The sequence below is a fragment of the Neodiprion virginianus genome, chromosome 3, assembly GCF_021901495.1.
Source record: "Neodiprion virginianus isolate iyNeoVirg1 chromosome 3, iyNeoVirg1.1, whole genome shotgun sequence".
In the NCBI taxonomy this organism is placed as follows: domain Eukaryota; kingdom Metazoa; phylum Arthropoda; class Insecta; order Hymenoptera; family Diprionidae; genus Neodiprion; species Neodiprion virginianus.
The window spans coordinates 19454306-19509979 of record NC_060879.1 but is presented as its reverse complement, the minus strand read 5'-3'; the positions used below and the strand labels follow the sequence as shown (position 1 = coordinate 19509979).

General features: G+C 38.2%; 7 protein-coding genes and 1 long non-coding RNA gene across 19 annotated transcripts; 3 read left to right on the top strand and 5 right to left on the bottom strand.

Moving 5' to 3' along the window:
• The first annotated feature begins 3463 nt into the window (after positions 1 to 3463).
• On the top strand, positions 3464 to 5375 carry LOC124301161 (uncharacterized). The gene is made up of 3 exons (XR_006907416.1): positions 3464 to 3574; positions 4355 to 4583; positions 5170 to 5375. It is a non-coding gene; the product is annotated as an uncharacterized LOC124301161 (long non-coding RNA).
• Positions 5376 to 13164: 7789 nt separating this feature from the next.
• LOC124299607 (uncharacterized) lies at positions 13165 to 16998 on the bottom strand. Its single transcript, XM_046752872.1, has 2 exons — positions 14515 to 16998; positions 13165 to 13782 (listed from the first exon to the last, which is right to left on the bottom strand). The coding sequence occupies exons 1-2, from the start codon at positions 16996 to 16998 to the stop codon at positions 13165 to 13167; spliced, it is 3102 nt and encodes a 1033-aa protein (XP_046608828.1).
• Positions 16999 to 24678: 7680 nt separating this feature from the next.
• Positions 24679 to 29814, bottom strand: LOC124301157 (A-kinase anchor protein 17A). Of its 9 annotated transcripts, none has more exons than XM_046755886.1 (8): positions 29194 to 29814; positions 28885 to 29072; positions 27542 to 28170; positions 27113 to 27261; positions 26817 to 27030; positions 26531 to 26719; positions 26313 to 26433; positions 24679 to 25861 (listed from the first exon to the last, which is right to left on the bottom strand). In XM_046755886.1, exons 2-8 carry the CDS (start codon positions 29051 to 29053, stop codon positions 24804 to 24806), a joined length of 2529 nt encoding a protein of 842 aa, XP_046611842.1. In that variant the 5' UTR covers positions 29054 to 29072; positions 29194 to 29814; the 3' UTR covers positions 24679 to 24803. The 9 variants fall into 9 exon arrangements, with proteins under 9 accessions (XP_046611842.1, XP_046611847.1, XP_046611846.1 ...); XM_046755891.1 differs by having other exon boundaries at positions 27542 to 28212; positions 28679 to 28988; positions 29194 to 29808; XM_046755890.1 differs by having other exon boundaries at positions 27542 to 28212; positions 28885 to 28988; positions 29194 to 29808.
• A 703-nt stretch (positions 29815 to 30517) lies between these two features.
• LOC124301160 (opsin, ultraviolet-sensitive) lies at positions 30518 to 33285 on the bottom strand. Its single transcript, XM_046755901.1, has 5 exons — positions 32997 to 33285; positions 32709 to 32924; positions 32226 to 32607; positions 31905 to 32089; positions 30518 to 31258 (listed from the first exon to the last, which is right to left on the bottom strand). Exons 1-5 carry the CDS (start codon positions 33218 to 33220, stop codon positions 31150 to 31152), a joined length of 1116 nt encoding a protein of 371 aa, XP_046611857.1. The 5' UTR covers positions 33221 to 33285; the 3' UTR covers positions 30518 to 31149.
• Positions 33286 to 33944: 659 nt separating this feature from the next.
• On the bottom strand, positions 33945 to 40626 carry LOC124301158 (FAD synthase-like). Of its 3 annotated transcripts, none has more exons than XM_046755898.1 (6): positions 40296 to 40626; positions 36642 to 36823; positions 35780 to 36026; positions 35219 to 35654; positions 34748 to 34886; positions 33945 to 34672 (listed from the first exon to the last, which is right to left on the bottom strand). In XM_046755898.1, the coding sequence occupies exons 1-6, from the start codon at positions 40525 to 40527 to the stop codon at positions 34247 to 34249; spliced, it is 1662 nt and encodes a 553-aa protein (XP_046611854.1). In that variant the 5' UTR covers positions 40528 to 40626; the 3' UTR covers positions 33945 to 34246. The 3 variants fall into 3 exon arrangements, with proteins under 3 accessions (XP_046611854.1, XP_046611852.1, XP_046611855.1); XM_046755896.1 differs by having other exon boundaries at positions 35219 to 35672; positions 40296 to 40625; XM_046755899.1 differs by lacking the exon at positions 40296 to 40626 and adding an exon at positions 37151 to 37159 and having other exon boundaries at positions 35219 to 35672.
• LOC124300305 (tRNA (guanine(37)-N1)-methyltransferase) lies at positions 38236 to 40289 on the bottom strand. The gene is made up of 2 exons (XM_046754252.1): positions 39989 to 40289; positions 38236 to 39705 (listed from the first exon to the last, which is right to left on the bottom strand). The coding sequence occupies exon 2, from the start codon at positions 39688 to 39690 to the stop codon at positions 38236 to 38238; it is 1455 nt and encodes a 484-aa protein (XP_046610208.1). The 5' UTR covers positions 39691 to 39705; positions 39989 to 40289.
• A 116-nt stretch (positions 40627 to 40742) lies between the features above and the next one.
• LOC124301159 (glucose-fructose oxidoreductase domain-containing protein 2) lies at positions 40743 to 43274 on the top strand. Its single transcript, XM_046755900.1, has one exon. It carries the CDS (start codon positions 41109 to 41111, stop codon positions 42282 to 42284), a length of 1176 nt encoding a protein of 391 aa, XP_046611856.1. The 5' UTR covers positions 40743 to 41108; the 3' UTR covers positions 42285 to 43274.
• A 4495-nt stretch (positions 43275 to 47769) lies between these two features.
• LOC124300673 (transcription factor 23-like) lies at positions 47770 to 54848 on the top strand. 2 transcript variants are annotated; one of them, XM_046754979.1, is made up of 3 exons: positions 47770 to 47822; positions 49246 to 49637; positions 53445 to 54848. In XM_046754979.1, the coding sequence occupies exons 2-3, from the start codon at positions 49284 to 49286 to the stop codon at positions 53661 to 53663; spliced, it is 573 nt and encodes a 190-aa protein (XP_046610935.1). In that variant the 5' UTR covers positions 47770 to 47822; positions 49246 to 49283; the 3' UTR covers positions 53664 to 54848. The 2 variants fall into 2 exon arrangements, with proteins under 2 accessions (XP_046610935.1, XP_046610936.1); XM_046754980.1 differs by having other exon boundaries at positions 47774 to 47822; positions 49249 to 49637.
• The last annotated feature ends 826 nt before the right edge of the window (positions 54849 to 55674 follow it).

Genomic DNA, 55674 nt, shown 5'->3' with positions numbered 1-55674 from the left:
GCGTGAAAATCATTCGTATGATAATTACTACACGCGTCTACGCTCTACGCTCATATCCAGCGGCGATGTATACATATCCACGATTTATTCATACCTACTCACACAAGTTAACCGGAAAGTGACCCAAACCGATCGAGATCGATGCAGTGCGTTTCTCGGTAAGAATCGATACCAGGGATCGTGACGAAGTTAGAAAGTTGTGACATTTGTCAGCTGGCATCAGGGGTAAGTGTCCAGATACCTACATACCCACATTGTCTTTCTCGCAGCTCTATCTTATTCAAATATCTTCACAACGAGACTATCGGGCCATGAGAGAAGGAAACTGAGATGAAAGCCCGCTGATAATAGCTCGTAAGTGAGTTTTTGTACTATTTTTACTGGTTATTGTTTTAGAAAAAAATATATATCAACCTATGGGAAATTTTTCTAAAACCTGGACACATCAGGGCAATATGGTCAATCGATTTCTTTGTGAATCTAAAAATTTACTGTGATGGATTAAACCAGGATCGTGAGAGTAATTCGTAATCGTAGACTCCGATTAATCGTTTTAATTTAATTTAATTAATCGATTAATCGAAAAAATAATGAATTGAAAGCGTATTTTGTTCGAAATACGGTTAATTTAAATGGCAAATTAATTGATCAATCGGAAAATCGGTTAATTAAAATTCTTTTAACTCTATACAAGTCGTCTCGACGTATAATATATTGGAAAAATTTGAAAATGACAATAACGAAAATGCCCAATAAAATATCATTTTAGAATTGAACACGATTGATTTAAAGTTATGAAGATATTCCTTGGGATAATTACTTGTTGCTTTTTATTTTGACTGAACTGATTTTGCATCAGTCTCAAAATCTTATGTTTCGCGTAAAAACGTTAACGAATGCAAAGAGAATATTGGTGTTAATATACAAACATTATATTCTCAAATTAGCAATAAATCGATGCCTACGCGGTAACATTCGTTTCGGATTTTAGCTGCAGAACCACCCATACAGTTAATATTCTCAATTTCCATTGAGTTCAGGTGAAAAAAGAGCATTATAAAAAAAAATGTAAAAATTGAAAGTTTACGGTCATAAACCTGCCGCACTCGCCCCTCTCGCTAGAAAGAGAGAAAGAGTAAGGGGAGAGGGATTCAGGTTTCTGCGTAAGAGTAATTAACAAACGGGAGAATGAGCGATTTACGACCCGAGAAAAGAGTACAAATTGCAAATAATAATAAAAAACAAAACAGCTTTAAAAAGCCAAGACGCTGGTTGGGCTGGCAAATTCGCTTCGATCAGTCTCATCAGCACTTTGCATAGCGCACAATTAAGCACACGTTGCATTCATTGCGCAAGTACGATTCATTTTTACGAGGATGTTAAACAATTTTTTTCCCTTCACTTTTATCGCCCTTTTTGCGTCTGTGAATCGGCTACGCTCCGATGTATCGACGTGTAGGTACCTGCTTTATTGGCCTATGTACCCGACTTTCATTGTCCGCAAATTCATTGTGAGGAGTATGCGCGACGTGCGTGGCTCTGGCTATAAGCTAAAGAGACTTGCTGCTTTTGCTGCCCGATTAGATTCGCCGTATTATAAACCCGTGGCGAATTTTGGACAAGCCTCGAACGCCGCGCGCGCTTCGGTTCGTGGCACGTTCCTGTCGATTTCTTAAACTTTGCAGCGGGATCGCAAAAACGTTATCTAGACAACTTTATCCAAGACAATTATCTTAGATAACTTCATCCTCTAACTCATTCGGATAATGTGAGTCTAGTTCATATTTCATATTCGTCTAGATAAACCCGCGTTTCCTAAATATTATTTAACCTTAGAAAACCTTTCGTTGATTCAAAAAACTAGAAGCTCTGGTTAATCTCACCAAAAATTTCATTGACTCAACATAATAATTATTTGCCGCAACGATATATTTTTTTTCAACACACACCAAGTGGCATTTTTGTTAATCAATAACTCATTTTTCTCTGCATATTAAGAATCACTTACTTTCATCGTTATGCTTTTTATTATCTTGACGATACGAGGATAATTTAGCTTTTGTAAAAATATTTGCATGAAAAATCAACTTGTAGTTGATTTAAATGAATTTTTCGACGCACGATCTTACCTCTGTCTAGATAATGATACTAACGATTAACTGAATGAATTAATCAATTTGGGACAATTGTATAGTCAGTGATAAAATTCCACTACCTATGCAGTTTACAACGTGACAAACAAAATGCTAGCAATTTCAGACTTCTTTCAGCAATAGTTTATCATATTAACATTGCAATAAGCGGCTGTGTGAGTCGAGAAAGAAATTGAAATAAAGTCACTGGGAAATTTTTTCCATAATCCATACTCAAAGAGCACTGTTCTATGGGTTTGATTTTCAGTTTTATTGTATAATTTGACCGATTTTCGAGTCGCGAATGGACATGATCCTGCAACATGACGTGCGAAGTTTGCTACCTGCGCCAATGTTGTGGAATATAGTGAGGAATTTGCCATTATACAAACGATTTCTCAGCAATTACGGATATTGCGTAAATGTACGAGTATAATACACCGTGTTTGCGAATATACCTGTAGTTGTATCGGGTATCTAGTCGGCCTTTTGGTTATCGATGCGACGACAATTTCTATGCAAACTAGATAATATACCGCTCAACTGGCTTCTGCACCTACCCATTAGAAATTGTCGTCTTTTGCAGTTTGTTGTACAGTTTGCGAGTATATCGATTACACTGTAATCACCTCGATTGGTGAATAGTATAAGCAGCGAACTTTCCTTATCCAAGCAATTTGTAGAACAGATTTTTTACTGCGAGATCGTAATTCATCGTAATTTCGGAATAATCCAAAAACTTGGAGCAATTACAAGGTGGTGAGAGCAAAAAATTTTTAGCAAATCGAGCGAAATGCGCGACAAGTTATTACGGCATTATTGTGATCAATCAATCGCTTTAAACTCTGCTTACAAGCATGTGTCAACGATAATTTTTCGACTAACTTAACGTTTTCATAATATTTCATTCGCCCAAGTTGAGGAAGCACTTTATCCAGATTAGGTAAATGTGTGTTTGAATCGGATGAATGGGATTATCTTGTTAACCCTCGGAATTTTTTCTCACCAGAATTTAGAACGCGAAGTAAAATCCTAATATATGTGGTCCCACCCCGTGGCTATTTGAGAGCCTGAAACCCAATCGGGCGTTACCGGACACCGGGCGGGCTGCAACGTAAACTTTGCTATTCCATAAAGAGTATAAAGGAAATAGAAAGAAACAAAGTGGCGATCAACGATCTCATCGGTCCGTGGATGAAGAAGACGAGGAGGACGAGAGGAGCGTCCGACTCGAGTTACACGCATCGCCGATCGCCTGGATTCCCGCGCCAAAAGAAAAAGGATTAGGTGAAAAAAAAAAAAAAAAAAAAAAAAATGACAACGACGAAGAAAAAAGCGACGAGGCAAAACTTGTGCTAAATGAATTAATCAATAAATAAATGGATAAACGAAGGTGCCAAGCATGAGCGAGTCCTGAATCACTACCAGAGAAATGGTGTGAGGTAAGTGAACACGTGAATTTTTTACTGTGCGATCACTACCCGATTTATTCTCAGCTTCTCTGTTGAATCGTCTATTCTTGCTAGACAAATGAGATTGGCACACGTGGAATAATTTGTTTAATCTGCCAAGTGGATTTAGTCAGAAACTACCATTGCTACAGCCTTAAGCGTTTTTCAATTGATGAAATAGTGCGCCGAATCGTCCCACGGGACAATATTTATTCTTTATAAAATCAAGTGATATTTTTTTCCAACTAAAATAACATTCGTATCGCCGTATTTGGCACATAGTTAAATAATCACCACTTGCGTCAGCGAATCTTCTCTATCTAGGTGTGTAATTATGTATGCAACAAAGTGAAACCTATATTTTACAAATTTATTATGCTAAGTGGATTCTCGAGTAGTTCGCGTTAGATAACTTAGCATTGTCTACACAGTACCGTTTTATCAACTCCGTTAGTCTCAGGGCGCAGAAATATGACGGTCCTTTTTCTTGTGGAATATATTCACTAAAATATGTAAACCAGAACTTTGTGCATAATTCTATTACGGACTTTAAAAGTTAATGCAAACGGTAAGACTGAAAATAAACAACAAAAGAAATAAGATTAGTATCTATAATCAGAACCCTTTTCTTGCCTCTGATGATACGCGAAGTCTTTCGTCACGCCATCGGGAAAAATTGAACAGACTGCTAACATCTTCCAACCAAAACTATAACATAAACAATCTTCGACTATTTATGGCATAAAAACTCCCTTCTCAATTGACTTTCAGGAAGTTACAACAGTCAAAATCGTGCCGAAGATGTTACAGGCTTTAATTTGGCTTCAACGTTTTACTGGCAATTATTTTACCCGTTGATACGCGCAGTGAGCAGGACGTTCGAATAATCTTGCTAATATATAATACACGACGCCACGGCATTCGCCTCGAGGCTCCAGAGTGAGAGAACTGAAACATCAACTATTACCATCGTGTTTATTTCCGGCTATGGTTATTGTCGGTAAGTTCAGAGCAAAGCCACCACCGCGTTCACTTCCTCAGAAGTAGTTGACGTTCCAGAGGTTCAATAACAAGCCTTATCGTCACGGGTCATGATTTTTGGAGAAACAAGTGCACCGTACACCAGATACGCCCTTTTTGCACCTGTGACTTAGATTATGTTCATTAGAACATCCAAGACCCGTTCCTGATGCAATTACGGAGTATCGAAAGAAAAACTTAGAATATACACGATACTCTTTTAGTCGTCTTAATATTTGAGCAAATCATTACAGTATGATGCTTTTTGGCCACTGTGCACGACATGAGCAAAGAGTGATTTCGATCGTCAAACTTGATCAATGCCACGAAACTACAGTTAAACTATGAGAATCCGTTTCAAAAATTACATCTCATCTATGTACAATACTTAAAGCAGGTTGCGTCCTTTATGGATCAGTGGAAAAGCTTCCAGCTAGCTTTCAAGCTCGTTGGAATAAATTAGGGAACAATATACACACCGTTTAAACAATCGAATGACCTCGAGCCACGTCGCGTACGTCAAACCAACGAGCTGAAGCGCGTCTGAAACGTTGATTTCTTGCCAGTTCCATTATATCGCGATGGTAGCAACACGACTCGACTTACCTCATAATCAAATTCAAATTCAAACGACTTATACGCCATTAAAAATGACGTAGAGTTCAAAAATGGCCTGCTGTGCCGGAACCAGATCGAAACAAAGACACTAAAGCTCCGGTACCAACAAGTACGAGCATTCAAAGCACAAGTCCAGGGGGGCGTGCAGCGGACATACGGAAGTCGTTTTGCGACGATATCATGCGGAGCATGTATCAGCACTGCAGTAATGTCTCCGCGAAATCTTGCCACTTCTATCACCGGATCGTGCGCAAACTTGGTAGCTAGACACAAGCCACCGCCAGCTAGAGTCTTGGACACATCTACACGGTGATTACCACCAACACAAATTGTGTTCACCACCCGCTCCGCTAACGCTGCAGGGCATCGAACAGCTACCGATACGAGTGCATGTTATACCTGTAATCTGCGTCGCGGTGAGCCTGCGGCAAGAAGCCACTTTATAAACTAGGCACTCACGTATGGTGTTTTTTGTTTGTTTGTTTTTCCCCTGGTTTTTTTCCATTTCATTATATTTCCTCCATACGTTTTTCTTTTTTTTTTCTTCTCTTCTCTCTCTCTTTTTTTGTTTTTTTTTTTTTTGTTTTTTTACCACAAGTTATAATCTCCGTCCCGCGACGGATTGGCCTCGTGTGAAAAATCAACATAACGAGCCTGATAAGAGATTGCGTCTATTTTATACGCTTCGCCATTAGCGTAGGCTTAACGAATTCTTCCTAACTGAATCTGTTCTTGTTTTTTCCAAATTTCAATCAGTTCTCTTCATTTTATTCATCTCGCTGATAGGGCGCGAGTTGTTCAGGCACACCACTGTCGTCATTGGACTATTATCGTATCGTACCTTAGTACGTATTCCTTAATGTTGGATCTAACGGCGTCAAAAGAAATAGATGAGAATTAGAAAAATTGGATTTCGCCCAGCCGCTCATGGCAATTGTAATATACGAGCATCGTTGTACTATCTTCGTGCAATTATCAAGTCCGGATTTAGTCCTCGCCTATTTAGAGGCGAGGTTGTTGCAGACGTTGGCGCGCGGCTACTTCCGTCGCTGAACAGGGTTGGGCCCATCTCAAAATTGGGTCAGGTCTCGATCTCTCTTGACCATTCTCATCATCGTCATCGTCATCGTCGTCATCATTGTCAGCCGCACCTACATTCACCCATGCTTATGGACGTCTGTTTATGCAGAAATGGAGTCGAATAAATATTTCAGCAGTTCTGCTCACTGATGGCCGATCTTAAACGTATGAGTCATGTGAAGCCGTGCATTTTTCGATGTATCATATTCGTAAATAAGCAAAGTTTCCACTGTTTGAATTGCAAACAGGTATCTTACAGCTTGTACCTTACGTACGGACCCATAGATTCTCACACATTCAAGGCCACCGACGGCGTCTACTTCTAATATCAATTAAGTGGTAGCAGACTAAATCTAGCGAACAACTGCTAAGCACTTAATTAACAACGCCTCTGATCCGAGCCAAGCACAAGGATGCAGGCGAGAACTCGATTCACGACTGAACTTGTTCAGGGATGAACTAATGCCTGATCGGCATCAAATTACATGTTTTTGTTGAAAAAAATTAGGTTTCCAAGATAAATTTTTTTATGCATATAATTGAGTTATAGGAAAGTACGCCAAAAAAGCCCTCGTGTGTAAAATTGAGCGTTTCAGCTAAATGCGTGCACCAATCATTTTACCGCACTGCTTAGAAATAGGGCACTTGACGCACGCCCCACAGGCATCGAACATCGACCTTTCCAAACATGTGTTGGAAAAAAGTGATTATAGTCAAGTTGCTCCGCTCAGCTGACTTCACAAGTGCAAAATCTATAAGGTATCATACTTGCAATATTTATATTATTTTATTAGAGACAAGTGTTTCCAAAATTTTCGCAATGGAATGAATTTTCTGCAATACACCATGAAAAATAGTCAATATGTTGTCGATATATACATCGTGTATTGATGTACTAGCAATATAGTCAACGTCATTAATGAGCGTATATCAACCAGTAGACAACTACGCATAATAATATTGACTATATATGGTAAATATATGATTAACATATTGAGCATACGCGTATAGTCGATACGTGCCTCGATATTATATCGAAGTGAGTAATATATTGCAATCAAGGTATATACATGTGTATATAAATTGATAAGTTATACATACCCGTTATTTATGTTAAAGTTGACAATGAGTATTTAATGTGATTGGGTAGTTTTGCAACATTATATTTACTACAAAATGTGAATACAGCACCGTAGCTATATTTGTTTATCTCCTGAAAGACAATGGAAAATGATTTCGGTCCGTTCCTGGAACATGATGTTGAATTATAACACCCATACAGTGTGACATCAACCTAACAACGCGTTTTATGGAAAACAATGATTAACTGGATTTTTATAATGACGTAAGAGCGATTCAGAAAAATACAGTCTGTAGTGCGTGAACAAATTAATCGAACTCGAATGACGCTATTCCATTTGGCAAGATGTACCATTTTCAATTAAAACAAAAATATTAGTGTGTTTAATAATTTATAAAAGATTGCCCAGCCAAAAAATTTTTAAAAAAACCTCTCGTCAGACTATAGAAACAATTATTTTCAAGATTAAAAAAAAAAAGTTAAGACGTACTAAAAATTGACTTGTCTAAAAACATAGATTCGAAAAAAACGCGTTTAAAGTTTCTGGTCGATACAATGTGAACTTACTGCTAGTCTCCCATTACAGCTTCGTACTGTACACTTTTTTATGGTGTTCTGCAATCTCTTGCCCATTCTAGCTTCTTCAGTGGATTGAATTGATTGTATCCTGGCGTATTTGAAACCGTTAGCGTCTTCTTTTTCACAATAATTATGCGCTTCAAGCTCAATGTTGATTCCAAGTAATTGTAGCATTTCTAAAGAACTGAGAGCTCCATCGTTGAATATAAATCGAGATCGCAGAAAATATTTTTCAATTTCCATCTCCCATGCAGCACTGATATTTTCCACAAAGTAACTCTTCCGACATTTGAAACATTGTCACTACGACAGGGGGCTCCATTTTTCCTACGCTCCCGGTACGATTTGCAAAACACGATGCTTGATATTCATCAAACCATTATTCATACTCTGCAGTGCCCTTATCTTTTTCGTGAATCACACGTTCATCGCAGTAAGCACTTCTTGTAACAAAGTCAACCACTTTTCCAGTAAAATGTCCAATGAGTGTGCCTACACCAAAAAGAGATGAAAATCTTCTTTTCATTCATGCGCCATCGCTGGACACAATTATTCCATCACTCGATAATTCTAAATCATTTTGTTTTGCAGCTTCTGACAGTTCGTTTTTGGCAACAACAATTTATTTCGTAAGCCGATGAGTTGATCAGTGGAGATGAATTTATGCTTGTTAATATCTTCATTACACTTCGTGCAAAACATATTAAGTTCAAACCCAAGTCCACGTTTACTTTTCTTAACAAATTTTACGTCACCACCACATTTTCGGCACACAAAACACTCAGCGATACGCGAAAAAATTGCGGCAAACTGAATAATGCGATAAGAAAAAGTTTCATCACACGAAATATCCACCGATTGTCCGCGTAATTTTTTCGCAAAAAAAAAAATACGAAACGCAGCTTTCGAGAGGGACGCGGCTAACTAGCCAGGTAGCCTTACTAACCCGATGTAATTTTTTTTTTTATTTTTCTTCTGAAAAATGCATAAACGTATAGAGAATAAAAATTAATAAAAATTCGATTTTTTGAAAATTTCCGGGGTATGTGAGTCATTAACAGATGTCACTTTGAGTAACGAAAACGGTACGAATAAAATCTGATTATTTGTGCGAGCTATATTAATCTGAAATCAAACGACAGAAAAAAAAAAAAGTATTTCAGTTGCCTGCTTCAAGTAACGTTTTTATGGTTGCAATTCCAGTAATTTAGAGTTTTTAGCTAGAATTACAGTACATAATTTGAGAACACTAAACTTCACTGTCACTCAAATCACTTGACAAAATTCCAAGAGTAAATGAAAATGGTGTTATATTCTAAACTGGTAATTAGTTTAATAACACATGACGGCGCATAAATGTGAAGAAATAATACGTATACCCTCGGTGCATAAATGTATAAGCTTAAGAAAAAATGAAGCCTCCTCACTTCCTTCTACTCTAGCTTCACGACCTGTACAATCGATTACATACACGAGTAATATTATTCGTATTATGACCTCGATTACCATTATTCGTGATAACCAGAACTGTGTTCCAGTGTTCCATCCTTATGAAATACCCTGAACTCGGCACGTTCGACCACCTGCCGTCTCGATTCGTAATTCCCCACGTTGGCGACCTCTCGGTGACTCCGTCGAAGGACAAAGCTTCCAAACAAGCGTTTGTGCCGTACTCGTGCCCCGATGCATGTGGAGCCAGAGGCGTTCGACCTTGCCTCGAAAGGGCAAGACGTTATAATTGTATGTACAGGTATGCATGTATAATGTATGGGCCCTATCCCAGCTTATCTCCTCCCTTTCTCGCTTTCTCGGTCTCGTATACTTTTCATGTTTATAATACAGACGGAAAAACCGTTTCATCGCGGCGAGCATTCGAAAAGTGTCTGCGATCATTTGCATAAAAATTAGCAAACTGATGGAAACGTGTAAGTATTTTTATACGATTGTAAATGTTGGTAACGCTATTCGTTCTGAGCAATAATCTGTCCAACGTCACTTAGCTGTGTTTCTGTACGGTTAACGCAGTGGATTCGGTATAAAAATAAATTAATTATTGACAAATTTGTCTTCAAGAGTTAGATATTACCGCGGAGATTTATAGGACAACGTTTTATGGCTGTAAAAAAGAAAGTTCGTTGAAATAAAACAATCCTCAACTTTTCAGACAAGTCTGACTGTTTGCTTCAGCAGGTAAACAAATATTGCGCAAATTGTATAACTAAACGACGCCAATAGAGAATTGAAGTGAAAAATCAATACGTCAATCAACTCGACATTATTTACAATTTAAGTTATAAGATTGAGTATTAATTGAACGTTCAATTGGAGAAATAATGTCTGGCTGATCCCACTATATTCTAGAAAAAAGATATCAAAAATTGTGTGATCGATCTTGTCCAAATTATTCGTAATACCCAACGTTCGTTCACTTCAAGAATATGAAGATTTAAGGGTTATCTACTTCTTTCCAAATTTAAGGACAATATGTTGGAGTCAACGGCGTGAATTGCTCGATGTAGCCAGATGTATACTTTATAGATTGATCACGGTTGTACTAGTAAATTAAATGTGGTATCACATTAAGCAGTTGACTTTAAAATGAAAATATTCACTCAAAATGCCTTTATTTGAGTAAAGAAACAATTTTTGGACATATTTCAGAGATTGAATTTCTTTTTCAAACTTGCGTTTTTCTCTCAATGTGAGAATAATTTCACAAAATAAATAGCGGCAATCGATTTGTCACAAAATTTTACCCCTCTTTCATATACTCGACAATTATTTAGTGTGCAGTATATTTCGAGAAAATCGTAAAAAACGAAAATCAAGATTGTACAATAAACTGTAAAAAAAAGTGAACGGGTTAAACAAGCAATTTTAGCGGTGATACAAGTAATACAACTCGGAAACAGATGATTCTACCGGAGGGCTAAAAGCTTCGAATATATAGATCATAAACTGGAAACCACGTCAAACATTGAAGTACAAAAAAAAAAAAAAAAATCGAAAATGAAAATAATTGTGTCAGGGACGTTTTACAAAAATATCTAAAAATTACCTACAGTTCAATTCATTTCTGAATGCATGAAAAAGGCTGTATTTATCGATATTTGTTGTTTGAAAAGGTCAACCGAAGTGTATCGCTTGCAGAGTTTGACGAATCCGCGGGCAGCTTTGCGGCATGGCAGTCGCGGCGGCTCCGTGTGACGATATCTTTGAGATTACGTAATTGTCATAACACGCCGCCGATAATAATTTATACTTTGCTGTTTGGCGGTACGCGCGGGGCCCTCGGCTGGAAAAAGAGGCAAGTGTGGGTATGGCTGTATTGTACTTGGCGGATAGCGGAGCCTGGGCGCGGAATAATAAATTTAAACGAACCCGTGTGTATTCAACCTACATTAAATCCGCCCCGCACATCGCCGATAGCATACACGTATCGCAAGCCAACGAGATCGTTTCACAGTCGTACACCAAGAACAATTTCATTTATGACTTGTGTTTCACTATAGAAAATTCTAGTGATCTGAGTATCGTCACAAAAACGGTTCAAATATCGTTCGAATTACAAGAAAATTTCATACCATCAACTATATAGTCCAATTATATTTGTCATTCACAACATTTTCTAGACGATTCAACGTTAAATCTGTTTACTTAATTACAGTTTTTTAGTTTATAATAAGACTTTAACATCAATTTATTTTTGCTCTTATATCAAATTCCCTGAATTCTTGCAAAATAATGCCGTACACACGAGAAAAATTTCATTTATTATAGTAACTGGAAAAATTCAGTACAACATGTATCGTTAAAAGAACTGTTTGAATATTGTTGGAATTACGAAAAACGAGGTACATGTAACCATTTTGCGCTATTGTTGATTCTTTTTTAGTAATTGCAACGGAAAATCAGTTTGTTCGGTTGACTCTACTTATTCAGTTAAACAAGGCCTTAACATTAATTTATTGTTGCACAAGCTTTAAATTTTCGCAACAGTTACAAGAAAATATAGTAACGGTGATCGTAATGAGAAAGAATAGTAACGGATACTAGACTTTCCGGTAACAGCTAGAAAACTAACTTTCATTTTCTACCCAGAACTATATTTTTCGATTGTGGTAAAAAAAATGAAAATAGTTAAGGACCGAGCGGTAACCGGAACTAAAAATTACTCTCAGTGTACGAGCATAATGAAGAAGTATGGTAACACAGATCATACAGAGCTTCCGATTACGGTTACAAAACTCATTTTCATTTTTTGCCCAGAAATATATTTTACGATTATAGTGAAAAATGTAAGCAGTCAAAAACTATACAGCAATCACAATTAAAAATTTCTCTGGGCTAAGTCGTGTACCAAAGGTACTGTCTTCGGTCGTTTACTTATCTCGTTCAGCTGCGTCGATGCAATGCTTAACATACCAGTCGCCAACTGCGGTTGTTTTCACTGTCGTTCGCAGTCGTACGATAAGAGGCTTCTTTTGTTCCACCCTCTCGGCCACGACTCGCATATTTATTGCCCCTTGTTTCAATAATTTTGATAATTACGCACCTATCGCTTGCATTCGGTTTCCGATAAAACCCTGCGGTTGGATGAACTATTGCTGTATAAACCGTCACGTAGGTATATCCCATATTAACGTCAACGCTCCTCGTGCCTGCCTGCGGAGAACGTATTTGAGTACGCTCTCCTCGTACCAGTAGTCAGTCGGAAGTCTTTGGCCCTTGGACATTGATCTTTCGCTACTTGTATTTCGCGCCGCCTACACTCGTGTCAATTCCGATGCTCCGACGATGTTAGTTGGAAAAAAACTGCTCAGGTATACTCCAAGAGATGTATAATACACGTCTATTTTTAGCGAATTTCAAATTCGTCACACGCAGAGATGAGTTCACACATTTCGATTTAACCGCCACTATTCGCCCCGTCACCTTGTCGCCATGACGAATATGTGCCCAAGAAAAAGTTGGATCTACAGGTTTTATTTTTGGGGTGGTAATGATTTAAAAAGTCCTCAATAATTTTCATACACAATTGTATCGTTGTATTAGATTGGAATACATCAATGCAGCCTTGTTTGGTATTTCAACAATCATTGTATTAAAATCAATTAATCGATCACTCGTGAATTGAAAACTTGTGGTAACATTGTCACACAAGAGACTGTAAGGAAGCGATTAAGTGGCCAGGCAGCGGCGGTCACTTCATCTTCTTCTTCTTCTTCTTCATACTCGTATCCTCGGCGTTCTTACCGTCACGATTTGGAGACGCGGGTTTCATCTCGGATATATAAAACTTTCTCATCTCGGTCACAGCATCGCCAAGTCTCTTATACTCCTCGACTTTCCTCGCGTAAGAGTTAAAGAGTTCGGAATAGCGGCGTCGCTGCTCTCGAATCATTTCAGCGTCTTCTTCGACGCGACAGGCTTTCGCCTGATCGAAATCGAGAGAGTAAATGGTGCGCTGATTCCTCAGCACCTCCTCGTCGCCCTCAGTTTTCACCCATCGATCCTCCTCTTCCTCGTCCTTCGACACGTACGCCGTAATGTTCCAGGGCGGAAGAATCCGCGAAGGATTTGGTGGCGGTTTCAGGGTGCGGATCTCTCCAGCTCCTAGACTCACTAAAGGCCCTTCTTCGTCCTCGGATGAACCAAAGTCCACCATTTCTGATCCAGGTGATAACGTTAAGTCCACGCAGTTCTCTTCCAGGAATGACTCCCTCAGAGAACGTCCTCGCTGCAAACGCCCTGGCTCCGATTCTTCCCACGACCTCTTCATCGCTGTAATTTCGGTTTCACGACGCTTGTCCTGCTCGACCTATAAAATATTGCTTCCAGAATAGTGAGTTTGATTCATGGTATGGATATTATACTACCAAGTCATCACAGTCATAACATGCTATCTCGAACTTCGATTGGAACAAGACATTATCTTAAGTATAAGTAGACATTTGTTTTTTCTGAAATCATGTTGGCAACACTGTTGCCCGCTGAATATTGAATTAAAAAGAAACTTCGATGGTTCGAACCTACAATAATTCAAATTCATAATACTTTTATACTTTACTCCGATCAAAACTGAAATGCATTTACGCACTTCCGTAGCTAAATAATTAGCAATAATTGAGAAACAAAATTGGACATTAATAGTTTTTTCTTACTCTCTGTAACGGTGCTTACTTGTTCCAATCTCTAAAACTACCCTCGTTCATTAACGGAAGGATCATAGCAACAAAATCAGAATTATATCAATTAATTAAAAATAAATGAGCGACGAAATCCCATATATTTTTTTGTTGTTTCAATTTCGTTGCAGTTGTTATGTTTTTAACAACCTAATACCGCCCTCATTTGATCACGAAACGGCTTGAATGACAGCACTGAAGTTAGGGTAGCAGATTATCAACTAATTGCTGTATTTGACTGATTGTGAATGTTGTTTGTGAACTTAGTAGTGCTGACTTGATATGTACACATACTCAGGAGATTCGATAACTTACCACAATCAAGTGGTACCTTATACATACAACCATGTTGCCCTTGTACTTACAATTGATTTTTTGTGCACTACCTGAACTTTTGTTCCAGCATCGGTTACGACCTGTAGCTTACACGACGGATGCTGCAGTATCGTAGAGGAAGAACCGTCCGTAGTTAAACCAGTTTCAAATCTGTCTCCAGATCCCCGTTCCGACGCCCGGTTCCTGGTACCACGTTTTAGTATCGAGGACGTGGAAGTTCTGCCATATCGTGGATCATAAATGGTCCCTCTAGCCTTGACTTCATTCGCGACAACCCACTCGGACGGTTTCAACGGCCAGGAGTCATTTGCAACGTAGGCGCGAACATGGTACTCAGTTGGACTGTCGTCAACTTCCTTGGTGGAATGAAGACTGAGCGATTTCGAACGACCCCGTGTCCTCGTGGTGTCTCCACCTTCTTCTGAGCGCGAGAGCTGCAGAATGCTACCTTCGAAACTCTCGCGGTTTTCGACATGAGAGAGCAGCACGGATGGTAAAATGAGAACGGAACCACCAGTGGCCTCGTACAATACTCTGTCATCCCTGTCAAAGACTTTGAAAACGATTTCCACAAGATCGTACGACGTCGAAAGTCTGAATGAGATCAATGAGTCGGTGGCGACTTTGACGATCCATTTTCCGATTATATCACCAACGTTTGGCACATAGATGTTGGACAGTTCCTGGACACAGAGACCTGGTGGTTTAATCCACTTGCTGACTGCCGGGCTGAACATTGGCTCACCCTTGATAGTTGCAACACGGAAGTGCCAATTGAGTTCCTTGAACCTGTTTCCATCACTCCATCCGTAACCGATCACAGTGTATCCGCTTTCGACGTACGGGTAATGAGCTGTTGCTACGGTGCTCCCTATCCTCACGACCTCGCGGTGCGTCTCATTATTCACAACCCTGAGCAAGTACCTTGGCAAACTTGCGACGAAATCCATGGCTGCAAAGACTCGATCACCCGGTCTTGGCACGTTCACAACAAACCTCAGAATCGGGACCCATTGGTTTGGATGAACGTTTCGCAGGACGCCTCGACACTCGTCGATGTTCAAGACGTGGCTGAGGTCCTTGTTGCAAGGGTATAAGAGGGTCCTGACTTCGGCTGGAATGCTCGAGATGACTTTACGTACCAGTAAACGTGCTACTGACTCCCGTTTCGAGTAGTCAAACAATTCGACCACCTTTCGCAGACTTTGTGCAATTTCCGAGTGCTTATTGTGCGACGAAAGGTGCATGCTTTTATACATTCTCATCAGCGCCATCTTAAAGAAAGACTGTATTCCGACAACCGCTTTGTCGTAAAACGTTAATTCAGCGTCCTCATCGTCGCACTCCTTTTCATTTGGCTGAACCTGTTCTTTGGAGTTTCCTTCACGAATAGCGATTTCCGAATTCATGAAGAACACTCTCAGTGCTCGACATATCACGGCACTATCGGTTACGGTTAAAAGCGAGTCTTGGACTAGTATCCCCAATTCTCTAAGAAACGTTTCGTGTACACTCGACCTCACTTTTTTGTCCAAGTTGGACTCCAGCACGTCAGCATCACTCGGCATATAGCTCTTGTACAAGGCTCGAAGGTGACCAGCGTATTCCGGCTTACCGAATGCTTGAAAAGCCTGGCTCACTTTGTTGCTGATATTGTTCGCAATGGCCTCAACTCTGTCCGACTCGAAGGACATCAGCTCCTGTATCCTTAGCCGGTCACCAAGGTGGAAAATAGTGTCTGACAAGATTCTGACGAAGGAACATTCCGCCCGGAAAAATATGCGATAAAGGTGTCTCCCGGGTCCGGCTTCAAAGATCGTTGCACCAGTGGAACAGGTTTGAATCGACGCAACTGCAGGCTCGTCGTCATTCGACCTTTCGAAAAAGTTGTACTTCTCAACGGTCAAATACGAGGGACTGGAGTCGTCTCGTCTACCGGGCAATTCCGATGACATCCAGTAGTAATCAATGAGAACGAATTTCGTGTCCATAGAATCGATCAGCATGTATAAGGGACCGTTTTTACCGTTTGTTATCTTCTCCTGCCATTTCAAAGAACTCAGGAAAGCCGGTGCAACCGCAATGCTTGATGCTGTCGTGACCTTTTTACCGTCTCTACCTCCTCCGGGTTGAGTTTTACCCTTGGCACCACCTCCTTCGACATGCCCACCATCTGTGACCATCGGCAATAAGTCAGAGACCCGAGCATGGTATTCAAAGTCGGTAGGTTTGTAGAGGATATGGATCTCCTCAAGGTAAGGCGCTATTTTTTCAAATTCAGTCCACATGCCGATGTCTGGCAATGGCGTTGTGGCTTTTGGTACTTTTTTGCTCTCCGATACATTTTCGATGTTTTCATCACTCTCATTTGCCTTACTCATCCGCGTGAGTATGTCGATTAATTTCAATGAACGTACTCCCGAACCCGGATATATTTCCGAAAGGGACACGCCGTGCCTCGAGGCCCAATCGAACCAACGGTGCAGCTTCCACCTCATTTGTGGTGATGACATCTACCAATTGGCGTGGAATAAAGTGACGGGTCAGTTCACGTGATTGCGTCAACGCACAGTGGACCAGTAACCATTAATCGAAATATAATTCGATCATCATGAACACATATATTTTAAGAATCTATGATCCATGAGTACAACCATGATGATGCAGATTCAAAATGCAGGATTACGGTAACCTCAATATAAGTATAATCACGATCATAATTACATTTGCGAACACAAATATATTTTTCAAATTGTTTGCTTTGAGTTTTGGCTGAACAATTATAATAATTCTTTACGGATATGATTATGGTACAAAAAGGAGAAGCAAAAATGATCAGCTTTAAACCAATGCAGCTTGAAAATCTGAACTAAATTCATCCGTAACCCGTAAAAAAAAAATTGATGAAACAACGTGGAAACGTTAATAGAAACTTCAAAAAATGAATATATTCCGATTATATCTAACTTTTTTACTATAAACTCCACTTTTTGAGTTTCAATATTTCCATAAAAAACACTTAACATGTATATTTATTGTCAGTCCCGTTTACGAGACCCTTGGCCCACTGTGCGACGATTTAACTAACTCAGCTCACATTTACACTAGTTCCCCGAAATTTGTCAACATATACAGGGTGACTCCGGCACGGTGTAATATTGGTCACATCTTCGGTCCCGAATTCCTCGGTGTAAGCAAGTTTTGCGAAGACCGTGACGCGAGGAATGGAAGAATTCTCCGACCTTTTGCTTGGCGGAACATCCGAATCGCTTTCTTCCTTCTCAGGCTGATCGATGCCAATCACGTATCTGATCAGAAGGTCCCATTTGTCATTCGGGGAAAAAGACTTGGAGACCAATGAGAGGCAGATCCATCCTGTTGAATTTACCAGAATTTTTCACTCTTTCATGGTGGGTAAGTTAATTGCATGAGCGTACCGACGTGTAATATAATGATGCAGATGATACTGACCCGTGAAACACGAAATTGGATAGAAGTCATTAATCTCTCTCTGGTTGGTCCAGGAGAGCGAGGCTAGCTTCATCAGAGCTTTCGCCACGAGCATTGGCCACAGCTCATAGTCATTCCCAGTACGTGGTAAGAGCGGTCGACCATATTTATCCACCGGAATCATGTCGTCGACAATGAATCGACGCCAGAAACCCATGAAGAACAAACGTACCACGTATTTGCCTGACTTATAAATTGCATTATCCTTAACATATGTATGTTATATCGTGAAGGTAATTTTAGTATGCAGTATGCTGTAGGTCATGAGATATTATGATAATGTCATGGAATCAAAATTCTATGGGCACGTTTACCGAGATCGTAATAAATTGTACCGTTTGGATTGACCACTGGTTGATGTTGCGGCGTGCCTTTGCCAGCCTTGTTCATGGAATAGACGTGCATCCAGCCTTGCCAAGGAAGAGATGCACCGAGCCAAGTGAAATTTGCAGACTCTCCTTCGACTATGAGACCGTCGCGACCAATGTACTGAAGACTTATCATCGTCGATACAAACCATCTGACAAACTATTCACAATGAAAGAGAAATAGCTATGGGCACACAATGAGCGGCACGTGTGATACGCTAGGGTATAGCATTAATTACATGAGTTATTTGCAAGAACAACACATAACCACGTTATACCTGCCTCGCTATGTAGAATGTGCTTGTTGTTTTTAACGAAGTCCGGATACACGTTGGTCGGTACGTAGACCACCGGATTATTCTTAAAAAAAAAGTACATACAATTAGAGTTCATTCCTCAAAAACAGATAATATAATTCTGAATAACTGCATTTGGGAACTTTGATTCAGAAAAACTATAATGTTGGACTTTACAGTTTCAGATTTCATCCAAATAAAATATATTCATTCTGTGGAAATCACATAAATCGTCTGACAATTCGATCAGATCTGGAATAGGTAGAATTCTTACCGATAAATTGTCGATCGCAGATCCTCTCCTCCATTCTGAAATCTCCTGTAAAGACAGCGGCATCAAGTTTGGTTCAGGGTCCGAGAAATGCCCATCGGTACCATCTGAGATTGTAGGAATTCAGTGAAAGACCATAACGGAAAAAAAGTTTCTTTACTGTCATATAGGCAGTAACTTTCCTTGGCTTCGTTGGTTGTTTCGCATAGAGAATTTTGATTACGTCGAACGGCTATGTTTTTGACAATGCGATGATAATTCACGCTTACTTTTCGGAACATCCCACTTTTCCGCGTTCAATTCCGCATCGCTCCATTCAGACCAAGGAATTGTAGGTTCTCTCTCAGCTTGATCATTCCTAGTTACGGTGTCACTCCGCACTTTTTTCGAACTCTTTGACATTTTCAATTATAAAATTTTTCGACATTAACCTTGAAGGTTTGATCTGTCGATAAATGTAGAATAAGCTCACAGGACAAATCAAACGTAGACGGCAACGACTGTGCAATTAATTTACGGTTAATCAGCTCAGTTCACGCCCATACATAATTACGGTACACGTATATTACACATCGCATACTGTATGACATTCTAAGCCGGTAATGCATTGCTACTGTGTCACGTTTCAAATTTTACGAAGCACCCCAAATTTGTAGGTCATGTCGTGGGCGTAGACTTTTCCTGGATAGAGGATGCACGATGGAAACCCCGGAGTGTTAACAGCGTTCGGATAATTCTGAGGTGAAAGCATAAGGCCTCCGTGCCTGCGATACAGGATCCCATCTTTACCCGGTGTTTCTTTCTCCCGCTTCACTACCTTCTGCTTGTACCATTTCACGTAAGTCACATTATACTCGTTAGATCACGGATCGTGCGTGATATTAAAATTTGTTAAAATCTCACCTCAGGCAAACTTTCGTTGCTATTCGTTCGGTCTCCGCATTCACCCCAACAACAGTCTTTAATATCCGGCAAATGGGATTGTCCGGGTTCCGGAAAATCGTTGCAAGTATAAATGTGTAATCCGGGTTGATTCGAATAGACTTCCATGAATCTCCCCGAGCCAGGATGCAATAATCTAGTGATAATATCAGATATGATATTCGTGTGGACGTTGATCAATATCATTTCTAAAACCCTTTTTATTTGCCAAGTTTTTGTCTAATGACCATCGATACTCTTTGGGCACACTGTAAATTTGTTTGTGCTATTATTCATTACAATTTTACTGTTTTATGTCTAAATAGTTCATCTCTGAAGAAACTGCGAAACCAGTTCAATTTTGCAAGAAAGCTTAAAGGTGCGAACAAAATAATATTCGAAATGAGAGTATGTTCGAAAACTTCCGATCAATAAATACAAGGAAAACTGAGTAAGTATCCATGAAGGCGCGTTTTCTGATCATATCTGTTAAGTTTTTTTTCTTACAGAGTCTCGATTCCCAGACTTTTACGAAAACTCCCTAAGTAAATCGAATTGTCGTGTACCATCCATTTTAATGGCGGAAAGAGAAGTGGCTTTGTATACCTAGCGTGAAATCGGTAGCACCAACAGCTCGGAGCGTTGACGCAGAGGTTGTGATCGTAACCACCCCCGGGTACCTGGCGGAGTCTTTGCTTGGTGAGCTGGGTTGGAAACCGTAGATCATAGATCGTTGAATCCACCGATCGAATGGCACCGGTTGGTATTTTGTCCCTGACATCCATGAACGTCCATCTCCCGGCGTTCACGGTCACGACATGGTTCCTCAGCTCACTCGCTCCGGTGCCCTGCATGGGGTTCGAATGCGGTGAGGTTGTCACGCGTATTACTGGTACACGCCTCACGGTTCTGTACGGGCACTTTGTAAACTCACGTGACCAGCAAGATTGAAGAGGCAGCGGGTGGTGATGTTCACTGGTGTCGGCTCCGTCGAACTCGCCCGGATATTTACGTGGAGCTGATTCTCGTCCGTCCAGGCGAACTTTACCTGCGTAAGCATTTTGCCTCGCCAGCCTTCGACGTTCGCGTAGCTCAGATTGCTCATTACCTAAAGAGTTCCGAAATATCGGTTTAATTCTTTCAGTCACATTTCATCTGGCCAAACGTTACACCACGTTGTATGCGCTGTTGTGAATTCAATATACTGGGGTACGCCACTTGGCATCAGAAGCTGCACCATTAAAAGACAGTCGCATTTCACTATAAAGTCTCGCTTTATTGTCTTTTATTATGATGTATCGATTGACGTATCATAAAATGAAAGTAAAAACTTACACGGCTTAAAATGCGGATGATTTGCGTGTGACAAAATAAAAGTAAGCGCTTATACGGAATTTTCTACGACTTGATCTTCGTACTTTCAATCGAATAAAATGTGGTTTACTAAGGTACCAGTTTCTCGGACCTACATTGAATTATTGGATGCCAATGCGGGGAGAGGATTTTGAAAGTAACATGTCGCCTGTGGACTGGCAACCCGGCTTTCATAAGAATTGCAGGTTGGGTTGCCTGTCTGTAGGCGACTTTTAAGATTCGTAGTTAACTTCACGAAAATTCCTAATCACTGATCGAATACTTTTTTTCTGTAACTAATATCTCCGACATACTCTCAGGTATCATGATGTCTGATTTTTTTTTTGGATTTTTCAGAGAATGTTAAAGCAACTTTGTCAAGTTTTGGAAGAGTGATTAAGAACCGAAGGAACATGCAATAATTCGAATAAAATAATTTTAGGTATATTCAAACCTTATTCAATAATATCAATATCACTAACCACCTGTTTGCCAACTATGCAAGACTCCCAATTGACATCGTCGAAAGCACGAACGTCTCCCTTGGTGTAATTGTCGATCGACCGATATCCACAAGCGTTGGTATTGACGACATTAATATCCGATGATACATGATTGGTCAGGCACCCGATGATATTGCCAAAGTACCTGTTCTTCAAGTATCCTGTTGTTATCGTTAATCAGCAATCACTCGCCATAATCGTATCCACAAAAGTATAGTATTTCAATTCAGTCACCCTAGCAAATTGTGATCTACTGTAATTAATTAGTTATTTGTGACATTTTAGTCCGTATCGATGATTTTTCGAGATAAACTAGTATAACCGCTCTTTTATAATACATATAGTGTTGGGACCTGAGAAAATACGCGAGAACAACGTAGGAAGAAGCGCTGAAATTCAGATCGATGCCTCGTCGTTTGACTGCTGCAACTTAAAATTTTTTTTTTTAAAGAAAATGAAAACACTTGAAGCAATTTGAGTTTGATGTCTTTATTATTTATAGTTTCAAGAGTGTATTAGAATTTTTTCATTGGAATTAATAACAAAATGGCAGCATGGCGCACAAAGTAGCGAAAGACTCGAGGGCTTTTGCGATGGCGCATATCGTGACATCACTGCCCAAGCTTGTATAACAGATAGAAAAACTTTTTGAGTTGAAAACACCTTTTCGGATTCGAGCTCGTAGCTCAAATGTGACGATTATGTGTTAATTACGTCCCAGCTGTAATAAACGTAACATCCCTCACGGAAAAATACCCTCAATTTTGGTGTAAATTCGTACCCTCAACTCATAGATGATGCTAAATCCCCGTAAGAAAAAAGTTGAGGGTACGAGTTTACACCCAAGTCGAGGGTTTTTTCCGTGAGGAATACGAATAAAAAAAATTCATTTTTTGACCGAAGATTGTTTAAAAAATGTGTATAAAAAAATTTCGGGATTGCTATTCAAAAATGTAGCCACGAGCTCGAATCGATAAACAAGTTTTAAAGATTGTGTCAACCTTTCAAAACGATTGGAAAAAAATTGACCGAGGAGTTTGCGCCACCGGATTAAAAACGTGGTCGTTCGCTACTGTGATGTGCCAGGCCACCAGTTTTTTAAAAATTTCAATAAAAAAAATTTCCAATCTTCTTGAAACTATAAATCATGAAGCCCTCAAACGCAAATTGCTCTAAGTGTTTTCATTTTTCTTAAAAGAACCTTTTAAAAATAGGTATGATTTTCGACCGTCCAGGCCGCCCCCCCCCCAATAAACTGATGTGCTGAAACATGGATTAGAATCCCGGTGAAACTGGGAAGAATGATCATGAGTATCAAAGAATCGATGGCTAAGCGAATACGAGATTTCTCCTGACTCCGGCCGTAACTTTTCGGCGACTCATAGCAACTGATTTGGACTGAGCGCAATTATTTTTTGTCAAAAATAAAAAAAACATCGATGTAGCGTCTGAATGCATTGATTCTAACATATTACAAAATCTGCGAAATTCTACGGAAAACGAAGTAGTTAGCCTTCTTTTTTCTGCCGCAAACGGACCAAAAATACGACGGAATTTTTCCGTTGATTGGTTACATTATTTGACTCGCTGATGATAGCGGCCTTGGATAGCGCGCAATCGATTTCTCCTACAAAAATTCGTCGATTTACAGTCCAAATAAATTGAGTCTAGCATTTTTGATATGAAAAATTTTTTTAAAACGACCTCCTAAAATAATGACTTCAGAATTTCAAATTCAAAAATTTATTTAATTTTAGGGTGAATATTATAGGAAAATTCAGCATAACTTGGAGCATTTCACAGAAAATGAGAACTCCGCAGGGTTTTCAGAAAAATCTAGATACGTTCACAAATACAGTGACGACGGGGAATGTACCTTCTATGGTATCGTACCCAAGGACGACGTCTCCAAATATTCCTTTATCATTTGGCACTTTTACGGACTGTAGGGCCGCACCCCAGGTAATCAATCGAACCGAAGAATTCCCCTTGTTTGTCATGGTATACCTAAAAATCGCATCACACCGGTATATATTATATATAGGTTGGATTGATAACCGAACGAATGTGATCGAATGTTCTCAGATTTCGATCGACCTACCGTCGGACAATTTCGTAACAGTCACGATTTACCGCGCCGTTATCAGAACTCCGCACAAAACCGAAGCCATCCTCCTTTATGAATGTATTTTCAGTGGACATTTCACTGATGTATTTTATTAGTATTGTAAATGTATTATTACATTGGATTTTAAGTGTGTTTCAGAAACTTGTTAATTTAAACGAATATTATAACATCGAAACGACTTTCTTTTACATTATTTCATGCAGTGACATTCCCTCATGCAATAACGAGAATTTTGAAATCACAGAGTTATGCATGTCGCCAAAACGTCATTTCTTTACTGTGGCGATAGCGAGATTCCGAATGAGTCGAATGCGATTTCGATTAACACTTGTTTTTGTTAGGACCACGTCACGAGAACATACCAAATACCTTTTGAAAAATGTAGTTTCTATTTTATTTTACGTTTGCATCGATATACTACAATAGAATGTGTCATAGGTGTGATAAATATTGTTTTTGGAAGCAAAACTACGTTCCTGCAAAGTAGCAGAATTGGTTCTGATCGTTTCAATCAGATCTCTGAAGTAATACAAACATTTGTCAAACGACCAAATAACGACATTCATAATACTAAAGGTCATAATTCAATTCAACTCTTATGCAAGATTGTTGACACAATATTGATATATTTAGGTACCATGGATGGGAAAAAGTCATGTAACAGCAGTGTGGCAACTTACACGCTCAGGTATAATTTTATGCAATCATGTATAGAATTATGTCTATTCTTAAATTATGTTGAGTAAAAACTTCTTCAGTTATGGAAAATTCCTCATTACACTCTGTGCGTAGCGCTTTCGGAATATTCCTCGTCAGTACTCCTTAATAAACCCATCGCGACACTCGCAATTTCAGACCTTTTTTTATTCATCGAAACATCTCTCAACTTCTTAATTATACAAGTATTTCTTGCTCTCTTCGCCTTTTGGTATGCCAACACATCACAGTCAAGTATCAACAACGCCTGATCAATCGGGTGTGATTGCCTCAGTTTGAAGTGCAGCAGCAATAGTTGTACTAACGTTATCAACATTCTCAATAGTCCCATTTTTCGCATTTACTTTCGTATCTCTATCAGTCTCATTGCGATGATCATCCTTCTTTCTCGTCTCCGTGCTGCTCTTCTTTCTTCTATCTCTCTCTCCTTCTTTCTTCTTCTTTCCCCCGCCATCCTTCGGCTGACTATCAATGTCCTTAGACCAAGAACAGCTCCTGCGGTTCGGTGTTCTTGGAAGCGACCACGAACTGCTGCGAGATTTATGTTTGGGCGAAACACTACGAGACTTTGCCCGAGTAATCATAACTCGCGATCCAGATCTCCTTCTGCGTTTTCGTCTGCTGGAATTTGTTCTAGAGTTACTTCTCGACCTGTTCAATTTCCGCGACCGTGATCTCGACCTTGACCTCGACCTTGACCTTGACCTTGACCTCGACCTAGTCCGTGAATTTGACCTTGAGCGTCGCGAGCATGACCTTGCCCTCGCCCCGCCTCTTCGCCTCGAATGAGATCTACTTTTGCTCCTGGTTCTGCTCCTGGCTCGTCCCCTGCTCCTGCTCCTAGTTCTACTTTTACTTCTGCTTCTACTTCTCGTCCGACTTCTGCTCCTGCTCCTGCTCCTGTTTCTACTTCGACTACGACTCCGCCTCCTGCTCCTTGACCGCGATCTGGAGTAGGATCTAGTCCTGGATCTCCTACGACTCTGTGATCTCGACCTGGAGTCGCGTTCCCAATCGCTCTCTAAATCCAAATCGTGGTAGTCCTGCCCTGTCAGCTTCGCAAAGTATTTGTAGTACTGATCGTTGTAGACGTGAGGGTTGAACGGACGCGGCTGACGGAAATGGCCGCGCCACGGGGTGAAACCCCTGCCTCTTCCACGCAGAAAACGTCCTCTTGGTGGTCCTCTCGGTATTCCCCGCATCATTGGCGAGAAAAATAACGGTGATGTGGCCCCGTTCCAGTACCAGGCTGGATCGAAGCTTGGGTACATCACTGGATACGTACCTGCAGTATCAACTGAAAGCGGGCCTGCATACATTAAAAGAGCACAGTTTGATCACATTTGGAAATATATGTTATATTTCCGAATCATGACAGAATTAGGTTTTGAAAATTTCCTGAACTTCTTTCTTCGACATATCGAATTTAACTACAATTTTTCAATATTTTTAAAAATATTGGAATTGAACAGTTTATCAATAAAACTTAGAAGATCGCAAGGATTAGTAAATAACAAGTTTAGGTATTAAGCATGTATATTTTTGTTGATCTAATGATTATTATTGATGAGTACCGATAATAGTTGAGAAATTTAGAGATCGTATTGTGCTCCATATTGTCCAATATTTCCAATAACAACTGCAAGTATGTACTTAAACTTCCCTAACATTTTTATATTTTTCAGGTTTTTCTAAAAAGTGGCTACCCTGTCTTAACAAAAAAATTGTGATAAAATATTTCACGTAAGTTTGACCAATACCTGAGGAGGATGATGGAAGGGCGATGCCGCTAGTAAGCACGCTCTTTACCTTCGTTGCTCCGTCATCCGAGTAATCCGAATCTTCGTCCGTCGCAGATTTTTTGTCCTTCTTTTGTTTTTTCTGCAAATGTTAAGGTTAATACTAGGTTCAGAAATGTCGAGAAATTTTTGTTTACCTATTTCGCATGAATAATGAGAAAATAGTTTCTAATGCAAACCTTTTTCTTTTTATCCTTCTTAATCTTTTTCTTTTTAGATTTCTTATTCTTTTGATCTTTTTTTTTATCCTCATCACATTCCGAGTTTTCTGACGTTTTTTGCTGGCCCAACTTTTCTGATTTTTTGACATCCTTTTTAGACTCTGTATCAGTTTTTTTGATCTCAATTTCCTTCTGCTCAACTCTCACCTAATAGAATCAAATACTATAATTACATTTAAATTGACATTGCTGAGTGCAATTTGGAGCATGCCTCAAAATTGTCATACAATAAAAACAACAGTGCCATTACCTTAAGTCTATCAAACAATTCGTCAAGCAATCGTATGCTCTCCAACTGCCTCTGAGCCTTTATCAGTTTCCGTTCCTCTCTGGCAATTTTCATCGATACCTTGTCCTCTTCTTGTTTTCGAATAATGGTCAAAGCTTTTCGCTTACGCTTTTCTTCTCTTTTCTGACGTCTAAGTTGCTTCGCGTTACTGTTCGCTTCTTCTTGCTTTCTATATCGCGCATGAAAAATAACGTGGATTCTTAATATATGTTCATTTTAGAATTGATAATCTAGCCATGGTTGCTACTCACCTCTGTTCTGCTTTGCGTGATTCAATCGCTTCTTGCTTCTTACGCAGTTTTTCCGCAGCCATGCTGTCCTGTGCAGTCAGTCGCTTTCTTTCAAACTCCCGATGGGCTACGCTTGAGTCGTTCATGTGTTTTGTTTTGTCAAAATCAGCCTGGACAAAATTTTATTGAATAAACAAGCCAAGAACGTGATGTTGCTGTATCCTATCTCACCTTTGCAACGATGTTTCAACAACCCTAATTATGATAGCTCTGTCCCAAGTAATGCAGTTCTTGATGAATATTCGAATGCAAGATCTATCATCAGTTTCGATTTAGAGTTATTCCCAAAACTATATTCTTACATACTAACGATCTGAAATTCCCTGCTAACTAAAATACTGCCTTTGAAACGAATGAAGGAATAAACAAACCAATAAGCTTGGCATGTACCTTAATTGTTGCCGTAAGGTACTTGAGTGGCTCCTTCTTCAACAGTTTCATCCCTCGGAGGGCGTCCATAGCATTGACAAAGTCCATATACTCAACGTACTGAATATAAGCATCAAAGAAAAGCCCATCGCCGAAACTAAATTTTTGTATATTTGTGCCAAGCCTCATTCTTGATCTATATGGATCTGCAGCTGGGACATCGACCCTCCGAAGGGGTCCCCATTTTCGGAATATTTTGGAGACCAGTGACTCGCTGGGGATTTCAGCCCCCTCCTCACAGAACCACTTCACTGGCAAGCCAGTAATATGAATGGTGTCAGGTCTTTCGCCCGGTTTTAATTCGTTCATGTGTTTGGCATCCCTGAAGTAAGAGTCCCACGAATGCCGGGTCGGAAACTCGTCCTTGGCCTCTGCAGCCCGGACTTTGAGGATATTTGGGAATCCGGCTAGGTTTAAACGCTGGGAATCTAGCCTGGCGAGAACCTGCTGAAGTCTGCATTTGTCTTCCAGATCGCCCTCCAGTCTCACAAATTCCAATGTACTTTTCGTTACTTTCAGTGATGAGAATTGGTCGGGACGAACCAGGACGCGTATCTTCTCCATTACCTCCCATGTTGATATTGTTTTGCCTGTTTATATTTCATACCAATGCGCTGTAAGACCTGCCGATTCTAGAGAGATTATTTGTATGAGGCTAGAAATTTATCTCTTCTACGGACAAAATTAGATGAGCTGAAAAGCTTTAACCATTTTAGCGCATCAAGTTATTACTACAGAATAAACAGCAACACTGTCCAACATTAATTGATCGTTTTTCAGCATCACACAACCAGGTCAACTGTCAGATTTAGGTATTTCAATGCTGAGTACTTCTCTTCCGTTAACAGATACTTTGAATCATGTTACATTTTTTGAAAAGATTGAATTCGGATGAGACAAAAAATATTACACCTGAAATGTCAACCGATTAAATTTGATGAAAAACCCTAATAATAGTCATGGAATTGAATCATAACCATTACGGGAATTTTGTATCCAGCATAGAAACATCTGTACAAGAAAGTTGGAGCAATATTGCAATGTAGAATTCACTTATAGGATGTTGTATATGTATCCAAGTATCGTTTTTCTTCTCACTTTGCAATGTAACACCATCATTTCACTTTCTAGGTAAAGAAATACCAATACTGCCAATACATGTATGAAATATCATGCGATTCAACAGAATTGAGACAAAAAAAAATGGATCGAATAATATTCAACGTTGTTGTATTTGATAACTGTAAAAGATCTCCGACTATTATCGACATCAGCGTTACGCGGCAGCTCGGTTGATATTTTACCTGGTATCTTCAGTTGAGGTAGATTAACAGATACATTAATTTTGGCAATTGGTTTCAAATACAGGCCTCGCGGCGCATATAACGGAACGACGTCGCTCAGGTCCCTGCAGCTCCGAAACCCGTTGACAACCTCTCCGCTGCGGGTTTCCCTAGCCGTCTTTTCGTCCATCTCTAACCTAGTTTCTAACCTAACAGTGAAAAATCAAGTGGACGATTCGCGGACAATTGATATTCAGGATTGGCGAGAGAGCCAAGTTTTAGACAACGTTAAACCAGAAGTTAAAATTACTAAAACGAAATAATTCATACGATTAAATAATCCTAATGAAACGGGAACTGCCAGCGGAGAGGTTGTTGTTGGGTGTTGGAGTTGCGCGGCATCTCGTATCGTAATCGTTCTACGTTTTTTTCAAGTGCTACTCCAGGTATCAACGTAATATCTTCAGGCTGATGATTAACTGTCCGGATCTTCCTCTGTCGATCAACCGTTTTATTTCTTCTCACAACTATTTGTATAAATATAGTACTTTTTCAACCTGCTTCAACTAGTATGACTAGTATGGACTTGTATTCACCCCACCACTACCCCACGTTACGCAGCCTATTATTTGCCCAGACTGGCCGTAGATGCTGCAGTCATTAGTCACGGAGTAAGAGGGAAGGAGACCAATCTCAATGCTGCAAAACCTGCGTTGATTTTTAGGTCTCTATAGTAGTACGGTATTCTGCCACTCGCAGTGCTGATGCACAATATTATGTCATCGACTAACAGAGCGGCGCAGGGAAGGGGGGTTTGTTTAACATCCATTCAAATGTTCGACCGCAAAAGTTTGTGCGCATTTGCACATGGCAAATGATTTTGCCAATATTGTTTTTTCTATAAATTAACTGCACACACCACTTATTACAAACGTCAGGCATTAATTAACATGGTTGATTTGAGATCAGTCTTCTTCCCTCTTACTCCCCGATCAACTCCATACAGATCACTGATCTCTATATAACACAGAGATCAGTGATACAAATGCACATTCGTCAAGGACACCTACCGAATCTAGTGGAAAACTGCATCGATATTAAACTTCCGATCTATCGATGCGATCGAAGAACTTATTACTTTTAAAGCACTTATTTTACTGATGTGATAGATATTTGAATGGAAACTAAAATTCCAAGACCATTTAGAAATTAACCAAAAATTACTATTGATTTGTTGCCCAGATGTCTATCCGATTATAGTATAAAACCTAAAATATAACAATCACAGGTGCTAGAGTTTTGTTGTAATGAATTTATTATTCGGCATTTTAAGACCGGTTCATAGTTATCCGACAATTTGCAAAAGATTCAAAATTTGGAAACGTTTTGTAATCAAAGATGAATGAGATATTTCAAAATAAGTAATTGAGGGAAAACCTCGTTAAAATTTCATATCTATAAAGTTAATTCTGGGGACACTTTTAACTCTATATCTACGGGGTTTAAATATTAGATTTGCGAGAAGATTCGTACGAATTTAGTGTTTAGGAATTCAACCCTCATAATTTTAAGGCTTTGCACTAAGAGTTCTTGTAATGAAAATTCGAAATCATACAAAACGAATGCTTAAAATGAACAGAAATACAACATCAGATTTAAAATGCTCGGGATTTTTTATTATACATTTTGTATGATATGACAATACTGATAAAATATGATTAAACTATTAGAAATCACGAAATTAATACACACATACAAATTATTACTATATCTCGTACCTTAAGGTACGTATTTTATAACTAGTTCAATTCAAATGTACATAATGCTCTTATTTATTAGACTTATATAATTACAATATATTGGACAAATTATCGAATTTCGTGAAATGGTGAAAGGAACACCGATATATTGATACTGCCTACTGAGCGGCATTATCAACACCCTTCATTTACAACGTACAGCCGCAAACACAGTTTTAGAAAGAATCATCGTCAGTCCTTTTCTTGAAAAATCAATGACAGTTATCAATAATCGCGTGTACGTGACACTAATACTGTAAACATTAAGTACGCCAGTATTTCGTTACAGTGGATATAATAAAATACACGATATATATATAAATAACGAATCCGATTTCATCGTCCTTTGATGCGCCAATTGGTCGATTTTTAGCGTTAAATGGATACACTAATCCTCAATTAAAGTACGATATATTAGGGTCAAAACTGGCCCCCGATGCCGACTGAGGATTAAGGTTGAAATAAATATGAGTCAAGGAAACCTGGCTTAACTAGTTGCCGGAGGTGCGTTCACAGCTTCCGTTGTCGTACTGACGCTGTCGTTAACTGGCTGTTCCTGTAGTTCTAGCCATGGCAATCGTTTCTGGAGCTCCAGTCTAGGGCATACATCGTGATTTGTTAACTTCTTTTACCAGTTATTCGTAAGTAACAAATGAAATTAAGGAATGCATTAAATGTGAAACTTATGAACAGAAGTTTTAGAATGAAAAAAATCTTGAGCAGATACCTTGACATGCAACTGTTAGCAAACGAATAAGACAACATTCCTGTACAGATTTTTTTCAATTTCGAAGGTTAAAGTAACTCCAATTTTCATGCAGATGAATAACTTACTAATCAACAGAGATAAACTATCAATTTATAGTTTCTACTTGATGAGAAAATGCCTCTCTGAATACTATCAAATATCTGTTGGTAGAACATTTATCTACGTACAAAGTGAAGCCTAATTAGTTACTTTTATAGGCCAAGCCATATACGTTTGGTGTCCCAAAAAAAAATTGCGATATGATCTCTTAGAAGTTGCTTTAATATTCAGTGAATTGGATTCAAAACTTGACGTGCTTTGTTGCTATTATTTTTTTTTTTTTCTTTCATGTCTTAATAAAATAGTGGTATTATTTGTGATTTGATGAGTTTTTATAGTTACACCTTTTAAATGGGTGCCAGATAATTTTATACTCATTGTCAATTTGGCGCATTTTCAAGCAAATCTCGCCTGGTTTAACAATTTTGACTCACCTGTATCTAGGATGGCTTATGGCGTAAACATAGGGGTCAAGACAAGCAACAAATTTGCAGGCACATGCAGGAAGCATTGTTACTCCAGGTGTTAACAATGTTCTGTTGCCGAATGCTCCAATTAACGCAGTTACACCATAAGGTGTCCAGGCAGCGACGAAAAGGAAGCAGATTGTTATTGCAGCCTATGCGACAAAGAATTTTGTTCACATTAATGAGTATCTAGAAACTAATCACAGTTGGACATACCTCGATTCGAAATCAAATAATGAAATTGTAGATGGACAAAATACATTGATAATATTATATTGTTCAGGGCACCTTTGCGATGCGAACTTCAGCGCTTTGAGCATTGGTATTTGTGTTGCTCCTTAGACTGTCAACATTCATCTTCTTGGCCTGTTCGCGTAACGCTTTTTCGTGATTTACCACATGGCTAACGATTTGACTGTAGTAGTAGATTATGAGAGACATTGGAATTGCATATGAGAACGTGAAAATCGTTGCGACAAAGTAACGTATTTCGTTGGTGTCGGTGAGGTAATCAAAACTACAGCTGGTCAGGAAACCTTCGGGAACAAATCTTCCCCATACGCCCATTAGAGGCATTAATGCCCAGGGTAAAACGTAGAGCCATATCACTGCTATGAAGAGCATCACTTGTCCACGTGACAGTTTTCCATCCAATGGATGGGCTATGGTGCTATTTTTGTAAGAAAAAATATCGTACAGATTAGAAACATACAACAGGCATCTACACAAGATTCAGGCAGTAAAACTATTCAATTCAATTTATTGTGTTACCTATATCTGTCGTAAGCAATTGCGGCATTAGTCATGGATGCTCCAATGCCTGATAAGGAACCAATGAAGCCAAATATTTGGCAGCCTAGATTGCCCAAAGCAAATCCGGTGTTGAACGAATTGTAAATGAAAATAGGAGTCTTCAGCATCATGAAAAAGTCGCACAACGCCAGGTTCACTACAAACATGTTCGATGGGGTCCTCAGTGACTTGGCCCTATAAAAAAATGACCAAAAACATTTTATCTCTTGACATTAGTTGAGGGGGCAAAATGGTACAATTACTTACGAACAGAAGATCCATATCACCAGGCCATTGCCGAGGAGAGCGACGAAGGTGAACAAGATATAGAGGAGAGCCAGCAGGTAGTGAAGGGAGGGGTTTGGCTCTGGGTAGACCAGCCAGTGCTCAGGTATGTGTATCAGCTCTTCAGGAGGTACGTTCCATCCAAGCAGGCGTGGTGGTCCTGCTGGAAGGATCCGTGCTTCCCAGTGAATGCTGATGTTCGACATGTTAGCCTACTGGCAGCCAGCCCCTCACCTTATCTGCGATAGCTCATGCTGGCACCTTTTATATCATGTATTGAGTGCTCACCCCCATCCGAGTCTTTATCCATACCTGAAACCCTAATCCAGTTAACCCTGGTGGTAAGGCTTCGCCCAGCTGAGCTTAGGATTATCTGCTCTTTATCCCTGGTCAGCAAAAAATTCTCAAAGTCAAATTCACTGTCACTAAACTATGCTAAGGGAACAATTCTTTCTATCTGTTGTCTATTTGTCATCTAATTTTTTTTTCGCGGATGGAGAGTAAATCAAAATCCAATATTTCAACTATTATACTGTTTCATTTAGTATATCCACCAGCTACTCTCAATATAAAACTATTCATACACAGTCTCCATATATGTCAATGATTTTGAGAAGTTTTAATCGTTATGGTCATTAAAAAATGACAGTACAGCAGAAATTGCAATCACTTCTCTTTTCTAACCACTGACAAATGATGCTGAAAACATATGTCAGTTTTCGCAAGGATTGTCTATATTATAAACAGGCAAATAATCAAGACATCAGATTGTGACATCTAACATACTGTAAGATGTATTATCAATTTCTTTCGAACATTCAACAAAGAATTGTCCAATTGGAAGGTCAATTGATTAACATCATATGTATTGCTTCAACGTAATAATTAGGAATAGGTAACTCTAATAATGAGAAAAAAAATTCAAAATTATACTTGCACCCAGAAACTACAATATTTATTCAAGTATCTCTTATAGTCTAAACAAGAAATCTGATATTAAATGTAATACACAGTAGTTTTAGCTATTAATTGTTGATTTCTATTAGTCTATTGCAATACAAAAGTTTCTGCAGTGTAAAATTCTATCTAACAAAAAAATGCAACGTGCTTCACAACCAGCGCAAGCTTGTGCAATAATTAAATAACTATGCAAAATGAAAGTTCTTTACATCGCATAATCCCACACAGAACTTTAAGTGTCCTAAGGATCAGACGTTAAAAATACTGTAATTTTATCCTCTGCCATGCCGTTCTAGAGAATCATTGGTCAATGTATATGCTGGCAAGTATTGCGTGGGATTATTGGGGTCCCTTAACAACGGATTTGGCTTTGTTGTTGCTCTAGCACCGATACTGGTATATCCTTGATCGTACAAGGAGCAATAGGACACGTTGTGCTTAATCAAAAAGTCCCACACTTGTTTGTATGTCCAATCTAAGATAGGATTGACACGTACCATGGATGGCCATCCATTGTCTGTCGGTGAAAAAAAATCTAACTTATCTGCCCCGGGATCACCTCTCCGCATTCCCATTATTCCGGTTTTAAGATTTTTATGACTATCGAGAAACAGCTGTAGGGCTTCCCTTATCGAACCTTTCATCTTGAGTATTTCTAACCCATAAAAATTCACTGCATTGTCGACAAACTCGTCTACCTAAAAATATGTACTCAAAAGTTGGTACTAATACTGGTAAGAAACGGCAGATGATTTCGTAGTTTTATGTCATACCTCAGGAAACGGATCGTCTGATACATAAAGGCATACAGGCGGTGGGGCTCCTCTGAGCTTGACAACAGTAGCTAGGAGATAAAGCACCGCGGTACAATCTTTACCACCATTGAAGTTGACGAATATCGCATCAGGGCTCCTAAAAAAACAAAAAAGTTGATATTTGACATTGACATTATAACACGCTAAACCTGTTAAAGCTACCGTGTTAAATACCACAAAACGAGTAAATAACGTACTCTGTAATCTTATCAAGTTCTACAGAGTTTCATGATTCATAATTTCACAAAGTTATGGGCTTTGATGAATTCCTGTAGATTTTACGAAAATCTTGGTGGAAATGTGAGAAACTTATCCAAAATAGATTAAATCTACACGGATTTGATGCATGCGTGTAATTTTTTCCAAGTAATTAATTCTCCAATAACACATGCACTTTGATTTCAGTATTACACTTGCAGATATATTTACTCGTCATAACAACGCTGTAGAATATCCATTGCAGTTTTAATATGTGGTTGTTGTTTACTACTCGCTTCAACGGCACGGGCATGACTGAGAGTGAATTGTTTGCTGGAAGAAATCTCTCTGGATATCAGAGCAGACTGGAGATCCATTTTTGCTTCTTGAACTGCAGATTGACCTCCTTCAATTGTTATCCTAGTTATTGTGGTAGATTCTGCCTGTGGATAACTTCCAATGCTAAGCTGGCCCTCCCATCGCTTAGCAAAGTCATCCAAAATATCCACAAATGCCAACTCTTCAAGGTTCACGTCAATAAAATCTGTATGCACAGGTGTTCCCCTCGGTAGTTGAGGAACGATAACATCAACCGCTTGAGAAAAGTACAACGGAGAACCAGGCAAAACATAGACGTTGGCAACTTTTATCACGGGATACGTTTTTCCTGATAAATTTGTCGAGACTGTTGTAAAAACATTGGTATCAAAAGCAACAACTATTATTCAGTTTCATTTCAAGTCATAAGACAAGAATACAAGTCAAGACCAACGAATATGAAATATAGTATACCTGATGAGGGAACGTAAATTATTTCGCATGGACTGGGAACCTTGGCAAGTCGCCTCGCTTCGCTTTTCCCAAGAAATAGTTCGGCATAAATGGTTACTAGTTCTTTGTTTTCTTCCAATTTGAGACCCAGACTTTTGGCAACAGCCGAATAGGTAACATCATCATGAGTAGGTCCAACCCCACCAGCTGTAAAGACTACCGAGAACTTTTTTGACGCAAGGTGTACTTCGTCAGCAATCTCATTTACCTGTGAGAAACGTACTCGTTAGATTGAATTTAAACAAGCATAATGATTGGAGTAAAAATGTCTCTCTATACAAATTTTTCAAGAAGAGAGTATATTCTTACTATATCAGTTAGTGATGTAATTTATTTTTTTACAAATGTGGGCATAACAATGTATTGGGTAGTTTCACTGCAAATATACATTTAGGTCACCAGTTTTTTGTGACTGATGATTTTGATTCACGATCTTTCGGTATTCTGAGTTTTAAACGAATCTAATGGCAATCTTGGAAAGACCATTAAAATAAAAATGACTATGCTGAATAGTAATATTGCTTTGTCTTTATGTACCAAATGTCACGACTGTCACGTATGCTAAAGCATAAAACAACTGATTTAATTACGTACTTGCAGTAAAAAATATCTCCCCGATAAACATGAGTGATACGTGTAATGGAAGTTTGGTTGTGCAATCCAAAACCAAAGTTGAACACTTTGTGAAAGATATGAAGAATGTTCAATTAAATTATAAATTCTTTCGCCTGTGTTGTACTTTCCGAAGATCTGAATCAGTTTTATACCCTAGTACCGAAACTGCTAATCAAATTTTAACAAATAATTAAAAAGTAATGCATACTACGTCTGGAATGGTGACCACTTTGCGCAATTTGATGCCAATAGCTGCTAGTTTTTTTGCCAAGTAAGATGTGTTTCTGTCTGTTACTTGGCCACGCAAGATTTCATCTCCCACAATAACGATACCAGCTGTGTACTCCTCCATTATTTTATTCAATTTATAAATCAAGATGATGCAAGCTGCTAAGATTAAATCACGTAAGATGTCAGATCTTATAATTATGATCTACATACACGAAACAGTAAGCGACTTAATATGTTAAGTTCTACAAACAAGAATGAAATATCTAATTTGGGAACTTGAGATGGCAATGATTCTTTTTAGGTTACAAGATAAGGTTTGGCTGAACACCGATTTTTAAAATATTCCCATGACAAAAATACTGTGGAGTAATAAAATTAGAGGTAATAATATGTGATTTTTTTTTTTTTTTTTTGATTCAAAATAATGGAGCCGCTCAGCAATATGGCACCAAAAAGAGTATCAATTAATAGTTTTGGAGCAATTACAAGAATAGTATACTAAAGTGTAGAAAATATTGTACAAGCTGTTGATGAGTTATCATTTTTTGCATGAGACGAGATAACAAAAAAAATTAAAATAAGATTATAGGAATTCTATATAACTGTCATTGGATCTTTCAGTTTTGGTAACGAACTAACGGTTTCATATATTTTGAAATTAAATACTGGTGTTTTTTATCCGCTGAAGAAACTGTTTATAATCTAAAATACAGACTTATAGATATTTGAAAATTGGAATGCAACAAGTGTAGAAGTGGAAAAAATTGTTGTTCATTTGATGGTAAAACTAATTTATTTATACAATCATTTATAAATATATGTATCGAAATGCAAAACACTTCAATTAGCCTTCAATTAATTGCCAATTGCCATTTTCCGAGGAAACAATGTATGTTTCACATACTTGATAATCGGTAAGTGATAATTATTATAATCATGTCGGAGATCCACTGCCATTTCATATAAATTTATACTTTTGTATGTAATAACAATTAACAGTAACGTATGTATAAATGTTCTTTACATATTTTTAAATTGAATTAGAATACAAGTGTTCTTTCACATGTTTCTTTATATTTGCATCCCCTCGACTAAGTTGGCCGCTGCTTCTGTTTGAGCTCTTGTCGCCATTCGAGTATTGGCATTTGCATTCTGTTTAGCTTTAGTTTTTTTTGCCGTTTCTTTGACAACCTTTCCCGGTTTTCCCTGCAGGACTTCTTTGCGTAGCTCCACCAACTGTTTGTCCACCTCCGTTGTTTTTCCTCCCTTACCAGATTTCTTCTTGGAATTTACGTTCAACTGTGCAGAGAGATTCGGTTCATTTCAAGTTTGATTATCCAAAACGACTTTAGCATTGTTATCGAAAAGTTTGTCTTAAATTTTGAATCCCCAGCTTTTGGTGTCAATTATTAAAAATAGAAGTTCAATATTATTCGCACTCTGACATTATTGATCCAAAATTTTTGCAAAAACAAATCCCTTAAATTTTTGCTCTGTCTTTCCCAAGATGCATTCGACTTACTTTCTTTAGTTCTGTGGAGACCTTCTGCGCTTTAGCTTTATGCTTGAGGCTACGAGCTCCGGCTACCTTGAACACATTTTTGGTCTTGTGGTGTGCCTTGTTCTTTCCCATCTTTTCCTATAACATTTTCATCAAGAAATAAATCTGTATTATCAATTTTTAACTTTTTAGCCACTGGTTTGTATCCAATCAAAATATCGCTAATCAACATAAAGGACACTCTCATCATTTCCTTGTTGGGGGAAACATTTCGAACATGGTGTATAGTTAGTAAGGACTCTGGGGTCAAGGTATGGCCAAGTTTTTCCTCGACAAGCAGTTTGGCAAGAGCATGAGGGTCTCCATCTTTCCCCAGCTTCACAAAGCAGTAAAGGTGAACAATGGGGGGTTTTCTGCAGACTTTTTCTGCTTCTTCTCTGTTGAACCAATCTGCGAATACATCCAAGAATTCGACAGCCATACCTGGAAGATTCATCGCAATGTGCTCAGAGCCTTCGGTTCCAATGTCCCGTCTCTTTAATATATCGTTCTTAACTTCGACCTTTAGAAACTCCCTCCCATCTTTGTTGAATGCTGTTACGTTACCACGAGTCTTGTTCAACTTGGCATTCTCTATCAGCCACCTATAAGATTCAGGATTTAAATCATTGGCCATAACTCGGTTTCCCTTACACCCAGCTGGAATAGCAAATGGACCAACACCCGCGAAAACGTCGTAAAGCACGTCGTGAGGTTTGATGAATGACACTAGAGCCTGGTGCTCGGTCGCCAAACGAGGATTCCAATAAACCGTGGCAAAATCAAACTTGTACTGAAACCCGTGTTCGGATACGGTGACCATTGTGTCCTTGTCCCCAGCTAATACTTCCATGGCAAAATGTCGATACGTCGTATCAATCGTATTTAATTTGTTGACCACTGTTTTAGTGTTGGATATTTTATCCAGTAATACTTGGCCGATTAGATGCTTTTGCGGTAGTTGACTATCTCGCAAGTTAAGGTGCACAAGGTGGCCAATTTTGCTGTAAGAATTAGGGACCTCTGCTCCCTCTGGAAAAACTGCTTTCAAGACTTGGTCGTAAGGCCAGTTATCATAATTGAGAGAGACACGCTTCTTGAAAAAATCGGTTACATCGTTATCACTGAGCAGCTTTTGGTCTGATTCATCAATGTCTTCAAAATTCTGGACTTTGACTGGATCCAGATAAGCTATTTTGCCTCCATCGTCATCGGCGTCGTCATACTTTTGGATTGGCTTGAATTTTTGCATCTTCAACATGTACTTTTTCAACGCAGGCATTACTCTGGCAAGGTTCGCTTTACCCAGCCGTATCACAGGCAATTCTACTATTGTTGTGAACTTGCTACGATCCAGCTTTGTCATTCCTCTCACCGACGTTGGTGGAACGAGCAACGAAGCCATAACGGTATTGCAAATATGACGTGACAAGCCTCTTCGGTTACAAGTAGCAAGAGCAGCGACCAAATATCCAACCACAGCCATTAACCGGAACCAACACTGCCCAAAAATACCAAATATCTACTACAGTCAACATTCCGAATCTTGACATCGATGTAAATTAATTACAAACTTCATTCGGAAACTTTCTCTGTTCTCTATCAATGGTAAATTTGATCAGAGGTTCATGCAAGTCAAGCTCAAATATTCAGTTTAAAGACTCGAATTTTTTAACAACCAGATATTTGAAGCTACGTTATAAGGTAATCTCAACGACAACCTAGAGGAAACTAATGCAATGCAATAACTTCTGATGTAAACAAAATGTAAAATGGATCAATACCTTTACGAAATTAGTAAACAATACTTTGGCATTCTAGAGCAGTGTGTCTCCTGATTTTAACAAACACAATTTAGGCTCAATTCATTTTATGATTATGTGTAAAACAACAATAATATTTTAGAGATAGTAACAGTTGCTTGTTATTTTTTTCTCATACAGTTTCATTCTCATCTTTTCACATAAGGCTCTCAGATATTAGGCATTGTCGAGGCGAGCTAAATCTTGCGTTTCATGACTGGAAATGAAAGGATAACCCCCCGCGTTCAAACCATAGTTAAATTTAACGGATGTATTTAGTCATAGTTACCTCGGTTTTTGTCAATGGACTCGTTTAGTGGCGGTACTGCGATAACTGGACTGATCCACGATCCTGTCCACGTGCACGCGTCCCTAACGATCAATTTCCAGCATTCCTGTTTACATTCCTTTGTTCCTTTGTTTACCTCGAGGTACACAAAAACGCGCGCTGTATGAAATTTTCGATACAGCTGCGTTGACTGAGCATCTTGACTGCAGTTTGTATTCTTTCGATAAGTCATTCTCCGAATATCGATTTCATTGAAATATTCTTTTTATAGGTATAGTGTTGCAATGTTTTACACAGCCATAATGAGAAACTGTCTTACAACTCAACAAAACAACGGCGTACCGTAAATATAACACCTATTCACCAGCTGAAAGCTGTTTAAAAACATGAATTGCTGACTGAATACCAATCGAATCCCTGAGTTGGTCTGAACCAACCAATCACAGTCATAAGCAAGTTCCGCCCGAATAACGAAACGCAAATGCATTGACGTCAATTTTCCAATAATTTCCCAAATTTCTACGAACATTATTCATTCGATAATAAAGTTGGCAACCGTCCATGACGCGATCATCTCGAATGGATCACCACGGAAATTGTGGCTTGGAATATCGCTGAACCTGTATTATTATAGTTCATCGTCAGTGAGGAATACAGGTTGCGAAGGATAAACAGACTTTGAGGTTATGTTGTGGTGAAAATTCGTCACGATCCTGTAGAACGTTGAATCAATGACTCCAGTCACAGGACATATCGCAGCTAATAACCACAGTTCACGGTGAACGTCGACGCCGCTAAGTCCCTTAGTCTCAAATGCTGCCAGGAATCGGGTTATTCGGTACGGGTCATGTGGTTCGTGTCATCGTCCCATTCCTGCGGGAGAAGGGTTTTAAAATCGAGGCAGTATGGGGAAGAACTTTGTCGGAAGCGGCGGAAGTGGCAGACGCTCTGGACATTCCGTTCCACACAAGTCGAATCGACGATGTGCTGCTGCGGAAGGACGTCGACCTGATATTCATAATGTGTTCGCCGAACCTGCACGCCCAAATTGCTGTCAAGGCTCTGGGCATCGGGAAGCATGTCGTCTGTGACAAGCCCGCAGGACTAAGTCAGTACGAGGCGCTCAAGATGGTACGTGCGGCCCAGTACTACCCCTCGTTGATAAGCATCGTCAACCACAGTCTCCGCTTCCTCCCTGCCTTTGTTAGGATGAAGAAATTCTTGGACGAAGGATACCTCAGAGGACCGGTCACCGTAATCGATGTTCGAGTCCAAATGGGCAGCCTGCTGCATGACGGGTACGACTGGCTTTGCAACGACACGATGGGTGGCGGGATTTTGGCCCTCGTTGGGAGCCACGTTATCGACCTGATTTTCCACCTTGTCGGGCAGCGCGCTATTAGGGTTCACGCTGTGGTCAGAACGTTCACAAGGACAACGAAATTCATCAATGGAATCAGGCATATTTCTTCACCCGACTTCTGCAGCTTCCAGCTCGAGCTCAGCGGCGGGGCACTGGTCACAGCCACCCTCAGCAATCACTTGCCTGGACAGTTAAATCAGGAAGTATTGGTCTGCGGGGGTGGCGACCACCTAGTTGTACGCGGTGGGGATTTGTATGGGTTTAGAGAGGAGGGAATGAACAATGGGGGCAAAGAAGAGATCCTCTATCTTGATGTCGATGATATTAAAGAGCAGAGTCCTCCTGTCACCGACTCCATTCCCCTGCCCTATGTCAAAGGGTTGAGAAAGTTGATAGGAGCTCTGCGGGAGGCATTTCAGCCTGTCGAAGACAAAAAGGGCTGGATAAAGGAACCTGTTTCCTCTGCAGCTACTTTTGACGACGGTCTATATGTTCAAGCTGTTATCGATGCTCTCAGGCAAAGCAATAGAAGGAGGGAATGGATTAAGGTCTGCGTTCTAACCGAGGAACCGGATCCTAATCCACTTCTCAGCGCAGCTGTTAGGGCTACGGCGATCTCAATATAATTATTTTTTTTCTCTAACTGCTTAATCAAATTTTCTTATTATTTATAACATATATTCTTCATGACTAATTCACAACGTTGTATTTTTTTTATTTTTTATCGATTTTTTAGAGATGGTATTAGCTAGTATTATTGCATAGTTAATGTGTCGTTTTAGTTACATTATTTTTAACATTAAACAGTATTAACATTTTTCAACTGTAGGAGATGTACGAATCTTATTACTGAAGATAGTTTCAAGGCAGCTCGGGTGAATAAATTATTATTGTGTTGAAGTTAATAATATTACTGTATAATGATGCATGTTAAGGAACTCCGTTATTTTGCAAATTTATAATTCTCACAAATTCAGTAAACTCATAATGAAGCAAGATTTGCTCATATTTTGAAAATTTAGCTTGTTGTGATGTCATTCTTTCATTCTGAAATTAGAAAATAGTGAATCTTTTTCCAATGGTGCGTCACGATAACATTACTAACTACAACCTTGTAATTTATTTTACGTGTACTATAAAGTTAGTGGTTACATTTTATAAATTTCTTTTTTTCTCTTTATTTTACAATTTACTTAGGATAAAAATTCTAGTTATAATTCTCACAAAGTACCGTTACATATTAAGAACAATCGCAAATAGTTTTATCTTGGCTAACAAACTCCCAAGGACACTATTACTGTGCAATTTATAAGACTAACTTTCAGTTTTATTCAATATTTTTGAATATATATGATAGAAATTTATAATTAACATTTTGTTGATTATTGATTAGAATCCCATTAAAACTTTATATTATTTTTTTTCACATCATGCGTATGTTAAATTTTCATCGAATTTTTAACGCACGATGATGAAAATACTACGGAATTATTCTTTGTTACAAACCTCGATCAAATATTATTGTATTATTCTATTTCTGTACAAAATACAATTTTCAGTGATCAGTATTTCGATTATTTTTCACCTCAAAGTTTTGAAATATTATTGAACAATGATTTATAAAGATATATAGAGCGATTAGAATTTTAGTACTTTCGTTATAATTTAATCAGCAACAAAATTACCAATTTTTCGAAAAATTCAATTAGGTGTAACTCGTCATCAGTTGTTTCGCCACAATCACCTGTTGTTTATGACGCTGCCTGGGGTCGTTGAACTCTGTAGGTTTGCTCCCGCCACATTGAATTAAAGGGATAAGCAACATGTGCTTTGAAAGATGACGTGCGTCCACCTAGGCGCAACCCTTCATCGATTCTCCGTGGGTAAGTCAGGTTGCTATGCATAATAATACATCCGACATCCAACAAATTTTGCTGAAAATTTTCAAGATTACATTGAGGATAGGATGACAACAAATCTCGCAATAACCATAATGATGTAATATAGATTATTACATGACGTGAAAGAATGAAAAAGGACTGTATTCTCAAAAATCGTACATCGAAGGTAAAATTTGGATTCTCGCCCGTTTTGGAAACACGAGATGAAGCCGATGTTTTATTATTTTGTGGTGAAAGGCCAAAGTAGAGGGTGAAGAAAGTGTCGGATTGCTGGGGGTCCTTCCGAAATTTGTCAACCGCTAACTTTGGGTTGAGCTTAGACTAGAACCCCAGCTCGTGTCAGACTGACTTACTGCTCTGCCTTCGACGTCTAGCCCTGTCTTAAGATCTCCGAAGAAGTACATGCTCCACCTCGTGTTACAGGATTCGCACCCGGTTCCCTCGGTCCTTGTTTCGAAGAAATGAATGACACTACGTCAATGAGGTATTTAGCCGGATTAATACGCTCGACACGGGACACTCCCATTTCACCCGTGGAAAGGAGAAAGTCTGAAAAAAAAGGAAGCCCATCCATTAGGACAGGAAAAAATGTTTTTCCCAAGTTTTCAGGGAAAAGAAATTTTCTCGGATCGTTTGTCTGTTCCCAGATCAGTTTTTTTTTTTGTTTTCTGTAAAACCTGGAGAATGGATATCAAAACTTATGCATTACAACACTGACAATTTACGTTAAATTTTAAATAAATAATGTATTTTGATTTGATGCACGTTACATATTATTTACATTCTTTTTATATGCAAAAACACGTTCATTCAACATTTCCTACGTCGTATCTCCCAAATGGATTTTATCACATGATATGACGTTGATTCACACGTTACGACATCAGAAAATAGATCCAAGTCAAAATCAAATGAATCAAGCGCATTCGATAGGCCAAATGATCTTCAAAACATTCAGCTGATGCCTAAATCTCGGATCTTTATGTATGAATCCAGATAACATGAATCAGGTTGTACCAAAATTGGTCTTTGCATTGATTTCTATTTTTGTCAAGATATTTCAGAATCAAAATGGATTGAAGACTCACGGTTGATTTCAAGTAAATAATTCTCGTTTAATTGTAAGATATTTCTGATTGAACGATGCGAGTCGGTCCATTCTTGTTCTGTCAACATGACAGAAGGTGAGATATCTATTGATTTTCGTTTTTAAAATTACTCTATTTCGATTTAAGTCTACTCAATTCTTGCCGTCTTCTAACCGTATATGGCGGGGTTTTGAACCAGGGAAGGGAGATCGCCAAAGATCACAGGCGGTGTTGATAAAATCGGCGTTAAAGAGCGGACGGCGAGTGAAGAAAGCGAGTAACTTAAAACCGGCATTCAGTACTAACAGGAAAAAAAGCTAGAGATTTAACGATTCCGTTTCTAGCTTCGAAGGATAAAAACTTTCAAAGCGCAGAAGCTGGCGTTCCGCCGGCCAAGTGAGATGTATAGTTTACCCGATCATATACACGGTACAAAAAATATCTGTAAGTAAGGTGAATGTCCCAATTCCAAACCACTGGTGAACAGCTGTGATTTCAATTATAATGCGATACGTGAATATATCAGACATCAAAATGAAGAAATTTTCATACAGATTTACACGAATTATCTGTATTTTTTTTTCTTCGACATGACACCAAAAAGTATATCGTATAAATATGAAAAATTTAATATGTGTGAAATTATTTCAATTTTTGAAGGGGAAAAATGCGAGGCAAGAGCCTTTTCAGGATCATCGTAATTTTTTATATTATTTGTACCAATTGATAACTAGGAACTTATACTGAATACAATTGACTGAAACAGGCGGGAAAACGCTTGTTTGATGAAGATTTACTGGAAATTGAGATTTCATATCAATCGAAACAGTTTGAGGTTTCATTGACGTGTCCCATTATGGAGGCTGGTTGGCTAAGAATCAATTATTCCATCACGATATAATCGTACGCTAAATATATATCAAATTTTAATATTCGTAAGCTACGAATGTCTGTTAAAAATACAACAATGGAAATTACTTTCCTTACAAGCAAAAGCTTAGATATCGATGCTTCATTTCAAAACGCTTCAAAATTGTTAGAAATCTAGCAGATTTGTTCTATTTCACTTTATTGTGGCTCAGTTTATTTACAAGGCTATTTCCTACAAAATCACTGACCTTAGGATTCTTTTTTAATTTTATGTAGTCAATTCAATACGACCATTTGTTGATAGTAATCAGTATTGGTGCAACGTTGTACAAGTAAATGCTTAACGATGCTACCGCGATAAGAAAAAGTGTTCAATCAATTTATTGAAAATAATCTTCTGAATGAAATGAGTCGTATTCGTAAATGTGAAATTGAACGAATCTGATGAATCTTTAACAACTCTGAAGCGGTTGGAAACGAAGCATCGATATACATGTAAGTCATGGTTTACAGTTCTGGTATTTTTTGATGTTTCTGAATTTTGAAGAAACGTCCGTAGCTTACGAATATAATAATTTGATAAATAATCAACGTACAAGTATTTCGTGTATTAAGAATATTTCCAGCAGCTGTGGTTACCCTGCAGTCTCTAACTTTTTTATTTTTTACCACAATCAAAAAATATAGTTCTACGTGCTACACAAAAATAAATTGACGTTAAAGCTTTATTTAACTAAAACAAATGTCAAAAACTAAACAAACAGGCGTAACGTTGCAATAACCAGAAAATAGAGAGTGTGGAGATTCTCGGTGTCAAAGGTCAAATCCAAATGAATGAAACGTTTAAATTTGATGTTTCGTCCCTGAGAGAAACCCTCCTCAGAAGACTAGAAATATTTTTATTATTAAATAAAGTTAACATGACTATCGTTACAGTGACATAGTCATTTACATAACAATGTTAAAGTAACACTTACATTTATTTACAAGTTTCACCTCGGATATGAGATTTTACAAGTAATTAAATGTAAGTGTTGCTTTAACAATCTAATGTAAGGGAATATCTGGCTGTAACGATAGTCATGTTGCCTCTTTTTAATGATAGAAACATTCGTAGTTTTCTGAGGAGGACTTTCCTTAGGACCGAGACATCAAATTTCTACCTTCCATTCATTTGACCTTAGGCACTGATTGTGAGAATGAGAATCTCCCCACACATATTACTCAAGATAAGGTCGAGAAATCATTCGATATTAAAAAATATAGTATCGTCATCTATAATCACGCCAAACAGTTACTTGTAGCACACTGAGAAAAATTTCATTTTTTACAGTAACTAGAAAAATTCAGTAAAACATGTATCGTTAAAAAAACTGTTTGAATATTGTTGGAATTACAAAAAACAAGGTACACGTAACCATTTTGCGCTATCGTCGATCCTTTTTTGGTAATTGCAACGCAAAATCAGTTCGTTCGGTTTACTCTACTTTTTTAATTGAACAAGGCTTCAACGTCAATTTGTCGTTGCACAAGCGTTAAATTATCGCAACAGTTACAAGAAAATATAGCAACAGTGATCATAATCAGAAAGAATAGCAACGGATACTAGATATTCCGGTAACAGCTACAAAACTAATTTTCATTCGGTACCTGCAACTATACTTTTCGATTTCGGTATAAAATGAAAATAGATAAGGACCGAGCGGTAACCGTAAATAAAAATTTCTCTCAGTGCTACGATACCCATTTTGGTGGTTTTTTTTTTTTTTCTAAGAATAAATAAGAAAAGTATCGACAATTGGCCAACCAATCTGCTCATCTCAAATTATTCAACTAACTCGAAGAACGCCCCTCGGCCTTAACGCAAAGACATTTTCAACTCCTGACTTCAGCGTTGTCCGGGAAGTTCTCCTCACGATGGCGACGGCGTGAAGCCCGAGGCGGAAATTGCGCGAGGACCAGGTGGACGCAGCCGTCGGCCCATCGCGACCGAATAAGAGGCGGCGGCACGTCGTCCAAAGAGCCCCGCCTGTTTTCCGGGACCTCCCAAAACCCGTCCGAGGCCGTTTCGGTTCGTTTTTCCCTTCCCCGTTTCTTCCGTCCTTCTCTTCTTTTCCTCCTCGCTGTTGCGTGGATTCTTCGCCCCCGCCCCCGCCCGCCTACCGTTCCTCTTTCGCCCCCTCCTCACCCCCGTCGATCCCTCTTCGCCGAGGGAAATCTCTTAGCGCCAACAATTAGTTCCGCCTGACGGGCGATCGGTGCAGTTTGCGCGGGTGCAAGGATACCATATCCCATATAATCGGTCGTAAGTAGAGAAACCGTTGATATCGTATCCTAGATTCGTTTCGCTGTTCTGTAGGGGAGAAGAGACTGAGCACAGGAAAAAAGGACGATGCCACTGAGGGAAATTTTTAGTTCCGTTTATCGCTCGGTGCTTAAATATTTTCATTTTTTACCACAATCGACAAAATATAGTTGCAGGTAGAAAATGAAAATCAGTTTTTTAGCTGTTAGCAGAAAGTCTAGTATCCGTTAATATTCTTTCTCATTACGATCACTGTTGATGTATTTTCTTGTAACTGATGTGATAATTTAATGCTTGTGCAACAATAAATTGATGTTAACTGATTTTGCGTTGCAATTACCAAAAAAGGATCGACAATAGCGCAAAATGGTTACGCGTGCCTCGTTTTTTGTAATTCCACAAATATTCAAACAGTTTTTTTTAACGATATCTGTTTTACTGAATTTTTCTTGTTACTATAACGAATGAAATTTTTCTCAGTGTGCAGTAGGGATAGAAAATCGCAGTTTCGGAATTCGTCAGTTTAATCGATATTTTTTACACAATTGACAGGACGGATTCATATTTTAGATTAAAATGGTTCAAGGAAAAACTGCGTGTTGCGAATCATCGAATAAAATCGGTGGAATGGACGAAGATTCCCTTTTAATTTACTAATATTCAGCGATTCACGTGCGGCGGATTATAATGCAGAAGTAGACTAGTTACCATTTTTTAAATAAAGTTGCTCTGTTGTTTAATAATATTGTTACACGGATTAATAGACTTTTTATTTGCTTATTAGCAATCACAATTGCTAAAATTCACATCCGAAGTATCTCTGTAAGTAACGTAAGTCGGGTAAACAGTGGTAAATTAATAATATAATGAAAAGTGGAAATATGAGAGACTGAAATTGATCGACAATTAGTTTTACGATTACAGTGACAGCGATCCGTAGCAATTACTTTTACAGTTGCGTATTTTCTCGCAATTTTGAAAAAAGCTTTTCACGTTTATATTATAGTCATGGTGTTTCTGAGGTAATCATTTGAATACCATACGTATAATCATGCACAAACCAAGTTAACTCAGCTATGATACGATGCGATATTTAAAAATTTGTCGTTCAACTTTCGGTCTTATCGAAAACAAATATTCCGTCAAATTATGTCCCAATCGTTCGTCGATTCGAAAAGGCAATACAGCAACCGAGTAACTGAATATATTTTACATTTCGATCCCAGGGATGAGTATTTACTCGTAAAAGTGTAGGAGTACAATTCAGAAGGTGATAAAGAAGATTTTAAGAATCGTTCAAAAATTTCGCACGCAACGTGACGTATTCAAGGAGAAAGAAAAAAATAACACAGTTTCGTACCAATTTCATACCGATAAATTTTTTGTGTAACAAAAACCGTGTATACATTTTATGGGAAATAAGAAGACAAAAGAGGGGAAAAATTCTGGACACTGATCAGGATGCCTCGAAAACGACGCGCCTCGACGGCTTCGCTGCAGGACATCGAGGACGAAGATTTTTGTTCGGAAGAAAAGTACGGCGGAGGAAGCAGCAGGGATCACATTCAGGATGCTATGGAAGGCGTGAGAGCGCCGAGGAACGCGGCCAACGCAAGGGAACGGGCAAGGATGCGAGTTCTCAGCAAGGCTTTTTGCAGACTGAAAACAACCCTTCCTTGGGTTCCGGCCGACACGAAACTCAGCAAACTGGACACCCTTAGGCTCGCCGCTACTTACATCGCCCACCTTCGCGCTGTTCTTCGGGACGAGGGCGAATCACATCCGGAAACCACCAGATCGCTGTCACTCGCATTGGTGAGCTAGAGAATTTGATACGATTATCTTGGGTGGAAATTTTCCCTGAAAAGTTTGTCGATAAGTTCAAAAATCACGCCCGCCGATCCTCGTTTTAAATAAATCAGTTCCTGTTTTTTGTTCAACATGAATTTATGACAGACGATAATTTATCTGGGATGTTAAGTCGGGCTTGTACAATTTTATTTTTACCAGAATGAACGCAATTTTAATCTCGATTTTTTTCAACTCGATAACTTTTTTTTTTATACAGCCAATAAAATCCAAATTTCAATCTGCAAGTTCATGATTTTCAATATTATTTGTTTTGGATGATGAGCATTCCAAGAAATATTTTTCACACTTTTATAAAGCAAACCTATTTATTGTTATAGATCGTACTATTCGAATTGAATTATATCCCGATGTTTAAAGAAAAAAATTTCTACCGCAGTGAGAAAATGCTTGTTGGATTCTGAACTTATTAAGTATGATCACATTTAAATATAAATACCGATACGGAACGAAGATGGACTAAATTTTATTCCGATGAAGTGAGAACTGTCTATTTTATCGCAATTAAGTTATCTGTTGGATTGAAAAATTGATTATAAATTTTCTAATAGAAAACTCGAGTACTAGTAATAGATTACGAATAATTTCTTCACCCGTATTTTGTTTTAATCTAAACAGTGCCATTTCAGAACGGATCTCAGACTAATTATTCCAAAATTGATTTCTCTTTCTCATTGAAATATTACTTAACGAACATACATATTTGTGTAATATCGGTGCCGAAAATGATTTACCTGATAAAATAATATAGAAAAAAAATTTGAACATGCTTACTTCGCATATTCCTGAAGTTTCTTTCATGAAATTGTTCATCTTGCATCATTCGTAAACGAATAGAGTTGAGAAAACGGGTTCTCTTCGGATGAATGCGTTGTTTATATATCAACCCATTAGATATTTCTCCAGAATTTTCATGCAGGTTGATTTTTTATTCAAGCTCATTTCTCAAGTGTCGTGCAGTGAATGTTCATTTCTGAATGAATCACTTCTATCCGTTAAAGACATAATTCACAAATGAAGAATTACAGAAATTGATTTTCAGCGATTACTTCGATTTTATTAATTCACGATATTACAAATCATTTTTCAACACATATTTTTACCAGTTTTCATTTGATTTTCTCATTCGAACCTTTGCCACCTGAGCATTTATCGCGGCGTCTACGGTGCATGGAATATCTCCGAATATTCAATCAACGATATCTCGTTCCATATACTGTGCACAAAAAATAAATACCATATGAGATTTTAAATGTTCGCCGTTCGTAAAATAATCAATCAAGTTGTAATATTTTATCCTGGTTCTACCACAAGTCATCGATCTTTTTGTTTTCCAAAGTATATTATTATGCGACTTACTTGCGCGATAAATAATTTCTTTCTTTCTTTAACTTTACGAATTTGCAGTTCTTAAAAAAGAAAATTGAGTTGACAATTAAATTTAGCTAGCGACAGAGAGGAATTGGAACCATAATGAGTTAGCAACGAGAAAATTTTTTCAAACTGAACAATATTTCCGCCAAAAGGCAGTTGATAAATAGAGAAAAATAGACTAAAATTTTACTGCCTCGAGTTTAATTTGTATTCAATCATTTGAATAAGAATACAGATATTATTCAGACGAAACCTCATGACAATCGATTGCATAAACATTTAAAAGGAAAATTTTCTAGACTAAAAAGTAAAATTTCCACATCACGGCCCAAGATGCATAAATTTGAATTTTTATATAGAAGATACTTAATTCTACTAAATTGAATAGTCGAAAATTGGCAGAATTATATTCGTAGAAACATGGATAATTGAGATCGTGCAAAGAATTATTATCTTTGATGAGAGCTTCTGATTAAAATTAGATGTAAACATCTTCAACTTAGAATTTCGACATAAATTATGAAACTTGAAATTATTCTATTGAATGCAAAATTTCCCTACTGATTCGTGCTAATCTTTTATCAGCTTTAAAATTTGCAATAATTTCACTAATTCTTCATAATAAAAAATTGATAAATAGAAATTGGAATTGGAATGGTGTAACGAATTCAATATTTATAGATAATGTTACTTTTATCTCGCAAAAAGTGACGTATTTCCAGCTGTCTGTACAACGTTACGAAATTTACCCCAATACCCTGAAAGAACGTAGCTGCATAAATATCGTGAGATTTAACTGTCAAAATTAATATATCATATACAACTAATTCAATTTGATACAATTCCTTGTAACAAAAATTAATCGCTTCGTACACAAGACGTGGATCACATCTGCACGTACAAATTGCCAATGCGATTCGGTTCAAAGCGTCCTAAAAAAAATACGAGTGTATTAAGAGAGAAAAAAAGTAATTCGACGAAAAATACTCCTCCGTTTACTTTCCTCAAACTTTTATATGGCCGCCGCGTATTTTTCTAATCTCCTCCTACTCCCCCACTTTATTTTTGCATATCCGCAAAACACGCATTCTTTGGCATGATGGCGAAAACCGCGAGAACAAAAAAAAAAAGAATTGCAAGTGAGTTGTTCGGGAACTCAGTGAGTGCGAGCTCGTCTGTAGCTCAGAGATTGGTTCCGAGCACCAGGAGCTACTGCGAGGAGAGCAACCAGGTGGCTCCAATCGGCGTCGCGACGTAGGCGCAATGTGCGGCAGCCATCACCGAGGCATTCCCTGTTTACGTCTGTCCAGGTGGACCAGATCACAGCGTCACTCCCTCGGCCCATTAATTTCAAGATAGTTCCGTTGTTCGACTTTCGGTTCTTTACTGCCCCGCAAGACGCGATGCAGCACATTTTACGCGCATCTTATTTAACGCGCTTCGTTTTTCCCCACATTTTTTAATCCATTTTCCTCCAAAATCCGTTTTTAACTTATTACCGAGGTTACCGCTTTTCCTCATCCATTCTTTATCCTTCGTTATTTGAGAGGTGGAAAAATTCTTCGGAATTACCGTCAGCAGCTTCTTTTCGAAACAGTCTACTGAGATTGAATTGACGTACAAAAACCACTGATAATTAATATTTTTAATGAACTAGTTTTTCGCAAAAATGTTTTACAAGCGCTGTTCAGAAATTCAATTCATCATTGCCTGATAATTCCTGACTTCGTGAAACTTCATCTGGAACTATGCAATTATCTAAAATCGTTCGATTAACAAGTATTAATGAACGTTTTTTTAAAAAAAAACTTCTACTGCAATGTCTTGATAAATTACCCGACTTTTCCGCAACTAATTTGGACCGTTCTTTAGAATGCCTTTTCAATTTTGTGAGATTCGAATATTACTTAAACTTGTGGACTACCATTTCCTGAAAATCTATTTTTAGGTTTCCTATGCTTGGCGATATCCTGAAAGAATTCCGGAACTTCTATAAAATGTTCTAAAACTATTCTTATTCAAGTAATTTCAATTACTATCGTAACCGAAGATCTTTTTTTTGAAAATTAATAAACTTGATGCAAAATCTGTGAATTTGCCTGAAAATGTTTTACCTGTAAACAAACTCGATACGTTGAAATCTCAACAACGGTATTAGGGTAAATGAACTTGCAGAATTAAAAAAGTGAATTTATTTTTCTCATGAAACAGTAACAGAGACGTTGTTAAAGAAATTTCTCAAAGATTAATTCTATCCTCAGCATAATCTCTGAGAGTGTTTTTGTTTGATTAACAAACGATTTCTGGATAAAAATTTTCACCAGAATTCGCAAGAACTGTCAATATTTAAATGATTAAAAACTTTAATTCATTTCGCAGTCGTGGCCTTTCGCAATCCAAGGAACGGGGGCTCCGATGTTGATGAACAATAACTGCACGTCAGGATCATCATCGACTTCTTCATCGCCAGGAGGGCAATACCGAAACCAGCAATCGCCGCTGGACGTTCAGCCAAACGTGCATAATCATCACCATCATCATAATCACCAGCCCATTCACGTTCGTCATAATCACGAACCACAGCTTCCTTACTATTGAACTAGTTGATAAGATCGCTTTATTTTGTTAAAATCAAAGCAAAAACAGCATTTCGTTTTATTCGATTTGTCACACAGTTCTGATGATGGAATTTCTCTAAATTATTATTGTGTGAAAAAAAGTAAAACAGAATATAATGAGAAGACCCAGCCGAGAAAAAAAAAAATTACGTCGTTCCATTAATGAAAAACTATGACAGCAGATGATTTTTACTCCATCGATGTTTTCCTGGGTCAATCGTATCATTGGTGGGCATACATATAACGTTGCACTTATTAGATACTTTTTTAGTGTCACGAGAATTTCGAGCACTTCTCGTATTTATCAATTTGTTAAGCACTTATTTTTCAACACACTTTCATCATGACAGAAGAATTACCTAAGTTTCGTATTATTGCGGTGCGTATATTCTAAATTTTCACGAAAACAAGGAAATAGGAGTTTGGATAGATTTAAACATAGTACCGTGACAAAAGTCTTTGGAAATTTTTTGAAATTGGTGGTAAAATTCAATTTCCAATTTCAAATGATTGAATGGAAATTTTGAAAAAATAATTCTAAGCAATAGTGATATCGTAGGTACATCATATACAGTAAAATTAGAGGCTTTCAGAGATGAAAATATATAGATTCGTAATTCAACGAAGTAAATTTCGTATATGCGTATAAAGATTATTATTACTATGACTATTATTATTATTATTATTATTATTATTATTAGTACGACTAATTGACGTGATGAAGATTTTTACACTTAGATTATATTTATTCCAGCGTGCCTTATTTATTAATGAATAACTATCGTTATTATTAAAGCTGTAATTTTAATATTATATTTACGAATGTAAAACCAAAGAATGCCGCAGCTAGTCGAATAAAATAAACAATTTATAAATAATAAACTGTAAATCCGTGGTAAGTATAATGCAAGCGTAACCTGATTGATTCGTTGCGTTTGAACTAATCGTTCTGTATCTACGCTATTTGGAAAGCGATGAAAAAGAAGGAGTAAAAGTCATTACTACGGCATGTATCCGGAAGTGTGTAAGGGGAAATTTGAGGGAGAAGGGAAGGGAAAAGAAGGGAGGAAAATGAAAGTGAGGTCGGCGGCGAGGGACAAGAGAAGGATGTAATCTTGCGGAGGATGAACGCGAGTCGGATAGACGGACAAGTTAAATAAACAGCGTGAAGAACCTTTTGTTTAAACCCGATACTAAAATAATATATCCCATCTCGTCCTCAAACAACTGAAACAACCGCGCAACTGTCTACTGATCTGCCGGTAGCACTGCAATAATCACGAGGGACCGGATTTCACCGTCGCTTACGAACGACATGGTCGTTTATTTCGGTCGAGGAAAACGAATCGATCGATTTGATTATACAATCAAAATTTAAAGGCCCGGAGGAATTTATTTTTCAATAAAATCAGAACGTTTGAATGTTACTTTTTTTTTTTTTATATATCTGACCGGATAATATTTGATCTTGCGTTCGAGTCAGGAAAGCTGTCACGTACTTGATGTATATTTAACCGAGTTAAAATTATTTATTGTACTTATTGCTGGTTAGTACATATTTAATGTGTGCTGACAATTCTTAACTGTAAAATCAGGAAAAGTTCTGGGTAATTTATCTCGTCTTTGAATACTTTTTCTCCAAAGTTCTCCATTTGCTGAAAGTGCATATTTTCCGTGAACATTATTCATCGCAGTTATATCAAAATATAATAAAAATCACAACGAGCGAAGTTTCTTTCTTTTTTTCTGTAAATTTGCAGTTTTACTTTCAATTTCAATCCCAAACAAACAAGCTTAGATATGCTGTTCTTTATGAATTTGTACAGGTCGGAAGAGTCCGTTATCAATATCAATATCAACATTTAATAATTATGTCCATGACAAGGTTGGACAACTTGGAAACATCTGTCTGAAACAAGTTTAACAAATATGAAAACAAAAAAAATTTTTTGAAAAAAAATAAAAAAATTTTCGGTCTGTTATTTCTGACG

What these genes read in the sequence shown, in the direction of transcription:
- LOC124299607 (XM_046752872.1), bottom strand. Translation starts at nt 16,998, where the DNA reads ATGTCATCACCACAAATGAGGTGGAAGCTGCACCGTTGGTTCGATTGG. An exon ending in TAGTGCACAAAAAATCAATT is followed by an intron (nt 13,783 to 14,514) that starts GTAAGTACAAGG and finishes AATATTTTATAG; the next exon opens with GTCGAGCAGGACAAGCGTCG.
- LOC124301157 (XM_046755886.1), bottom strand. Translation starts at nt 29,053, where the DNA reads ATGGACGAAAAGACGGCTAGGGAAACCCGCAGCGGAGAGGTTGTCAAC. An exon ending in TCACGCAAAGCAGAACAGAG is followed by an intron (nt 27,031 to 27,112) that starts GTGAGTAGCAAC and finishes TGCGCGATATAG; the next exon opens with AAAGCAAGAAGAAGCGAACA. An exon ending in CCTTCCATCATCCTCCTCAG is followed by an intron (nt 25,862 to 26,312) that starts GTATTGGTCAAA and finishes TAATGTATGCAG; the next exon opens with GCCCGCTTTCAGTTGATACT.
- LOC124301160 (XM_046755901.1), bottom strand. Translation starts at nt 33,220, where the DNA reads ATGTCGAACATCAGCATTCACTGGGAAGCACGGATCCTTCCAGCAGGA. An exon ending in ATTGCTTACGACAGATATAG is followed by an intron (nt 32,608 to 32,708) that starts GTAACACAATAA and finishes TTACAAAAATAG; the next exon opens with CACCATAGCCCATCCATTGG. An exon ending in ATAAGCCATCCTAGATACAG is followed by an intron (nt 31,259 to 31,904) that starts GTGAGTCAAAAT and finishes TGTATGCCCTAG; the next exon opens with ACTGGAGCTCCAGAAACGAT.
- LOC124300305 (XM_046754252.1), bottom strand. Translation starts at nt 39,690, where the DNA reads ATGGCTGTGGTTGGATATTTGGTCGCTGCTCTTGCTACTTGTAACCGA.
- LOC124301158 (XM_046755896.1), bottom strand. Translation starts at nt 40,527, where the DNA reads ATGACTTATCGAAAGAATACAAACTGCAGTCAAGATGCTCAGTCAACG. An exon ending in CTACAGCGTTGTTATGACGA is followed by an intron (nt 34,887 to 35,218) that starts GTAAATATATCT and finishes TTGTTTTTTTAG; the next exon opens with GAGCCCTGATGCGATATTCG. An exon ending in CAGACGATCCGTTTCCTGAG is followed by an intron (nt 34,673 to 34,747) that starts GTATGACATAAA and finishes ACATATTTTTAG; the next exon opens with GTAGACGAGTTTGTCGACAA.
- LOC124301159 (XM_046755900.1), top strand. Translation starts at nt 41,109, where the DNA reads ATGCTGCCAGGAATCGGGTTATTCGGTACGGGTCATGTGGTTCGTGTC.
- LOC124300673 (XM_046754979.1), top strand. Translation starts at nt 49,284, where the DNA reads ATGCCTCGAAAACGACGCGCCTCGACGGCTTCGCTGCAGGACATCGAG. An exon ending in GATCGCTGTCACTCGCATTG is followed by an intron (nt 49,638 to 53,444) that starts GTGAGCTAGAGA and finishes TTCATTTCGCAG; the next exon opens with TCGTGGCCTTTCGCAATCCA.